Here is a 72,089-nt window from a genome sequence, read left to right as displayed (position 1 = left end):
ACGTCTTTCTTCTCGCGATCATGCACCGCGAGACAACTGAAAACAAGATGGCCGCGCCCGCGAGCAACCACATGGGTAAGTTGGCGAGCCGCAACCATGCAGAAAATCTCGCGAACATGCGGGAAAAAAACTTCCGCATCTTCGCGATATTTCCGCGTGTTTACGATAATTTTTAACATTTTCGCGATAATTTGCGAAAGTGGATTTCGCAAATTCCGCCCACCCCTACTGTGCGTCTGTTGTTTGTGTGCTGTGGCTGTGTTGTTCTGTGATGGTGCACCTCTTGTGTGTGTTGTGGAATGTTGTCTGTGCATTGTTCCTGGGTGATGAGGTTGTGCACACCTGTTGTGTCTGTGCTCTCATTGCCTTTCCCCAGTTTAGCTGCACAGGGCATGTCTGTTGTTGTGGCTCTGTGTGTGTTTCAGTTGGGTGATGTGTTTGTCTGTTGTATTTGTTTCCACATTTGTGGTGGCATCTCTGTGTGTGTGTGTGATGTTTGTGGCTGAGCCCAGGGTGTGTGGTTGTTTGTGTGTGTAGTGCCTGTCAAGTATTGGCAGCCTTCAGTGTGTTTGGCACTGGTGTTGTGTGCTGTTGGTGTGAGGGGGGTATGTGTGTAGATTCTTACTGGTGTTTGTCAGCCCTGAGGTGTGCAGATGGTCCCTGTGTGTAGTGCTGCTTGTGTACTCCTGTGAAGTAGTTGTATGTATGTGTGGCTGTTCCCAGTTTGAGTTCAGGGCCTTCCTTTCATCCTTTCATCCTTGTGCCTATACATGGTTTGCCTTTGTGGTTGCACTGAGCTGTCTGTGGTTGGATTTCACTGACTGTGCCAGCCATGTGTGCTTTGATGGTGTGTGGGTGTTGTGCTCTGTTCCTTGTGTTGATGTGATGTACACATGCTTGTTGTGTGTCTCCATGGCCTTCCATTTGTGTGCAGCCCACTTTGGTTTCCCTATTTGTTGTGCTCCATTGCTGTTGGCATGTGGGGTGTGTATGTGTGTGTGTGTCAGTCTGTGATATGTATGTGTGACTGTGCAGGCTGTGTGTCCATTTGGATGTTGCTTCCTTGCGTGTGTTCATTTGTTGCTTGTGCTCATTGCTTTTTTCCTGAGTGTGGTGTAGTGTGTGTTTCCCTGGCCCTGTGCTACTGTGCTGTGTGTTGTTTGTTCCTGTGCAGCCACTCCTGCATTGTGTGTCTCCATGATTGTTGGTTGTGTGGTGCAGGGAATGTATTGCCCTGGCTTGTTGTTGTGCATGGGGTGCACAGGGGGGGCACATGGCATGTGCCTTCGTTAGGGTGTGCTAGTGTGTGGGCGTGGCCCTGTGGTCTTTGTGCCCTGCCCATGCCTGGCACTGGCCCTGCCTTCTGCATTGCGCATGTATTTGCTTGTGTTCGCTGCTGCGGTGGCGTGACCGGGACATTGCTGCATAGTGGCGGTAGCTGTGTGTCCAGGATGCAGTGGGGTGAATTTGTGGCAGGTGGGTGATGTGTGGGTGCCCTTGGGGATGTGTCCCTATCCCCCCTGGGGTATCTGATGTGGATTTGGACCCTGTGTCAGGCCGTGGGTTGTGTGTTGTGTGTTGTGTTATTGCGTACCTGCAATGTCGTCCGCGGAGGTCCATGAGTTCCTGGTAATGTAACAGGTACCGCACCGGAAAGACGTGTGGAGCTGGGTCCATTGCGGTCGTGTCTGGGTGGTGTGGACCGGGACTCTGGTTTCGTGCTCCGCTGTCGGGTTTCCGCCGTCTCTGGTTGGGCGGTGTCTCCGCTGCGGTGCGCTGCTTGCTTGAGCCATCCTAATTTGTGGACCGGGGCGGATGTCATTCTGCACGGCGGAGGGTCTCCATTGGCTCCCACTGCCGCGGTGGCGGGCGTACTTTGATGGCGGTGCATGTCACACCGCGGCGGTCGGGAATCGGCCTATGTTTGACCATACTAATATGGTGGATGTGATGTCCGCTGCTAGTGGGCGGAAAAAGGCATTTTTCCGCACCGCCAGCGCGGCGGTGGTCCCACCGCCCTACATCCTAATGGACCCCTTAGTTCCTGATTAGAATGGCGGCACCCTAACGGAGATGGGACCGCCCGCCATATGTGGAACGATCCCGTGAGGAAGCTTAGGATGCGCCCGCCACACTGGCGGGCGCATCCCGCATTTTTAACATTGCGGCAGGCGGTGCTTTCATTAGCACCCGCCGCAATGGCAAAAAGGCATGTTGTGCATTTGCATGCATAACGTGGCAGGCACCGCACGGTGCCTGCCATGTTGTGCATGCAAATGCAGGGGGGTACCATAATACCCTGGGGGCCCGCAACGTTGCCACCATGGAAAGGCATGTCACCGCATGAATTGTAATATGGATGTCGCCCCTTTTCCGCCCGGTCGACTCGTGGACCGGCGGAAAACCGGCGGACTGTCTTTCCATCCGCTGGGGTCCCCCCCCCCATACTAATATGGCAGGGGGAAATGGCGTGCGGGCAGAGGAAAATGTCGGGCGGATCGCCACCGCCATCTAGGCGGTGGCGATCCGCCCAACATACTAATAGACCCCTTAGAGATGATAGAGACTATATGAGGCCAATGTTTGGGCAATGACTGAGACTTGATGGCCAGTTTAAAGCCTGTGAAATATTAAAACGTCACAGGGCACTTTTACTAACTTTTCATGCAACGCAGGGCAGCAAGCAAATTTGCTGTGCTGCACCCCATGTATGGGAGGCCGAAGAAATGTGCCATATCCAGTCCTTAATTTGAAACAGTTGTTTCCGGTGCTCTTCACCACCATCACTTTATTGTCAACATCGGCTCTTATGGCAACCTACCACATGGTGGCGCTGTATGTCTTTATTGAGCAGCACAAAAGCTGTTGTTAGAATGTTAAATATACATTAAAATCACTAATACCTGCCACCTAACGCTATAAGAATAGCTTGGGTGGCCTGTATTAGTCATTTTAATGTACATTTAGGGGCTCATTAGGATGGTGGGTGGACTTTAGTCCGCGAGCCACCCTACCGGTAACGGGACCACACGCCTGCCATGCGGCGGTCCCGCCACCCTAATTATGATGCAGCCGCCACTGTGGCGGTCGCATCTGGCGATTCAACATTGCGGCGGGTGCTGCTGGCTGCAGCACCCGCTGCAATGGTGAAATGCCATGTTGTGCATTTCCATGCACAACGTGGCAGGCACCGCGTGGTGCCTGCCACCTTGTGCATGGACATGAGTGCACCCCCACCCCCCTCCGGGGGCCCGCAACGGGCCCCCTAGGCAAGTCCCGTCGCCGCCATGGAAAGACCTTTAAAAACCAACATCATAATATGGATGTCGGTGCCTGCTGGGCACCGCCACCATATATGTGCCCCAGCTCTGCCCGGCCGGCAATTGTAACGATCCGTCCGCCGTGATACCCACCGCCATCTTAATATGACAGTGGGTAAGTCATATTACGATGGCGGGCGTTCCGCCCGCCATTGTAATCAGCCCCTTAATGTCTGAATTGTCACACTGGTATGAGTGTAATGGCTAGTAGTGATAGTACTTTAATTGGCAGCGCTAGTGGGAGGAATGGGTGGTGAGAGCTGCAGTGGCCTCCTGACAAGGGCCCTGGCACTTCTTTTTTTACAAATCTAAGCAATGGCATATCTGCTAAAATATGTCAAATTTCTGCTGCTTCCTAACACTGATGCACTGTATCCTGCCTAGCATCAACAGGAGGCACTCTTGCACTATTGTGCAAGGGTGTCTGCGTTACAGGCGGGATTGTTTTTATGCAGAATGGGATACCTTTGTACACAAAAACAATTCTTAGAAGCAATTTCCTCTTTCTATATGTGCTGCACATTGCAGCACGCATAGAAAGAGGAAGATACGCAACTGGCCAAGTAGCCTGGCATGGCTAAGTAAATACCCAAAGGAATTTTACATCGGGCTGTGCCATAAAAGTGATGCAACCCAAACACAAAGCCTTGGTAAATCTAGGCCTGCCAGTAATGTTTGCAGTACACTTGTGATTACCTCAATAGGCTGCAGACAATGAAGGAAATCTCACAATATCATCAGTCTGCCTCACCGCACCGCAATCCACATAAAACTGGACATCCTGTAGAAAGAAAAACAGTTCTCTTTGGTCACTCCTGCATCACTAGCAACCACCAACAAAAAGCCTTCTATAATGTTCTTTTGCTCGATGATGTCAGCTTGGGCTTTGAGCACAGTGTGAAACCATTAACCAGATGGCCCCTTTAAGACACCTGTGTAATAGATTGTGAGAAAATGCCTCCAATGTGTAAAAGATTTACTCAGTGCACCCAAATGCCTGGCTGCTGTCACAACTGTAAACCTCAGACCGAATCCACTCAAAGACAGACTGAGATAACCGCAGGCTAAGAATAGCAGAACCGAGTCACAATTATTGTGGACAGGCTGAAAGAAGACAGAGGGCCTGATTTAAATTTTGTGAGAAGGCCCGTTGTATTGCCATGGTTGAGGGACCACCCGTCAAGTTTATAAATGACCATCAAGCTGCAGTCACTTATAATGCATTGTCAGGAACCGCTGTCACAGCATATCATTCAGTGCAGTGCCTCTGCATGAGGCAGCCCTGCACTAAATAGTTTTCTTTTTCCCAAAACAAGATTTTAAAAAAAAGGAAGCTCCCCTCGCCATGCAAGTTATCTCCCATGGTGGGGGAGCATTATTAGCATTTTACTGTCTCTCACCACAAGGATTTCCCTGGTGGTGATGGACAGTAACAAATGGCTATATGTCCGCCAATCCTGATTGGGCAGGCGCACATGTAGTCGTTTCTCTAACTGCCTTTACTCCATCAGGCTATCTTAGAGTTTTGGTGGTGATGGAGTAGTCACCGCCGGAGCCAAACCCAAGGTCCACCCGCATATAAACTTTGTGGGTGGACCATTATGTTGGTGGTATCTATGCTCTGTTGTGATGAAGTATACATACTGCCAACAAAAAAATCAGGCCGAGAGTCACCAATGACATCACGTGTTAACCATGAATATAGAGATGCAATACTCCATGTCTATTCCACCTAGGTCCTTCTGGTAATATCCTTCATCACATCCTTAGAAAAGATATAGCATTCCCAACGTAAATGGGTGAGCTCTGGTTCCTAACTGGGGAAACAGCAGCGGTAGATGCCACAGTTACTAATTTCACAATTTACAAAGAGTCTATTACCCAAAATGTTCTGTACATTATGCACGGAGACTTAGGGGCCGATTAGGATGGCGATCGGAAAACCACCCCGACCACCATGGAAGCGGAAACAACCGCCCGCCGGTACCGTGGAAAAACCGGCTGCCATATTAGGTTTATCCACCAAACAACACCGACCGCGGCGGAACAGGGCCAAGAAAAAACGCCCGTAGCGGGCGGAGATGGCCAAAATCCATCCATGGGGGTCGGTTCCGCAGCGGAAAAACACCAACCCGCTACAAGTATAGCGGAGACACTGCACAGAAAATTAGGATATGCCCGATGGTCCCGCGGTACGTTCCGCTGTGTCCGACCGCCGCGGTCGCACACTGGGATGAATGGGAGAGCCAGCGGAAGAGCTGCAGCATAGCCACCGCTGCGGACGATCCGTGAAAAATATGGCGGAAAAAGCAAAAAACCCACAATAATTCCAAAATGTGCACACAGCAAACTAGCCATGTCCCCCAAAAACACAAAACACACCCCAATGACACAACCACATGGCAAAAACAAAAATACAATTCCAGAACAACACACACAACACACCTGACAGCAATACCGCATTTGGACACACCCACATAGCTGAGTATAAATCCAGCCCCTGCCCTGACCACAAGCCTTTGCAATACTCCAGGAGTGAAGGGACATACACCCCAGCTTAAAGGAGAGGCAAAGAACACATCACTAGCCACACCACACACAGCACCACCACCACTTCCACACCTGCACTACTAGCCCCCTGCACATCACACACCATAGGCATCACTACCACACCCACCACTCACACCCCTGCACCACAACCACTTTGCACACCACACACCATGGCAACACATAAAATGCCCAAATTCACAGAGAGTGAGTTGACAGTAAGGGTAAATGAGATAGTCAGAGTGGAACCACAACTGTTTGGTAGCCTGGTCCAACAGACAGCATTAGCCACAAGGACACAAATGTGGGCAAGGATAGTCCAAAGGGTCAATGCAGAAGGGACCACCCCGAGATCCAAAAAGGAGATCATGAAGCGGTGGCATGATCTGAAGAGGGTTGTCAAAGAGAGGAGAAGCAAGAACCGTGAGCTGACTGAGAAGACTAGCGGTGGCCCTCCCATTCCACCAAAACCATTCACACCATGGGAGGAGAAGGTGCTTGCCATACTGCATCCAGAGAGTCTCACAGGAGTAGCCGGAGGAATGGAGGCTGGTAACTACAAACAAATGACTACCACCACACTGCCATGTACTGTCTTGCACAACAACAAAGCTACACCACCTAGGACAAATTACTTTCATCTGCATCACACACACACAAAAACATGTCTCACAGATCCAACATTCTCTCACTCCCATTCACCCCAAACGTAGCTAGCAACATTACCATGGGGGCATGTGCACAGGCAGCCAGCACTACAACTCCCACCAGGCCCCCTGTCCCACACCTCAGCAAGATGGAGCACTCCCCTACCCAGAAGCAGTTGGAAGCCATTGAAGTACACCAAACAAACTTACAGGTAGGTAGTCATCCTCCCTGGGAGGGTGTTTGGGGGTGGTAGGCCTGTACCACTACTTCCACCATGCCCCCTGGCCCACACCTGAGCTGGATGGAGCACTCCCCCACCCAGAAGCAGGTGGAAGCCATAGCAGTACACCAAACAAACTCACAGCTAGGTAGCCATCTTCCCTGGGAGGGTGTTTGTGGGTGGGAGGCCTGTACCACTACTCACACCATGCCCCCTGGCCCATACCTGAGCTGGATGGAGCCCTCCCCCCACCCCACCCAGAAGCAGGTGGAAGCCATTACATAACCCACATCAAACTTACAGGTAGGTAGCCATCTTCCCTGGGAGGGTGTTTGTGAGTGGGAGGCCTGTACCACTACTCCCACCATACACCCTGTCCCACACCTCAGCAGGATGGAGCACTCCCCCACCCAGAAGCAGGTGGAAGCCATTGCAGTACACCAAACAAACTCACAGCTAGGTAGCCATCTTTCTGGGTGGGTATTTGTGGGTGGGAGGCCTGTACCACTACTCCCACCATTCCCCCTGGCCCACACCTCAGCAGGATGGAGCACTCCCCCACCCAGAAACAGGTGGAAGCCATTGCAGTACACCAAACAAACTTACAGGTATATAGACATATTATTCTGTCTTGTGACCCCATTGAGCAGGATGTAAGCCTCCACCATGCACACAGAGATGTGTCACATAACAAAGCCAAATGTGAGCACATAACAGGTAAGTAGCCAGTACGTGCACCCACACATTTGTCACAAAAGAAATTGTGCCATATGGCAACACCAGCCCTCTTATTGCACAAATATGCACACCTACCCCATTGCCATGCACAGTGTGCACACAGGTAAGCAAAGGAAACTGTCACAGCTACAAAAGTATAACACACCAATGCATATGTAGAAGAAAGTCTGGGCACAATCATGCACAGCACCTATTGACATGTTCAGTGCCATGGGGCCAGAGCAACAAGGACCATCCAAAAAATAAGAAAGCATGTGTGCTGGCATAAATCAAGATATGCATATGACAGGAGAAAGGTATGCAGGAGATGACAATGGCCAGTCCATGGCCAGATGTGACGTCTGCCAGGTCAGACAAATCAACATAGAGTCCTCAATGAAATAACATGTCGTGCCAGTCCCTAGATGTCAACAGGTCCCTGTAATCATAAAAAATGCACGTGGCGCATGGTATGACACCTCACACCATGGACAAGTAATGCATGTACCACGGCATCGTGTCAGGAGGCACAGTAGTGCACAGTGGAAACAATGTGAAGAGTAGTCAATTGTGTAGTGTACAAACAGTGAATGACACACAGCTAACACAAAGATTGTGGGGTTCACTACAATGACCATTTCCCATCTGACCCACAGGTGACCAAGAACTCACTGCAGACCAGAACTCACTGCAGAGGACAACACCAGCAACCTGCAAAGCCAGTCTCTCCCCCCCCCCCCCCCCCCGGTACATGGACTCTCGGATGTTGACTCATGGGATTCTCTGGACCATGAGCTCGAAGCCGGCCCATCTGGTGTGCCAGGGAGCAACAGGTCCCAGGACCCCATCGTCCCCCCACCACATCTGCTGCAATAACAACATCACTGCAGACCCCTGCTGTTACGGCCTGTGCGACCACCGCCACCACCACCAGTGCTGCCTGCAATACCATCCCTGTCCCAGAGGATGACCACCCCACAACACCAACTGAGGTGGGCAGGGAGAGGATGCGGGTGCCCACAGTGGTGAGGCAACAGGTCCGTGGCAGCAGGGTAGGTGGGAGGGGCAGGGTCACCCACAGACACCAAGAGGCTGGGACCCAATCCCTAGAACACATCACCAGAGTCCTTGGGGCATATGACCGGGCCCAGGGACATACAGGCCGGTCGGACGAACTGTTACGCGAGTTCATCCTGCTGATGAAGTCCATCGACACACACATGGGACAAATTGTGGATCTCTTGGGCCAGCAAGTGGCGGTACTGAGGGACAGGCCTGTGCCACAACCAACACCTCTGCCTCCCTCTGGTGGGCCGCAGTATGACAGTTCACCATCCTCCCCTGCGCCCACAGAGAGGGGTGAGTCCTCAGACCCCACTGGCCCTGCAGCAGGGCCACCCCATGCCAAGCGACGAAGGGGCCATCCTAAGAAAACCCTGGGAGCATCTGGAGGCAAAGCATGTGCCAAACGCCAGTCACGGAGACAGCCATGATGGCATCCCTCTTCACCACGACATTGACATTTTGGACTGTCCTTCCCCACACTGCCTTGTGAATGGCATCTGTCTGTTGGACTGGGTCACCACATCAATGTGGTGACTACTCGATTATCTCATTTACCATTACTGTCAACTCACTGCTCCACCAATCACCTCAATGCAAATGTGCACCCCCTCACATGTCACCATTGTAAATAAAAAATCCTTACACACATGTTGTTGTGTCTGCTCCTTCTTTATTCCAGGATGTACAGTCTTCAACATGATTACAATGAACCAGGAGTATGGAATGTATGTAGGCAAGGAGAAGTTGAAGGTACCTAGGAAAACAGAACAACATTCACTGGTCTGGGTGTGGCATCACAGACATCACACAACACCTACCATCAAGTTAACCCAACATGCACACGTCACAATGGGCAATAAGGGTCAACATACAGATCCTGTAGATGTTCCTGAATTACCTGTCCCAGAAACATTGCCAACCACCACTGAGTTAACAACTGGGCGCTGTTACTTTTAAGACAGCAGACTCGGTAAAAGTGAAGGAACTTTATTAAGATAAGAGAGCAACCCCCAGTTACATCCTCTCCCCGCAACTGCCAGCACTCCTCTGTCTAGCATCCAGTTCCCATGGATACTCCAGAAGAATCCAGGCTCTATCGCTAAGGCAACCACTGAGCTACCTGATGTTAAGACATAACACATCTCCTTTCTTTACAATACAATAATACAATAGGAATAACAAGTGTACTTTAAGCATTAATAACAATTGTATCTATATACATTTTATACATCCTAATCAACACAAGAACAATCAATAAGTTACATAATCATTAAGCCATCTTGGAGTCTTCCGGGTACGTTTGTCTTTACCTGTATCATCGACCCTCTTGTCACCATTGTTGTCACTACTCCCTGATGCACACGATTTCACCTCCAATTTGTTACATAAGGTTACATTCCGAATGTTCCACACCTTACCATCGTTTAACCAGACACTGTTACCACGAATCTTTGTTATTCGCTTCGGTACAGACCACTTTGATAACCCCCTCCTCTGAGACCCAACACTATATGTCCTCACCCAGTCACCAATGGTGAAATGTCTCTCATTCCTTTTTATTTTTGCATTGTGTCTTTGTACATATTTATCCTGATGTTTCATTACCCTACATTCCAAACTCCTAGTGCAGACTGGTCTAGAAAACCCCTTTAACATCCACCCTGGAGTAACCTTGGTACCTGGTTGCCTGCCTTTAAGAAGTTTGAACGGTGATTCCTTGGTAACTGAGTGAGGTGTGGTACGGTAATTCCACAACATTTCTTTTACCGCCTCTTTACAATCTCCACCACTTTCCTCAGCTAATTGTATACACTCCTTTAACACTCTGTTGAACCTTTCTACCAGGCCATTTTCTCTTGGATTATAGACAGCCGTAGTGTGATGTATGATGCCCATGTTGCTTAGGTATGAGTTAAATTCACTAGATATTAGTTGTGGGCCATTGTCCGTGAGTAACTTTTCAGGACACCCTTCCCTGCGAAAGATCTGGTCACAGAACTCTATAATATTACACACTTTAATGTCATTTGTGAATGCTACCTCCGGCCACTTAGAATAATAATCAATTAGTACAATTGCAAACTTGTTAGTGATGCCCTTGGATGAAAATGGGCCACAAATGTCCATTGCTACCCTCTCCCATGGTCTGCTTGGAAATTGTGTTGAGGAAATGGTTGATTCTTCTACCCTATGAGTTTTGTCACTACACATACATTCCATGCAGTCACGAACATATTCCTCAATATTCCTGTCCATGCCAGGCCACCAGAATGTCTCTCTGGCCTTCCTTTTCATTCCCGACATGCCACTATGTCCCTCATGTATCAAATTGAGTAATCTGTTGTAGAGGCTAGTCGGGACTACTAACCTACCATTCCTGCGTAATACACCTTCCACCACAGATAGCTCTGTCCATACTGTCCAGAATTCACCATTTTTTTTTTTAAGAGAATATCCGGAACAGATGGGTTTGATAATTCACTCATTAACTCTGTGATGGTATTATCTTTGTTTAAAGCTTCCTTCCATTCATCACAAGATATAGCACCTTTACATGATCCCACTACCTCCGCTACCACACAATCATCATTATGGTCTGTGTCATTGTCATCACCCTCCAACGGTAACCGTGAAAGGCAGTCAGCATTAACATTGCGATTCCCCGGTACATACTGTAATGAAAAATCATATCCCTGTAACCTGTACAGCCATTTGGCTATTCTAGGAGTAGCCTTAGCAGCTCCTTTAGTAGTGAATAACTCTATCAGAGGTTTGTGGTCTGACCTAACCTCAAAGCGAGTGCCCCATATGTAATTCCTGAAATATGTTACACCCCACCAACACGCGAGTGCTTCTTTCTCGATTACTGAGTAAGTAGCCTCAGCCCCTTTCAGAGTGCGTGATGCGAATGCTACTATTCGTTCTTGATCCAAGTATTTTTGCATAAGGACAGCACCCAAACCATAAGCACTTGCATCAACTACAACGATACTCCGATGTGACGGATTGAACGGTTTCAAGTGAACAGATTTGACAATCTGTTCTTTAATATAAGTGAAATCATTTTGGCATTCTTCTGTCCAATTAAACTTCTCTCCCTTCTTCATTAAGATTCTGAGTCTGTGTACTTTGTCTGCAAAGTGATTGACAAACTTGGAATAGAATTCCGCCAGACCTAAGAAGGAGCGTAACTGTTCTTTGTCTTGAGGTGATGGAGCATTTGTAATTGCATCTAATAATTTTTTTTTTGGTTTGACTCCATCTTTAGACAAGGTATGTCCTAAGTATTCAATTTCTTGGACACCAAATTTGCATTTTTTAATTCCAACAGTTAAGCCTGCCTGTTGCAACTTCTCCAAAGTTTTAGTCAGCGTTTCATCATGCTCTAAACGATTGGCACCCCAGACCAAAATATCATCTTGAAACACCAATACTCTGTGTGTACCTGATAAAATCTTGGACATCACCCTCTGAAAAACCGCCGATGCCGATGCTAGGCCAAAAGGCATTCTTATGAATTGAAATGCTCCCTCCGGTGTGATAAAAGATGTGAGGTGTTTGGAAGATGGATTTAATTTAATCTGATGATAAGCATTAGATAGATCAATCAGAGAAAAATATGCCGCATTGTTCACAGAAGACACCATTTCATTTATGTGAGGTAATGGATAACGATCAATGAGAATGTTTCGATTTAGATCTCTTAAGTCCACACACATTCGTAAATTTCCATCCGGTTTTTGTGCCAAAACTACCGGACTGAGCCATTCCGAAGATTCTATGGGTTCTATTACCTGAGCTTCGCACAATCTTTGTAGCTCTAATTTTAGCTTCTCCCTCAACGTGAATGGTACACTCCTCACCTTGTGAACACATGGTACATTTTGTGCTTTTAGTTTAATACAGTGTTCAAATTTTTGTAAACAACCTAGTTTCCCACTAAACAATTTTGGAAACTTGGTACACCATTTGCTAATTTCTGCTTCTTCTGTAGTAAGAACCTGTTGTGGGTGATTTGGATTTAATGTGATCCCCAATTTTTTTTGTTCACACCATCCCAATAACGCTCTTCCCCTTTCCACTACATATACTTTGCTTGTAGTCGTCCTGCCCTTGTGGGATAACGTGCATTCAAAGTACCCTAACAAAGGAAGTTTAATCCCACAATATCCCACCGGTTCAACATCGGGCGTTTTCAAATCTTGACCACCAACTTTCTCCCACGCATATTTGTCAATGATAGTATATGGAGAACAAGAATCTGCCCACACAGTTATCTTAGTTCCATTAATCCCTAAATCACACTTGGGCGGATTATAGTTCTCTGATACCTCATTTATCACATTATCGCATATGACCATTATCTCTACCTCTCCTTCATTTCCTGAACTGTCATTCTCAACATCCTCTTCTATCGCATTTACTGGATGTTTCCATTTTGGATTAAATACAGACCCCGCTTTGCACATGCGTGCCAGATGACCCACTTTCTTACATTTATAACATTTCTCCTTGACTGCATAACATTTCTCGGAATCGGCTGTATGTCTGGTGCTACCGCACCTGTAGCATGCTTTATTGTATTTTTGAGTAATGTATGTCTTATTGCCAATGTTTTCTTTTTTATTACTTTGTTGTATGTTCTTTTTTTCTACTGCACACACTTTTGTTGTGCTTGATTTATCTGTACTTAATTCTTTTACATATTTTGAAGTATTTTCGATCCTTCTTGCTATTTCTATGGTTTTCTTTAACGTTGGGTTATTCAGATCTAAAAGCCTCTCTTGAATTTTAATATTGCTGGTTCTGTTTATGAATTGATCTCTTATGATTTCTTCATGAAGATCTTTAAATTTACATGTAGATGCAAGTGTTCTTAACACTGAAATATATTGTTCTACAGTTTCTCCGGCTTGTTGCGATCTAGAAAATAACTTATGCCTTTCTACTACTATACTTGTTTTCTTCCCAAAGTTTTCCTCTAAAGCATTCTTTACACAAACATATTCATCAATGACACTTGTATCCTCATACAATATCTCTGTTACATCCCCTTCCTCCTTATTCTCATCATCATTGCCTTTTTCATCAATGACTATTTGTTTCACACTAGTGCCGATAGGTAATGTTTTTAAAACCTTCCTCCCTTCAATACCCAGATTATGTTTTAATATTGCTACTTTCCTGGAGGCTAGGAAGTCCTCCCCACCTATGGCCTCTAAGTAAGTTTCGAAGGATTCTATCCAATCCTCCCAAGGTAGAGTAGGTTCTCCTGGGTTTTGTAAGAATTTAGGAGGTGCAATAATAGATGATATATCCATCTTATTCGTTTGATTAGTATTAAGTGGTTAAATTTGTAGTTTACACCCTGTGTGTATACAGTATTCTGTGATGCGTGTACTGTTTGACTTTAGTTGAAAACCAGGTTATATTTTGATGAACTCTGCAAATTAATTAATTAGATACATTAGATACAGAACAAACAACAAATTAACAAAATAAATGTAGTCACCGTCGTCTCCTTCAAATGAAAATGTAGATACCGGGGTATAAGTCCTGCTGATGTTCTAAGTATCTTCCTGCTTTCAGAGCATTGTTTATTCTTGCTTCGCGTACTTCGTCTGTACAAACTTGCTTGTTTCTAATGGCACTGTTTATTCTTGCCTCACACACCTCGTTAGTGCAGATCTCTCCCTTCACTCGGTGCATCGGGTGGACTAGTTGCTATGGGAACGTTGTGTTGTGATCTCACAGCGTTGACGACTCATGCGTCATGACGCGCTGCCGCTCCCATGATGCACGCATCCGCCGCAGAGAACAATATGGAGAGAACAATCAAGCAGATTCACGCGATGCCGTATCTATGGTAGCAGACGAGATCGTGGCCACGCTTCAAAAGTAAGCTATTTTAAATGTTGCGCCCGCGAGGCTCACTTGACGATCAAATTTGCTAAACAAAACAAAATGTTCCTGGCTTCTTCGATCACCGCTTCAAGTGCGCTGCGTTTATACACCGCGCAACCACACATTCACAGGAAGATCTGATCATGCCCCAACGCGACTGTTATTTCATAATCTTTCCCTTCAACGTCTTTGAATTCCTCTTCAAGGTGCTGTAAGCCGGCAATATGTTTAGATCAGTTCATACTAGCCACATTTCTTTGTTGGGGACAATTCTTTTCCTCTCACACAGTATTCAACGTTAGCAAATAGACTTTAACGCATGGCAATCCACTCTCATTCAAGGACGATCTCACCCTTCGGATGTCCTCGAAAATCTTGTAACAGGGATCACGATGCCAAACAGCTGTGTATACTCAGTTCATCAGTACATCTGGGGGTTGTCAGTTCTCGCTTCGTTTCGGGTTTTTTTTTTTTCCTCCTTGGTCTGCTCACAACGATCCCATCCTCCGTCGCCACTTTTAAGACAGCAGACTCGGTAAAAGTGAAGGAACTTTATTAAGATAAGAGAGCAACCCCCAGTTACATCCTCTCCCCGCAACTGCCAGCACTCCTCTGTCTAGCATCCAGTTCCCAAGGATACTCCAGAAGAATCCAGGCTCTATCGCTAAGGCAACCACTGAGCTACCTGATGTTAAGACATAACAGTTACAATTCTCACATACCCCTTCACGACAACAGCAACTTCATCAGACAATGGGTACGTTGTACATTGTCACCCACCTTCAAGTGAAGTAGCTGGTGATGAGCTGTTGACGCAGGTCAACACCTTCCTTCTCTCCACTGTCCTCATCACTGGACACGGGTTGGTTTGCAGGCGGGGGCCTTGGGTCCTCATCATCATCCAGGAGCAGGGGAATCTCCTTGCGAATGGCTAGTTTGTGGAGCATGCAGCATGACACTACAATCTGACACACCTTCCCGGGCGAGTATGCCAGTGCACCTCCGGTCTTGTCCAGACAGCGGAAACGTGACTTGAGCAGACCAAAAGTATGCTCCAACACACGACGTGTCCTCCTATGGGCCTCATTGTAGCGGACTTCAGCCGGGTTCCTGGGATTCCGCAGTGGGCTCAACAACCAGGGACGGTTGGGATATGCAGAGTCACCTAGGTATGACAAACACAAATAGACATTTCAATGTCGCCGAGGCAGAGGGCAGCAGGTCACGCACACAGCACACCATACGACTAGGCATACTCACCCACAATCCATGCACACTCGGGAAGCAGTTTAGCAATCAGCTGGGGCACAATGCTGTTCCGCAGGATGTAGGAGTCATGGGCTGGGCCTGGGAATTTGGCACACACGTGGGAGATGATCATATATGCCAGGCACACCACTTGCACATTTATGGAGTGGTAATGTTTGCGATTCCTGTAAATGTGCTCACTTGCCTGAGGTGGCACGAGCCCAACATGGGTGCAATCAATGGCACCAATAACATGGGGGATAGAAGTCTCTCTTCACAGCTGCCAATTCCGGACCCCTGGGGAAATGGATATATCTATCCTTGTATATCATCATGGCGGACAGAACATCACGCAGCACCATGCTGAACATTGGTTGTGACATCCCACCAGCGCCGGCCACTGTCTGCTGGAACGATCCACTGGGAAAAAAATGCAGGGCCGATATCACCTTATAAGTTGGGGTGAAAGCTGTTGGATATGTCCTGCGAGGCTGCAGGTGGGGCTCCAACAGATCACAAAGGGTTTTATGGGTAGCTCTATCCAGCCGGCATTTCCGGATGATCGCCACATCCTCCATGTCCTCCAGCACTGTCAAGTGACGAATCAGATTTGGCTTCCTCCTAGTTGAGATGAAAGTGGACACATGTCAATGCAATGCATCATGAGATGGGCACAGCATGACTGTCATAAAAATTGAGTTATAGACCAGTTTACATGTAGGGACACCTTCAGCTACACACATGGCACACCTGTCAACTTACACAAAACAAGTACCTCAAACACCACCTCGGTCAATGTGAATGCACATAGGGATATGGCGACATTTACCATGGGCACGCCTGGGAGTATAGCATCCAGCATATGTGTAACAAAACAACCACACTGTCTCATACCTAGCTGCTGTACCTGACACACCTTCATGTGTCATTTGAACCTGGCACACATCCATAACACAATGCCCACAGTCGTAGCAGAAATGACAATTGTGTGCATGATCAGAGATAAGAGGACATGCAAAAAAGATCATCATTCATTGAGACGAACATTGCTGTGATTGTCACTGCACCTCAACACATTGAAATGTGTACACATTGCAGAGTCCATACCAACACTGTCCTGCCTACACGACCATCAAATTAATAAGTGACATGTGAGGGAGTACAGGCAAATCAACGAAATCACATACACAAACATGGCATGTGTAGTCACTAGTGGAGTAAATGGAACATTGGTATCATGTGCACAATGATGTGCCATTGACCATGTGAGCACTGTGCACTGCTGATGTTTGTAAGATGGCCATTGCCATTGTATGGCAAACATATCGCGGTAGCTACCGCCTGGCCCCAGCGGTGTGTCACCTGCACCCCCCATTCACACAAGTGCGGTAGTGATAGGCATGGAGACATGCCCAAATGGCGGTGAGCATGCTCCGCCACCCAAATCGCAGTGCCTCGTGTCAATGCATGGCAGCCATATCGCGGTAGCTACTGCCTGGCCCCAGCGGTGTGTCACCAGCATCCCCCTTCACACAAGTACGGTAGGGATACGCAAGGAGACATGCCCAAATGGCGGTGGGCATGCTCTGCCACCCATATCGTGGAAACTACCGCCTGGCACCAGCGGTGTGTCACCAGCAACCCGCCTTCACACAAGTGCGGTAGTGATAGGCATGGAGACATGCCCAAATGGTGGTGGGCATGCTCCGCCACCCAAATCGCGGTGCCTCGTGTCAATGCATGGCACCCATATCGCGGTAGCTACCGCCTGGCCCCAGCAGTGTGTCACCAGCATCCCCCATCACACAAGTGGGGTAGTGATAGGCATGGAGACATGCCCAAATGGCGGTGAGCATGCTCTGCCACCCATATCGCGGTAGCTACCGCCTGGACCCAGCGGTGTGTCACCAGCATCCCCCATTCATACAAGTGCGGTAGTGATAGGCATGAAGACATGCGGTCGGCATACTCCGCCACCCAAATCGCAGTAGCGCACCCCCGGGCCCCTGCGGTGAGTCACCGCCATGAAGCATGCCCTAGATCCAATGGGAACCTTGATTGCAGTGGCATGATGCAATTTTGAAAATTGCGGTAGACGTGCTCCGCCACCCCGGAGGCGGTCATTGGATGCATTTGAAAGAGGCAGACCTGGACTACCAATTTCTGCAGCTTGGCACCTTTGAAATGACCCCAGGGGGCTATATATGTGTGGGAGTGAGCCTCACATTCCCACTGCTCCCAGAGCCTGCTGCCAGAGACCCCTCACCTGCTGCTGCCTCCAGAGACTGCTGCCTGAGACCCCTCACCTGCTGCTGCCTCCAGGGACTGCTGCCTGAAACTCCTCACCTGCTGCTGCCTCCAGGGACTGCTGCCTGAGACCCCTCAACTGCTGCTGCCTGTAGGGACTGCTGCCATAGACCCCTCACCTGCTGCTGCTTCCAGGAACTGCTGCCTGAGATCCCTCACCTGCTGCTGCCTCCAGGGACTGCTGCCTGAGACCCCTCACCTGCTGCTGCCTCCAGGGACTGCTGCCAGAGACCCCTCACCTGCTGTTGCCTCCAGGGACTGCTGCCAGAGACCCCTCACCACCCAATTCCACCGCTGTTGTCCCATGTCCACAGTGATGGCCCGGAGGTGGTCATTGGATGCATTTGAAAGAGGCAGACCTGTACTACCAATTGCTGCAGCTTGGCACCTTTGAAATGACCCCGGGGGCTATATATGTGTGGGAGTGAGCCTCACATTTCCACTGCTCCCAGAGCCTGCTGCCAGAGACCCCTCACCTGCTGCTGCCTCCAGAGACTGCTGCCTGAGACCCCTCACCTGCTGCTGCCTCCAGGGACTGCTGCCAGAGACGCCTCGCCTGCTGCTACCTCCAGGGACTGCTGCCTGAGACCCCTCACCTGCTGCTGCCTCCAGGGACTGCTGCCTGAGACCCCTCAACTGCTGCTGCCTGTAGGGACTGCTGCCAGAGACCCCTCACCTGCTGCTGCTTCCAGGAACTGCTGCCTGAGACCCCTCAACTGCTGCTGCCTGTAGGGACTGCTGCCAGAGACCCCTCACCTGCTGCTGCTTCCAGGAACTGCTGCCTGAGATCCCTCGCCTGCTGCTGCCTCCAGGGACTGCTGCTTGAGACCCCTCACCTGCTGCTGCCTCCAGGGACTGCTGCCAGAGACCCCTCACCTGCTGTTGCCTCCAGGGACTGCTGCCAGAGACCCCTCACCACCCAATTCCGCCGCTGTTGTCTCATGTCCACAGTGATGGCAAGGACAGAGAAGATCCGTGCCAGTCCCTTCACGAGCGAGGAGCTGGAGGTCCTGGTGGACAAGATGCTCACACAGTACCCAAGGCTAAATGGTGCCCCAAATGTCATGGTAAGTCCTCAACAGTGGGGGGGATAGGGCAGGGGGGGGGCACACATGTAGTTGGACTGATGCAGTATGTGCCTGAGAGTGTGGGTTGTGTCATGCACTGTCTAACATGCTGTCTTCAGGGGGAAGGTGTGTGTACCCAATGCCACAGGTTTCCCTGCCTGCACATTTATGTATGAATGATCTGTGTTGTGTTATCAGCCATACAGTGACGCAGAAGGTTGTTCATGCAGGAGTCAGGACAGTGATTGCTTGGCTGAATGGCTGTGTGTGCCCCTGTTGTCCATCTCAGTGTGAGCCCAGCTGGCCAGCACAGTCCCCGCCCACAAGGACAAGGACACATCACTTCACTTACAGAGTATTACATCAGTCTTTTCTCATTGCACTCCAGCTATGGGCCATCTCAGCACTGTAGATTGCACACGGCGGTCTTGTGATGAGGATTTTGGATTTGTTAGAACATGTCCCTCAATGTGACATCCATGACACAGTTATCTATTCACAGGGCAGGGACATTGAGGGCTGCGCACTCTTGGACACAGTGAGTCCACCCCCAGACACAGGTTGATATGTGATGTATGTGTTGCTCAACCCAGCAGTGGACTGGAGATGTGGGCAGGCTACATAGGGGTTTCAGTGCTGGCATCCTGCATGTGTGTGAGATGTGCAGGGACTGTGTTCCCCCTCACACCTACATGTATTTACATCAGATTTTCCCATGCAGATGTACCATGTGAGATGTACTCTAGTCTCTGATAGCCATATCGTTGGATTTGTGATGAGTTTGTATCTTGCTTCTATACTGATAGATGTCGGTACATAACACTGTCACAGATCATTTCCCCCTCTTGTCTCCCATGCCTGCAGCTCAAGGTACACCAACGTAAGGCTGTGTGGAGGGCCATTGCAGTGAAGGCGCGAGGTCTGGGGGTCTCAAACCGACGGCGCACCCACTGTCACAAGAGGTGGGAGCATATCAGCCGGCTGGCAAAGAACGGGCCGGAGATGACCTTGGGGCTGCTTCCTCGCACTGGGCGTATGGCACGGTGCAGCATGACACCACTAATAGGCCACATCTTGGCGGTGACACAGCCTGAGCTGGATGCACGTTTGAAGGAGCATCAGCAGCAAGCCAGGGGTAAGCATTTGGGGAGGGTGACTTTGGCTTGGAGTGGCTGCATGTGTACAGAGCCTGTGCCAGCGCTGGCCTATGTGATGTTGGTAGTGTGATGCAGTGGCATATAAGTGGCTGCTGGGCTGGGTGCCGGTGTCACGCATTTGCCCTACCTGTACTTACAAAGGTAATTTGAATGCTGTGCATTCCCATTACATTCTGAGTTGTGCTCTTCAGGTTTCTTCTGCATTGGGGTAGTCTGGGGAATCCCATGGGAGGGAACGGCAGTGTTCCCGATCTGAGTGTGCCTTCATCAATGCGTCCATTGCATGCACCCAGATTGGGGAGGCCTAGACATCTGACAACAATGTGCACCACTCTTTGGTCACCAAAGTACAACATGGTGGGTGGCATGGGCTCATGGCCATTGTGGACTGTCATGTTGTAGTCTGTGTCTGTGTTGTCCCCTCCTGTTCCATCTAGATCTGTCAGTGGCAACAAGTAGTGTGCCCCCATCATGTCCCTAGGTGTGCTCAGAGTTAGTTGTGTGTCTGGTTGAACAGAGCCACAAGCAGGGCATTGTGCTGTGTGGTCATCACATGGCTCACTCATGCCTGAATTTCCAGTTTCCACGCGCTGTTTGAGTCTATATAGTGAGTTGGCACAATGTGATTGCACAGGGTGGTGTGCAACATGTAGATTTGGTCATCTTTTGTTATGCATTGCTTGCATATGTTTCTTCTGCTAATGCCACTGACCTGACCCTACATCTCTCTCTCCCTTATGCAGCATCTCCTGTGGTCACGGAGGGACAGGAGACGGACACCAGTGGGGGTGAAACTAGCGCAACAGCTACACAGGAGCCCTGTGACACAGATGTCACCAGTGCCTCAGAGAGGGACAGGCATCTGCTGGAGGAATCCGAGCCTGAGACGCAAAGTACCACATCATCTGATGCCAGCGGGGATGCATCCATGTTGGCAGGCACAGAGAACGGGGACTCTGCATCATCTTCCACCACACAGTGGCCAGTGCCCACCCTCCCAGCCTCTGGTGCTGCCCGTGTCCACCTCAGTAAGAGGGGAAGAGTATCCTTCATCCCTGGCACCACTGCCCCTGCCCCTGTCCCCCCTGCTGCCATCAGTGCTGAGTCTGTGGACCATTTGCGCCAGCTGTGTGTAGGCCAGACAGCTCTCCTCAATGCCTTCATTGACCACGACAAAAAATTGGCACAGGTGCTTGCTTTCATGGAGGGCATACATTCAGACGTGGGTGGGCTGCACCGGAGTGTCCAGGCTTTGTCCTCTACAGTGACGTCTGCCCTTCAACAGGCACTCACTCACGGTCCAGCTCCGGTCCCTTTGTCCACCCCCTTGGCAGTTGCCACGTCTGACGATAGTGACCATGGTCCACATACATCAAAGTCATGATACGGCACACAAAGCACACAGCAGCAGCAACCCAAGCGGTCCTGGGCGCAGACACCATCCCCACAGAAGACCAAAGCCACCCCAGAGTGCAGAGAGAAAAGCCCGTCAGGGGACAAAAAGCAAAGCAGCATCCCCATCCAAGGACTCTCCTGCCCCTAGAGCATCTCACAAAGAGAAGCATACAGTTTCTGTGCCCACCAAGGAGGTGGTGCATGCCAAGGGTACACCTAGGAAAGGCTCCAAGGCAGATTCACCCACCACCTCGACTCCCATTCCAAGCCCAATGAAGCATGGGAAGGAGGGCAAAGCCAGGCAAAGCGTTCCGCTGGGTCCAGCACATCACCAGAGGGGGTGCCAGCGTCTGCACCTGATGCAGCTTTGGTGGTGAGTGTTCCTGTTGTATCCCCACCACTTCCCATTGATCCAGAGTCAGCCAAGCCATTTAGGATCCCCAAGAAGGGGAGAAGCACCCCTCCACAAACTCCCAGCCACACTGTGTCTCCCATCTGCATGACTCCGCCTCCACGTGCCACTACACCACCTGGTCCAAGGAGCCCTCTAGCTTGCCAAGCCACTGATAGCTCTACCACAGCTGGTCTGCTCTCTTCCCGGTCAAGTGCCCCGACAGTCCTCGAGACACAGCCAGCTCCCAGTCCACCTGACAGCCAAGTCTGAGTGTTAGTCAGCCTCACACACCTGTCTCTCACACAGGTGGGCCTGTGCTGCACATTGTTACCCCCTGACTGTGTTGCTGACCACGGAAAGATACAGTCGCACACATTCCCTGTGCAGCCTCTCCTGGACATACCCTGCACTTCGTTTTTGCCATTGGCCTTGTTGCTCTTTGCTAGGTTCAAGTATGCCCTGTGCAGCTTCTCATGGACCTACTATGCACTTAGCCCTGGCCACTGGCCTTGTTGTTCACTGCTGTTTTGTCCTTGCCTGTGCAGCTTCTCATGGACCTACTCTGCACTTAGCCCTGGCCACTGGCCTTGTTGTTCACTGCTGTTTTGCCCTTGCCTGTGCAGATTCTCATGAACCTACTCTGCACTTTGCCCTGGCCACTGGCCTTGTTGTTCACTGCTGTTTTGCCCTTGCCTGTGCAGCTTCTCATGAACCTACTCTGCACTTAGCCCTGGCCACTGGCCTTGTTGTTCACTGCTGTTTTGCCCTTGCCTGTGCAGCTTCTCACGGACATACTCTGCACCCTGGACTGGCCACTGGCCTTGTTGTTCACTGATGTTTTGCCCTTGCCCGTGCAGCTTCTCATGGACCTACTCTGCACTTTGCCCTGGCCACTGGCCTTGCTGTTTTGCCCTTGCCTGTGCAGCTTCTCATGGACCTACTCTGCACTTAGCCCTGGCCACTGGCCTTGTTGTTCACTGCTGTTTTGCTCTTGCCTGTGCAGCTTCTCATGGACCTACTCTGCACTTTGCCCTGGCCACTGGCCTTGCTGTTTTGCCCTTGCCTGTGCAGCTTCTCATGGAAATACTCTGCACTTTGCCCTGGCCACTGGCCTTGTTGTTCACTGCTGTTTTTTCCCTTTCTTGGTGCAGCTTCTCATGGACATGCTCTGCATTTTGTGCCTTGCTCTTCTCTTCTCATGGTGCCTATCTGTGCAATATGTAAATAAAGACAGTTGCCCCTGTTGTCTATTTTGTCAGTGTCCTTATTGAATAAAGTTATTTTTCTGTGTGTATATGGTTTACTGTGCCACATGGCCTGTGTGGCACTTCAACATAGTCAATGTTTTGTCTCACTTACTCTATTTTTTACAGGGGTGACAGTGCTTCCTCACCCAGATACGTGTGAGGGCAATGATGTCAATTTTTAATGGAAGGCAGTTGTCATTTTCTTAATTTGTTCATGTTGGCTATATTGTACACATGTCATGTTGGGGGGCACTGCCAGCACAGAGTGTGATTTTATCCACAGTATTTCAGGCAGGCTGGCCAGGGTCATCATGTATGTGTATTCTTCCTTTATGTGTGCCCAATGGTGAATGTGTGTGGTCATCTTTTGATGGTCAGGCATCCTCGTCCTATGGCTTACTTTCCATGTGTGCTCTTGGATGGATGGTCAGGCAGTGTGCAGTGTACAGGGGGTGAGTTTGTCGGGAGTGTTGATGGGTGCATGCCTCTGCATTGTCAACTACACACATGTGTCACCCAGGAGTTGTATGCCTGTTGTTTTGATTGTTCAGCCTTGTGGATGTGGTTGTATGCACGTGTGAGTTGTATGTTGTGCACTGTGCAGTGTGTTGGTGTGTCCTTGCTGTTCTGTCTGACTCCTACTTTTTGTTTTTGTCACTTGTGAGTATACAGAGTGTGTGACTGGCAAGTCAGTGTTGTGTTTTGTTAATCATCCATGTGTCTTGTTCCTGTTTGTGGTGACTGTGCAGACCTGCTGCTCCACACTGCCATTTTGGTTGTGTTTTCTCATGCATTGCTGTCACATGGTGCCTTCTTGCCTCCAGTGTGGCATGTTGTGAGTGGTGTAATACCATCCCCTATCTGTGCTTCAGATGCCTACCCATTGTGGGTCTGTACTCCCTTTATTTGTGCATGGTACACTCCTGCCATGTCCCCTACTGACATGCAGTACACTTCACTTTGATATCTGCTGTCTACTTGGTTTACATGTGTGTGTGCCTACCGATCACTTAATTTGTGACACTGTGCTTTGTGGTGCAGTTCTTTGGCCAGGATCAATGTGTCACTAAGTGCATTTCTCCAATGGGTTGTATGTGATGTTCTTGTGCTGTTTGGCAGTCATGGTTATTCATATGCAGTTCAACTGTGTGTGCTGCTTAGTCCTCTGGTCAAGTTGTTTCCACCTTTGTGTCCCAGACTTGTGCGTCTGTTGGTGTTGTGTTGGATGTATGTGTGTTGGCTGTGGTATTGCTTCACTTCCTGGGTGTGCTGTTGTCTTTGTGCTGTGCCGATTGGTGTTGGGCGTGTTGATGTTCTGCAACTCATGTCTGTGTGTGGCTGGTATGCTTGGTGTGCACACACTGCTTGTTGTGCATGCAGTGCTGTGTGTGTATGTTGCCTTTTCATTGCCTGGTGTGCATCCCCTGATGTCCTGCTGTGTTTGATATGTGATTATTTTACCTGTGCATCTGTTGTTTGTTTGATGTGGCTGTGTTCTGTGATGGTGCACTTCTTGTGTGTGTTGTGGTATGTCTGTGCATTGTTCCTGAGTGATGCGGTTGTGCACTTCTGTTGTGTCTGTGCTCCCATTGCCTTTCCACAGTTTAGATGCATAGGGCATGTCTGTTCTTGTTGTGGTTCTGTGTGTTTTTCTGTTGGGTTATGTGTGTGTCTGTTGTTTTTGTGCAGACATTTGTTCTGGGATCCCTGGATGTGTGTGGCTACCCCCAGGGTGTGTGATTGTTTGTGTGTGTATTGACTGGCAAGTATTGCCAGACTTTATTTATTTATTTATGGTTTGTAACGCGCTAGAATCGACTCTATACAGAGTATCTCTGCGCACAGAAAGCGAAGAGAGAGAGAGAAAGAAGGATACCAGCAGCAACAGTTTAGCTTATAGTTCAGTTCAGTATGGACATAGGGTACATGAATTAAATCTAAAATAAAAATGTTTTAAGTTTTTTTCTAAAATTAAGATGTTCTGGACATTGCCTAAGCTCGAGAGGAAGTTTATTCCAAAAAATTGGTCCGACAAAGCTTTGCCACCTTGTCTGGCCTTCTTTGTGGTTGGTACTCTCAATAAAAGTTGGCTGCTTGACCTGAGAGATCGTGTGGGATTATATGGGATACATTTATCCTTCCAATAGGAGGGCCCACATCCATGTAGGCTCTTATGGATCAGGCAGCAAATCTTAAAATTGATCCTCTTACGGACTGAGAGCCAATGTAATTTATCCAGGAGGGGTTTCGATGGCGTTCTTGGAGGGGCATTCAACACTAGCCTCGCTGCAGTATTTTGTATCACCTGGAGTTTTGCTAGGACACCCTCATAGGCTGACAGCAGGAGTCCATTGCAATAATCCAGGCGACTCAGTACTAGTGCCTGTACCAGAGTTTTTCTGGTGGAGTTCGGTAATATTGGAAAAACTTTTCGTAAGAGTCCAATAACATGGAAACATTGGCCAACCACCCAGTTACCATGTTGTTTAAAAGAGAGCTCTCGATCGAGGCGTAGCCCTAGGTTTTTTACAACCTGTTTAGGTTCTGGCACTTGGCCAAGCTCGCATGGCCACCAGTCCGGCGTCCACAAAGCTCTTGCCTCCCCGAAAAGCACGACTTCGGTCTTATTTACATTACATTGGAGATAGTTTGATGTCATCCACTTTGCCACAGCTTTCATGCCTTCGGAAAAGGCCGTCCTCACTTCGTCGGTGAGACTTTTGAAAGGAAATAAGAGCTGGGTATCATCCGTGTAGGAGACGGGGATGAACCCAAACTCTCTCAGAATTCTGGCCAGGGGTGCCACATAGATGTTAAAAAGAGTTGGGCTCAAACAAGAGCCCTGTGGCACCCCCTTCGTGATGTTAGTCTCAATCGACCGAAATGAGCCCATGCTGACAGCTTGGGTACGGTTAGATATAAAGCTCTTTAACCAGGCTAATGCTGTGCTCTCAGTGCCGATCATGGTCAAGCGTTCGATTAAGATTTTATGGGATATCGTGTCGAACGCTGCCGACAGATCTAATAGTACCAGGATAACAGAGTACCCTCTGTCTTGGTACATGTGAAGGTCATCAGTCACCGATAGCAGGGCAGATTCGGTGCTGTGTTTTGGTCTAAAGCCAAACTGAGAACAGTCTAGCCTACCAGTCTGTTCAATATAGTTTGATACATGTTTATTAACATGTTTCTCTATAAGTTTCCCCAAAAAAGGAAGTAGGGAAATTGGCCTAAGGTTAGACATATCAGTCCAGGGAGTGGAAGGGTTTTTCCTGATGGGCCTCACTAATGCTTTCTTCCATTCCCCAGGAACTTGACCCTCCATCAGTGAGAGATTCACAAGACATTGAATCTGTGGGCTAAGAGTCTTTCCTACTACCGGTACGATTCTGGCCGGGATGATGTCTGAGGGACTACCTCTCTTAATCTGGCCTAGGTAGCATTCAATCTCTACCAGGGAGATGGGGGGAAAGGTGTCCAAGGTCATCGATACTGGTTCTTTTCCTTCTTCCAGGAATAAGGGTGTATCTCCTGTAGTGGATAAATTGATTCTAGTGATGTCATCATGTATCCTATTTATCTTGTTAGTGAAAAACTGAGCAACTTCGTTGCATAATTGTTGTGACGCTAGTTCAGGAGTTTCGCAAGCAGCTGGTTTCACAAACGACTGAAGGGTTTGGTATAAAATCCTGGGGGTATTTCCTGCAGCAGAGAGAAGAGACTCTATATGTGTTTTTCGGGCGCATCAAATTTCTTTATGATAAGTGGTGAGAGCTGCCCAGTAATGGTTCCTGTCAGATTCACCATGGGTCGTTCTCCACACCCTTTCTAGCTTTCTAGCCAATTATTTAAGTGATTTTAAATGCTTCGAAAACCATGCTTCCTGTTTACGAGCTAAGCGTGGTTTAAACGTTTTCATGGGGGTAATGCAGTCGACCGCTTTAAGAATTGCATGATTATAATAGGCTAAAACCGTATCAACATCCTCTGAAGAGCTAATGAAAGGTTCAACAAATTGCTCCTGGAACGCTTCAGGGGTGACCTTATGCCATTGCCTGCGTCTAGTAGGAAAGGCTTGCACCTGAGGGGGGGCTTTACCTGGATGGGAGGTGTGGAATTCCAAAACAAAATGATCTGTCCAGTTTACTTGTGTTGGAGGAACGCATGTCATGGTGTTAAATTTATTCGTAAAAATAAGGTCCAAAGTATGTCCTGCTAGGTGTGTAGGACCAGTATTCATTAGAGTTAGTCCAAGCAAAGAAAGATCAGTCAGTAAGGACTGTGCATCTCCATTTTCCTTCAGATCGCTGTGTACATTGAAGTCTCCTAAGAGTATAAATTCATTCTCAGTGTCAATGTGTCTAGCTAATATCTCCAGCAGTGAGATGTTAAAGTCGGCACAAGGGCCTGGGGGGCGATAAACTAGTGCCCCTTTGTAACTGATTTTATTAGAAATGCAGACTTTAAAAACCAGAATTTCTAGATCTGGGGTGCTATTTTCTTCTAAAATGGTGATCGATAAGTTGTTTTTATGTACGATCGCAATACCTCCCCCAATCTTAGTTGGACGATCTAACCTGACTATTTTGTAGCCTTCTGGGGTCCCTAGGGTAATAGCTGGGACCGAGTGGGGTTTTAGCCATGTTTCAGTCAGATAGCAAAGTTCCGGTTGCACAGAGGAAATCATGTCCCATACTTCACTATAATGCTTAGACAGTGATCTGATGTTACATAAAAGGTTTCTGCTTTTTAAAGGCCCCTGTGGGACTACCTTTAAGACGGTGGTTTCATATGGAAGGAATGGCGAATGATCATAAAGGGCTTGGTATTGACATTTGCGACAGGCAAAAGGTCCCTCTGGAGGTACTCCTCCTCCTCCTGAGCAACCCTGATGTGGTGGCTTCCAGATACGTAATAGATCCAGTGATGAGTATCTTACCCGAGGTTTGGCCTGGTCAACGGGAGGGGCAGATATAAGGGCCATATCCTCTAGCCCCTAGCCTCGTCCCGTCGCGGACGGGCGCAGACGGGCTTCTCTTTGGCTTGTCTTAGGCGCGTTCTTAGGCGCACCCCTGCGCGCGACCGCTGTGCGCTCCGAGTAACGAGAGGGCTATGTAGTCCTCGCAGCTGGAAAAGCAAGAGCACTAACCGCTCGTGATGCGGAAGTAACTGGGTCTGCCTGTCCGCCCTCCGCTCAACGGTTGCAATCACCGAGTCGGACCGAGGCGTGCAGGCTGGCAATTGAGCCCAGACTTCCCTACCGGATCTGTGCGAGTGAGTGGAAACTATTAAATCAGTTTACAGTGCCGTTTTTAAAAATGATTCGTATGTTTAAAATTTCATTAGAAATAAAGATTGTGCAGCGCTGACCCTTCCACTGAGTCTAGTTCGCTTCCTGCAGCGCTTGCTGGCGTCTAAACGGATCAGGGGAGACTCTGCCACCGTCAATACCTTACCGCCCAGAGCCCGCCGTTCCTCGCTGCCTTTGTAGTCCTCGCAGCTGGAAAAGCTAGAGCACTAACCGCTCGTGATGCGGAAGTAACTGGGTCTGCCTGTCCGCCCTCCGCTCAACGGTTGCAATCACCGAGTCGGACTGAGGCGTGCAGGCTGGCAATTGAGCCCAAACTTCCCTACGGGATCTGTGCGAGTGAGTGGAAACTATTAAATCAGTTTGCAGTGCCGTTTTTAAAAATTATTCGTAATTTTAAAATTTCATTAGAAATAAAGATTGTGCAGCGCTGACCCTTCCACTGAGTCTAGTTCGCTTCCTGCAGCGCTTGCTGGCGTCTAAACGGATCAGGGGAGACTCTGCCACCGTCAATGCCTTCAGTGTGTTTGACACTAGTGTTGTGTGCTGCTGGTGTGAGGGGGGGTATGTGTGTAGATTCCTACTGGTGTTTGGCAGTCATTGAGTGTGTCAATGTGCCCTGTGTGTTGTGCTGCTGGTGTACTCCTGTGAAGTAGTTGTATACATGTGTGGCTGTTCACAGTTTGACTTCAGGGCCTTCCTTTCATCCTTGTGCCTATGCATGGTTTGCCTTGCAGTCTCCCTGTGTTGTTGCACTGTGATGTCTGTGGTTTGACTTCACCAGCCATGCGTACTTTGATGGTCTGAGGGTGTTGTTCTCTGTTCCCTGTCTTGCATGTGATGTACACATGCTTGTTGTGTGTGTCCATGGCCTTCCATTTGTGTGCAGCCAACTTTGGCTTTCCTATTTGTTGTGCTTCATTGCTGTTGGCATGTGGGGTGTGTATGTGTCTGTGTGTCAGTCTGTGGTATGTATGTGTGACTATGCAGAATGTGTGTCCATTTGGATGTTTGTTCCTTGTATGTGTTCATTTGATGCTTGTACTCATTTTTGTTTCCCTGAGTGTGGTGTTGTTGTGGTGTGTGTGTTTCCCTGGCCCTGTGCTACTGTGCTGGGTGTTATGTGTTCCCGTACAGCCACTCCTGCAGTGGCTGTCTCCCTGGTTGTTTGTTGTGTGGTGCAGGGTGTGGATTCACCTGGTTTGTTGTTGTGCATGGTGGTGCACAGGAGGGGCGCATGGCATGTGCCTTCATGGGGTGTGCTAGTGTGTGGTGGGAGGAGGTGTGGCCCTATGGTCTTTGTGCCCTGCCCATACCTGGCACTGGCCCTGCCTTCTGCATTGTGCGCATGTATTCCCTTGTGTTCACCGCTGCGGTGGCGTGACCGGGACATTGCTGCATGATCGTGGAAGATGTGTGTCCAGGATGCAGAGGGGTTACTTGGTGGCAGGTGGGTTATGTGTGGGTGCCCTTGTGGATGTGTTCATGTCCCCACCAGGGTGTCTGATGTGGATTTGGACCCTGTGTCAGCCCATGTGTTGTGTTTGTGTTATTGCGTACCTGCAGCGGCGTCCGCGGCAGTCCATGAGTTGCTGGTGATATAGCAGGTACAGCACTGGAAAAACGTGTGGAGCTGGATCCATGGTGGTCGTGACCGGGTGGTGTGGACCGGGACTCTGGTTTCGCGCTCCACTGTTGAGCATCCGCCGTCTCTGGTTGGGCGGTTTCTCCACTGCGGTGCGTCTGCTTGTTTGGGGCATCCTAATTTGTGGAGCGGGGCAGACGTCATGCCGCACGGCGGTGAGTCTCCATTGGCTCCCACCGCCGCGGTGGCGGGCGCACTTTAATGGCGGTGTGCGTCGCACCGCAGCAGACGGTATATGGGCTATGTTTGGCCATACTAATATGGCGGACGTGAAGACCGCTGCTCGCGGGCGGAAAAATGCATTTTTACGCACTGCAAGCACCGCGGTGGTGCCACCGCGCGACATCCTAATAGACCCCTTAATATTTCTAGTTTTGCTCCTTGTTACCCACCCTCCAAAATCAATCTATGCTCTTGTGAATGCCATCTGAGAAAAGCTTTCAAACTCAGCATCTTGAGCTACACTACCATAGGAGGAGCACTAATCTACTGGCTTCCCTAACAAAGAGCTGACTTTACAAATACCATCACACACACCATCACCCCTTCGTGTTCAACTCCAGCTCTTTTATCCTCCTCGGTGAACTCAACTTCCACTTGGAGGACCACACCAACCTTGATACTAACAACCTCCTGAAGGACCTTAAAACACTCAGACATAATCAATGAAGGTTGGACCCTGCCCTGGCTGCTGGACATCTCCTTGGTCTTATTTTCACCAACTTTTCAAAGATCACGGTGACAAAGCCACCCCCATCACCTGGACTGACCATACTCTTGTCTGTTTTACTTACATCTAACCCATTAACAGGGAACCACATCCACCAAGACCATTCAATGCAAGTGGAACACAGTCTCTGAGAAAGCCTTGCCTGCAGACCTCCATACTCACCACTCAAGAAAACAAGAAGACAACCTCTCCTAATCCATCGCCAACTTCATCTGGATCACTTCCTGCATGGACACCCTGGTCCTGGCAAGAGCCACCACCACTGCATGAACCAGACCACAAGTAAGTTGGAACACTAATGACCTATGACTCATTGCAAACAATTGGAGGACTGATGGAGACAAGCCCACAGCGACGACAACAGACAAATCTACAATTAAATCAGCTCTTCAGAACTATCTCCAGAAACTCAAGTCTAATAATTGCTCAATACTGACCTCATGGAATGACAACAGTCCAAGAACTCCAAGGAAAATTTGGAGTGCCTATGGAGACACACCAACAATGACAATGATAGCCAAACCTACAAATCAGCCCTTTGCCAGTACCACCACAAACTCACATCTAAAAAGGTCTCAGCCCTGACCTAACGGATTGAACAACAGTACCAACAACTCAAAAGGAATTTTCTCCATAGTGAAGGAATTCACCTCCCCCAGAGTCATCTCCATGATCATCATCCTTTCACACCACTGGGCTAGCATCTACGGTCAGTTCAGTGCACAGCCTCGGATCAAAGTATGCTAGGTGATCTACTGCCGTTACTGCCGTTACGGCGTTTCTGATCTCCTCAAACCCTTTGCTGCATTTTTCAGTCAATGCGAAAATTTAGGCCTTGTTTTGTTAATTCCCTCAGCGGTGCACTTACAGTAGCGAAGTCTTGAATGTACCTTGCACAGTAGCTGGCCAGGCCAAGAAATGACCTCACTTCTGCCACATCACTTGGTTGTTGTGCTCTTTCCAGCATTTTTACCTTGTTGCGATCCGGCTGCATTCCTTTGTTGGAGAAGATGTGGGTGAATAATACTAGTTCGTCTCTCTCCAGCTCACATTTCTCTTTATTTAGTGTCAGACCCGCCTGCTCTAAGTGAGAGCATACCTCTCTTAGGGCTTTGTCGTGCTCCTCGTTTGACTTTCCAAACACCAGGATGTCATCGCTGTAATTCAGGCTGTTTTTTACCAGCCTTATTACTTGTCGTATTGTCTCTTGAAATATTTCCGCAGCCGACGATATACCAAAGCTCAAACGTTTGTATCTGAACAGGCCTAGGTGTGTGGAAAACGTTGTGATGTATCGAGACTGAGGATCTAGTTCTAGCTGGTGGTATCCCTTGCACAGGTCTAGTTCAGAGAACCGCCTCATGCCTGTTAGACAGCTGATCATATCATCAAGGTGCGGTCCGGGATGTCTCTCGCGTTCAATTGCTTTGTTTGGTATCCTCATGTCGACACAGATTCTTATTTTTGACGTATCTTTCTTTGGTACGGCCACGATCGGTGACACCCATGGCGTTGGTCCTTCTGCTGGTTCTATGATGTCTTGCTTTAGTAAGGCATCCAATTCCTCTTCTACCTGCGGCTGCGGCTGCAGGTGTATTGGTACCCTCCGATGATGTTGCGCTATCGGCCTTACTGTTTCATCAATGTGTAGTGTTATTTGCCGCCCCTTTAGCTTCCCTAAGCCTTGCAGTAGTTTGGGGTATTCATTCAGGATGCTTCCTTTATCTGATACATTGTAAGTCATTTAAAAAAGACCCATCATCTGAGCCGTGATGTTGCTCAATAGGCATGGCGCTGGGATGTCACCCTTTAACACATGAATTTCTTCCTTCGTCTTTTGGTCTTTGTATGTCAGTTCTTCTGTAAATTTCCCCATGTTTGTTACTACACGACAGGAGGTATAGTGTAAATGTAGGGTACATCTGAAGCTGAAGACACATTTTAAAACGTAGCTTAAAAGAAACAGGGGCGGTCCTTCTCAGAAAACACCTGAAACCAGGGCCACTCAATAAATAAAGAAACTTTTTTCCATATGGCAAGGAGATAAACACGTCAGTAATTGAGTTACAATAAATGTGTGTATTGAAAATATTTCTACATCAATGAAAGAAAGGAAGAACCGCACTTTGTGCACTTTAGCAACATTTACCGCTTCAAAGAAGTCATGCTTTGTGTTCACACGCTGCGGGGTGGGAGGTCGTCACTAGTTACGGGACCACCATTTATTGTGTCTTTGCTGGCTTGTTTGTTACCTTACTATATGGAACCTCTGTTCTTTATATATGCATTTTAAAACGCGGTAGTTGCATGCAAAATAAAAGAGGCACAGAGGAGCGTTCCAGGGTTGCGTTTTAGCTCATTTGTTGTTTATCATATATATTAATAACGTAAGCTGTTTTCTGCCCAATGTCACGCATGATGTCCCGAAGATAAGACATTCCCTAGTATCTGCATTACTTTACATGAATGATGCGATCTTCATGGCAAGGACCCCAAGAGCCCTAGTATTCTGGTGGCGTCTTTTGTGGAAGTCATGTGCATGCTAGATTTAGTTACCAACTTTGGGAAGTCTCATATTATGGCACGTGGGCCAGGAAGAAGCTTTAAATCTATTGATCAACAGCCGACCCTTGAGCAATGTTACCAGCTTTAACTATCTGGGTGTTGTTGTTGATTCCTCAGGATCTTGAAGTCACAGATCAGAAATTCTTGCCTGAGATTTGGTGGGTTGGCAGGAGCAATTATTACTCTCCCTCAGACTGTAGACGGAGAACTATCACTCCTCAAATGAACACAGAGAAATCCCAGTGTGTTCCTGCTGCCTGTCATTGGGCTGAGGTTTGTGGTATTACACATTCGACCTTTAGAGACAGAGGAAAACTAAATATGTAGACGGCTCATCTACCTCCCCAATACAAGCGCCCATTTTGTTATTCACTCTGAACTTGGTTTACAATACCTCGCAGGGCAAGGGAAGCTGGCTCCTCTTTTGCTATGGGTTACAATCTTGGCCAGTAAGGAGTGTAGTTTGAACAGGGACATTTTAATGGATTGTCTTAAATTGGAGAAGGGCTCCGCGATCCCCTGGTTGGGCATTGTCCAAAGTACCTCAAACGTTTTAGGTCTATCTGACATGTTTGAATTTCCCTTCATTCTTGTTAAAGATGATAAACAGGTCGTTTAGCTCCAGTTCCAATAATTCAGTCAGACACAGAGGTTGCGCACAGAATACACTAAAAGTTACATGAGGATTAAATCTTAATCCTAGCATTCTACTCCAGCCCGCAACGTATTTAATGCTAGAACTCTCTTGTTTGGGAAGATCTCTTCTCTTTCGCTTCAGAGTTGGCTGGGTGTGGAGGCTCCTATGCTTTTGGGAAGGACAGAGCACTTCTGGTAGCACTGCCTCAGCTTGCCCTTATGACGGGCAGTCCGAACAATCTCTGATCCATTTTATGTTTTTTTGGTAACATTTTCAAATCCTTTTTCGTGCACTTCTTAAAGCCTATTCTTAAGTACTTAGCGTAATAAAAGTGCAGGGATGAGTTGCACTACCTACAGTTTTTAAAGAATCCTGACGTTTGCATGAGAGTATGTTCTTTCTAGGTTTCGCCTGGCGTAGGCTGTTTCTCTGAGTCAAGATGCCCACTGAAATACCATCTTAGCAGTGGTATAACTTCAGGGGGTGTTTGGGGTGTGACCCCAACCTCAGCTCCCCCAAATAAATGCATTCTTGGCTTGAGAGTTATCTGAACGCCCTGAGTCTGGTCTCATGCTTTTGTTGGTCCTTGTTTGACTAAAAGTTTTAACTTGTTATTTTTTTTTCATCAGGGACTTAGACAAGGGCCTACCTACTTCAAATCAGTATTCAACTTGTTCCTCATATAGGTCTTTCCCTCTACACGACATCAATAACGTAGACTCTCTTCCGGCCATTAATAGCCATTCCACCTTGCCTTTATTGTTGGAATTTAAAGCTGTTAATCGAGAAGAAGTCTCCATAGCCCTAGCAAAGATCAAATCAGGCTCCCCAGCAGACCCTCTCCCACCCCGGTCCTGCATAAACATAGCACCACTCTTAATAACCAAACTCACAGAGATATTCAACATGTCATTAGATCCAGCCATGGTCCCGACCAAATGGAAGGCAGCTCAAGTCAAGCTGATTTTGAAAAAGCCCACTTCAGACCCAAGGGTACCAGGCAAATACCGTCCTATTTCGCTGCTGCCTTATTTCGGGAAGGTGCTTGAGTCCCTGGTTAACAAACAACTCACTGCCCACTTGGAAAACCACAGATTTCTTGACCCATCGCAATCAGGGTTCCGGTTGGCACATAGTACCGAAACAGCAGTGGTAGAGGTGGTTGACAACATCAGGCTGGCCCTGGATAACAAGGAATCTGCCATGCTGGTCCTTCTGGATTTGTCAGCCGCATTTGACACCATCTCCCAAAGCATTTTAGAACAACGGCTCTGGGAGGTGGGAGTCAGGGGAAAGGCCCTGGACTGGTTCAAAAACTACCTAATGAATCGTACAACCACAGTACATATAGGTCCCCTGGCCTCTTGTAGCAGGACTGTAAGTATAAGAGTCCCTCAGGGCTCTATCTTGAGCCCCATGCTTTTCAACCTTTATGTAACACCTTTGGCCAGGGCAATCAGGTCCTATGGTTTTGAGGCAGTGTCATACGCTGATGACACTCAGCTGTTGATCACGTTTGGTCCTCACCCTACAGACACAATGACCCGGTTAAAAAATTGCATGATCCATATTAACAACTGAATGGGCAATAACAAACTACAGCTCAACGGCAGCAAGACAGAGATCATCCTGTTTGGCAGGGCCGAAGAGTATTGGTCCAACGATTGGTAGTCCCAGGCAATGGGCCCATGCCCATCCCCCAAACAAGCAGTGCGCAATCTCGGAATAACAACTGACAACAAGTTGTCAATGAAAAATCACGTAAATCTTGCAATTGGCACGTGCTATGGGATTCTGTGGAAATTATGCAAAATCTTTAAATGGATCCCTATTGAATCCAGGAAACCATTGGTGCAGGGTCTTATTGTAAGTCATCTGGACTATGGGAACACCTTATTAGCCTCCCTAAGTGAAGACTATTTTCTAAACTTCAGATCCTTCAGAACACGGCTGCTAGACTCATTTTAAATCTTCCATCGAGATCTCCATCAGCACCCAGTCTGAGGTTTCTCCACTGGCTTCCGGTAAACAAGCATTTGCAATGCAATAGGTCTCGCAGTTGTGAGAGTTTGAGCTATTGGCATTGTAAATGGCAATGGCTTTTATTTACATGTTGGTTTTTAAAACATAAATAAAAGGCATTGTCATTTACAATGCCAATAGCTTAATCTCTCGTAAATGCGAGACCTATTGCATTGCAAATGCTTGTTTAAAGGTGGCCATACGTTTACGGAAAAACATGGAATGGTGACTCCTCCACTATAATTACCGTAGATGGTCCCTAAGGGCCTCGTTACCTCCTAATGAACGTTAAGAAAGTTATGACAATACCCTTGGTGGGGGAGTTTATTTGCCCACTTTAAGCTGCCCTCAGTTTAAACTCATAGCATCATAACTGACCGTGGAAGGTTTTTGATGTTTGCATAGTTTGTAATCCTGAAGCTCACCCTACCCATATACAGTTTTGCAAAGAAAGTTTAACTTATCTCTGTGCACTTTTATGCTCTGGAGTGCAGATTTGTCATCTGTATCGCAGCTTGATCGCGCTGTTATGGTGGTAAATTTTAAAGTTTGTTGTACCGCCATCTGTGTCAACACTATGGGCCCTATTAGGATGGCGGGCGGAGGCACCACTGCGGTGCTGGCAGTGGCGGAAAATGCCATTTTCTGCACGCGAGCAGCGGTCCTCACGCCCGCCATATTAGCATGGTCAAACATAGCCCATTTCCCGCCTGCCGCGGTGCGACGTGAACCACCATAAAATTCCGCCCGCCACCGCGGCGGTGGGAGCCAATAGAGACTCACCACCGTGCGGATGGCGTCCCAACCGCCGTACAAATCAGGATGCCTCAAACAGCCAGTCACACCGCAGTGGAGAAACCACCCAACCAGAGACGGCGGATGCACGACTGCAGAGCGCAAAACCAGATTCCCGGTCCCCTCCACCCGGTCACGACCGCAATGGATCCTGCTTTACACGTCTTCCCGGTGCTGTACCTGATACACTACTAGCAAGTAATACACCGTTGCGGATGAAGCCGCAGGTACGCAATCACACATCTCCGCACACAACCACAACACACAACTCCAGGGCTGATATAGGGTTCCAGTCCACACCAGACACCCTGGTGGGGACAGGAACATATCCACAAGTGTACCCACCCTTGTCCTACCTGTCACCAAATCACCCCTTCGCATCCAGGTCACCCATCAACCGCGATATCAATGCAATGTCCCGGTCACGTCACCGCAGCGGTGAAGACGCGGGAAAACATGCGCACAATGTAGAAGGCAGGGCCAGCGCCAGGCATGGGCAGCCCACAAAGATCATAGGGCCATACCTCCACCCTCCACACACTAGGCACCACACACCCATTAAGGAACATGCTATGTGCCCCTCCTGTGCCCCCCATGCACAATAACCAGCCAGGTGAACCCACACCCTGCACCACACACCAAACAACCAGGGAGACCGTCTCAGCAGGTGGGGATGCAGAGGAACACACAGCACATAAGCTCAGAGCCAGGGCAACTCTCACACCACACCCACACTACACTGATGTCAAGCAAACTGAATCCAATCACAAAATGAACACTCACAATGAATATGAACAATCACTCAACTAGACACACCCCACACTGACACACAGCCACATACACAGACCAGATGTCAGCAGCAATGAAGGACAATAAATGGGCAAAGCTAAAGTGAGGTGGACACAAATGGAAAGCCAAGGAGCTAGCCACCACGTCTGTGTACATCACATGCAAGAGAAGGAACATGTAAAAACCCTTAGCCCATCAAATCACACATTGCTGGCACAGTGAGTGAAATTAAACCACAGTCCCCTCTGTGCAACAACTCAGAGAGACAGCAAGGCAACTCATGCATAGGCACAGGGATGATAGGAAGTTTCTGAAGTCAAACAGTGATCAGCCACATATCTGCATCCAACAACTTGACAGGTGTATGTCATCAGCACAACACTCAGGGCCCATTGTCACACTCCATGACTGTCAAACACAACTTGGACCCTTCACACATACCCCTCCCCCACCCACCTCACATCTCACACCTGCAACACTCAACACCAGCGTCAACCACACAGAATGGTGCCAACAATGCCCAGTGAATACACTGACAAACAATCACACTCCCTGGGGGAAACCACAAAAATCAAACACACACACTCAGAGATGCCTGAACCAATGCTGGCACAAAAGCAACAGCCAATCACAAAACTCACTAACAACATACACAGAAGTACAACAAGCCCAGACATGTGCAGCAAAACAGTGGAAAGGCAATGGGAGCCCAGACAGAACAGGAGTACACAACATCATCACTCAGGAACAATGCACAGGCAACATACCCCAACACAGACAAGAAGTGCATCATCTCAAGACAATCAAGGTCACAAACTGGGAGCAATGGGCCAATAAGAAAACACAGACAGACATACCACACCACCCATCAAGTCAACATGGTGTCATAGTGTACCACAGGCTTGCACATGCACAATTCTGACAAGTGACAGGTCAAATATAAGCAGAGAAATCCCCAAGGATGCACTCAAAACAAGACCAGGAACAAGAATACCCCTAAGTGCATGTGACAGACACACAAGTAATGCACACTACACTTTCAACACACATCTCAATGTATCACAATGCACAAAAAAATCACACACAATGACATGCAAATAGAACATCACACACAGAGCATTTGTCAGCTGAAAGAGACAACACAGGCCAAACACTGCACACATCCACATCAAACACACAACAGATGCACATGCCAATCCATCACATTGCAAACACAGCTGGACATCAGGTGATGCACACCTGGCAAGTACAAGGCAACATACACTCACAGCACTGCACAGAGGGCCACACCATGAACCCCCACAACACAAATTACCATAGCACACAGACAACATCACACTCAGGAAAGGAAGAAGTACCTCAGCAAACACACATACAGCTCACCCATCACCCACAGATGCACAAGTCTGGGACACTCTGGTGAAAACAACATGACCAGAGGACTATGCAGCACAAGCAGTTGAACAGCATACGAGCAACCATGACTGCACAACAGTACAAGAAAATCACACATAACCAATTGGGAAACTGTGCTGAGTGGCACATTGGTCCTGTGCACAGATCAGCACCACAAAGCATAGTGTAACAAATAAAGTGGTGGGGAGGCACACACACTGGCAACCCAAGGGGACAGCTGACATGCGAGTGAAGTGGTGTGTACGTCTGTAGTGGACATGTCTGGAGTGCTCACTCACAATGGGTAAGCATCAGAAGCACAGATAGGGGATGGTATAACTCCACATCCCACATGCCATACTGGAGCCAAAAATGCCTCAAGTGACAGCAATGCATGAGAAAACACACCCACAATGTCAGTGCGGCTGAGCAGGTCTGCACAGTGAGCGCAAACAGTAACAAGACACATGGCTGAACAACAAAACACAACACTGACGTGTCAGTCACACACTCTGCATACACACAATTGGCACCAACAACAGGTAGGTGTCCCACAGAAGTGCAAGGACATACCAATACACTGCACAGTGCACAACCTACAACTCCCACATTTGCACACAATCACAAGCACAAGGCTGACCAATCCAACTAACATGCACTCAAATCCAGGTTGACACATGTGTGCAGTATCCATCGCAGGGGCACACACACATCAACACTACTGACAAAGCCACCCCCTTCACACTGCACACCTCATGACCACACAAGTGCACACATTGAAATCTACCCATGTGACTGTGATGACTGGCCATCACAAGATGACCATACACCAACACTGCTGGTCACACATCAAGAAATATCACATAGACATGATGGACCCTGGCCAGCCTGCCTGCAATACTGTGGATAGAATCCCACTCTGTGCTGGCAATGCATCCAAACAGGACATGTGTACAATTGAGCTAACATCACCATAGATTGATTAGGATAACAGTAGCTCATCGCAAACAACCATCATTGCACCCCCAAGACTCAGAGTCAAGAAGAACTGAAGTGCCTGTCACCTATGCAAAATCCTGGCAAAGAAAAAACAGCCATTGGCAATGTTAAAGTGGCATACAGAGCATGTGTCACATTAAAGCATACCCACGCATGAAATCCTTTATTTAGCAAGGACACTGACAAAGCAGACAACAGGAATTTAGCAAGGGCACTGACAAAGCAGACAACACGAGTAACTATCTTTATTCACATATTACACAGATAGGCATCAAAAGTAGACAAGCGCAAGACCAGTGGCCAGTCCAAAGTGCAGAGTAGGTACATGAGAGGCTGCACAGGGAATGGGCAAACATAGCAAGGAACATCAAGGTCTGTGGCCAGTCCAAAGTGCAGAGTAGGTACATGAGAAGCTGCACAGGGAATGGGCAAACACAGCAAGGAACATCAAGGCCAGAGGCCAGTCCAAAGTGCAGAGAAGGCACATGTGTGCATTAGATCCTGCACAGGGAATGGGTGATACTGTACCCTGCCATGGTCAGCAACACAGTAAGGGGGATAACAATGGGCAGTCCATGCACCGCTGTGGGAGAGACAGGTGTATGTGTTTGACTCAGACTTGGCTGTCAGTCGGACTGGGAGGTGGCTGAGTGTCGGGCCAGTTGGAGGACTGGACCAGGGAGAGAGAGGCCCAGCTGAGGTAGAGGCATCAGTGGCTTTAGAAGCTGGAGGGCTGCTTGGACCAGGTGGTGTGGTGGCACGTGGAGATGGAGTTATGCTGCTCTGAGACAAAGTGTGGGAGGGAGAATGTGGAGGGGTGCCTTTCCACTTCTTGTGGAATCTAAAGGAGGTTTGTTCTTGGGAGGAGTGGTAGGTGTTGCGGCCAGAACAGGCACACGCTCCACCAAAGCTGCACCAGTTGCAGCCGGTGGCCCTCCCTCTGGGGACCTGCTGGATCCGGAGGTATGCTTAGCCTAGCCTTGCCTTTTCTCCCTCATCACCTGTTGAACAGGTGAACCCCCTACACTGACCACCTTCCCCTGCTTCACAGGGCTCGGGATGGGAGTTAAGGTTGTGGGTGAATCTGCCTTAGCGGGCTTTTTCTGTGGACCCTTAGCTGGTACCAGCTTCACAGCAGGAACGGGAACTGACTGCTTTTCTTTGCGAGATGCTTTTGGGACAGGAGAGTCCTTGGCTGGGGATGCTTCTGAGGCATGTGAGCCTAATGCCTGCTTCTTGGCTTTATGCCCCTGAGTGTCACCTGAAGGGCTTTTGCGCTCTGAGGTGGCTTTGGTTTTTTGGGGGGTTGGTGACTGCGCTCTGGCCCGCTTAGGCTGCTGATGTTGTGTGCTGCGTGTGCTGTATCTTGAGCCTGAGGTCTGTGGTGTGTGGTCTCTATCGTCAGATGTAGCCACTGGCAGGTGGGTGGCCAAAGGGACTGGAGCTGGACTCTGAGACTGTGCCAGCTTTATGGCTGCCGTCACTGCCGAGGACAAAGACTGGACAGTCCGGTTTAGCCCACCCACGTCTGAATGAATGCCCTCCATTAAAGCAACTACCTGTGCCAACTTTTTGTCATGGTCTAGGAAGGCGTTGATGAGAAGTCTCTGGCCCACACACAGCTGGCGCAAAAGGTTCACAGACTCAACACTGATGGCAGCAGGGGAGACAGGGGCAGGGGCAGCTGTGCCTGGGGTGAAGGCCACTCTTCCCTTCTTACTTGTGCAAACACGGGCAGCACTAGTGAAAGTAGCTGGGAGGGTGGGCACTGGACGCTGTGTGGTGGAAGAGGAGGCAGAGTTCCTGCTACCTGTGCCCACCAACATAGTTGTGTCACCGCTGGCATCAGATGACTTTGAGGTTGGTGTCTCTGGCTGTGATTCCTCAAGCAGACTCCTGTCCCCCTCCGAGGCGCTGGTCACATCAGTGTCACTGTGCTCGTGTGTAGCAGTTGTGCTTGATGCCTCACCACTGGTGTCTGTCCCATGTCCTTCTGTGCCCACGGTAGATGCTGCAAGAGACTGAGATGTAGGGTCAGTTCAGTGGCATTAACACAAACATCATATACAAGCAAAGCACTAAACAAGATGATGATATCCCCGTGTTGCACACCACTCTGTGCAGTAACATTGTGCAACCTCAATTCAAAACTTGAATTTTTCGTTTGATCATGCAAACTTGGCACAAGTGACCCATGTGATGACCACACAGCAAAATTGCCTGCCGGTGGCTTCGTGTAACCAGACACACAGATCGCTCTGAGCACACCTAGGGCCGTGAGGGGGATAAAGATGTACCTCCCAACATGTTGCCACTGTCACATCTGGAGGCAGCAGAAGTGGACAACGCAGATACAGACTCCAACATATCAATCTTGCTAAGCTGAGGAACAAGGTGGCATGGTGGGAGTAGTAGTGCATGCATCCCACCCCCAAACTGCTCTCCCTGAGAAGATGGCTACCTACATGGTAAGTTTTGTTGTTGGAATACAATGGCTGCCACATGCTTCTGGCTGGGAGGTAGTGTTCCATCCTGCTCAGGGGTGCCTAGTGGGAGTTGTAGTGCAGGCCTCCCACCCCCAAACAGCCCTCCTTGTGAAAATGGCTACCTACCTGTTAGGTGAAGGTGAACAATGCAATGGCTGCCACATGCTTCTGGGCGTGGTGGAGTGCTACATCCAGCTCAGGGGTTGGACAGGGGTGCCTGGTGGGAGTTGTAGTGCTGGCTGCCTGTACACATGAAACCCTGGGAATGTTGCAGGCTGCCTTTGGGGGGATTGAGATGGAGTGCATGTTACATCTGTGAGACCGGTGTTGGGTATTGTGGTGCATATGAATGGACTTGGGCCTAGGAGGTGTAGCTTTGTAGTTGTAAAAGACAGTACATGGCAGTGTAATGGTTTACATTTGTTTGTCCTTACCAGCCTGCACTCCCCCGGCTATTCCTGTGAGACTCTCTGTATGCAGTATGGCAAGCATCTTCTCCTCCCGTGCAGTGAATGTTTTGGGTGGGATGGGAGGGCCACCGCCAGTCCTCTGAGCCAGCTCACTGCTCCTTTCTTTCACAACCCTCTTTAGGTCATGCCACCGCTTCATGATTTCATTTCTGGTGCGCGGGGTGTTCCCTACTGCATTGACCTTGTCGACTATCCTTGCCCACATCTGTGTTCTTGTGGCTAATGGTGTCTGTTGGACCAGGATACCAAACACTTGTGGTTCTACTCTGATTATCTCATCTAACATGACTGACAACTCACTCTCTGTGAATTTGGGCATTTTCTGTGGTGCCATGGTGTGTGATGTGCTAATATTTTGAGGTACAGTTGTGAGGGTGGTGGGGGTGGCGTAGGTGGTGTGTGTGTGTGTGTTGTTGTGCTGGTGAGATGTGTGGTGTTTGCCTATCCTTTGTTCTCAGGGGTTGGGCCCTTCAGTTGTGGAGTAGTGCAAAGGGTTCTGGTCAGGGAAGGGGCTGGATTTATACTCTGCTATGTGGGTGTGTCAAAATTGAGTATTTCTGTCAGGTGTGTTGTGTGGGTTGTCCTGGGAGTTGTATTTTTGAAGCTGCTATGGGGGTGTGTCATTGGGGTGTGTTAGGTGTTTTTGGGGGCAGGGCTAGTTTGCTGTGTGCACTTAGTGGTCTTGTTGTGAGTTTTTTTTGTCAACCGCCATATTTGTCACGGAGTGTCCGCAGCGATGGCTATGCTACAGCCCTTCCGCCGGCTCTCCCATTCATCACTGTTTAAGACCGCGGCGGTCAGAATCAGCGGAAAGTCCCGCTGTCACATCAGGGGAATCCTAATTTTCAGTGCGGTCTCTCCGCCAATCCGACCGCCGTGGACGGATTTCCACCTGCTCCACCCACTATGGGCGGTCTTTGGTGGCCTCGTTCCACCTCGGTCTGATTTTTTGGGCGGTTGATCCTAATCGGACCGCCGGTTTTGCCGCGGTACCGGCGGACGGTTGATTTCTGCTACCATGGCGGTCGGAGTGGTTTTCCGACCGCCATCCTAATAGACCTCTAAGTATTTGATTTGGCATTAAATATTTTAACTGTAATGACTTTTATTCGAGTATTTTATGCATTAAAATAGAAAGGAATTTAATTGAATTGAAAAGAGGCACACATTTTATCAAAATGAATATGTATATGTTGGATTATTTTCTTATCATCAATGGATCCAAAGACACCGTTTGTGCACACCACACACCAATAATATAACCAATGCAATAACAAACATCTCTCATGCCCAACTGCTTACACGAGTTGGAATTAAACTTGAAAACCAGCCCCATGGAGACATCTTTGGGGACATGTAGGGTAGTGACACTGAGAGAGAGGACAGACGGCCACCTTAAACACTGATGATTCAGTAAACTCTAGGCTTGATCTTGTACAGAACCATGCAGTCTTTAGAAGAAGAAATTAGGGTCTCATATAGCCATCTTCGCCCCTTCTGTCCTCGGAAGATTATTTTGGATTTCCATACAAGCCATCCCACCATTCTATGAATTCTGTTTTCATTCCTGTCGACCGAAGACTCTTTTCTGTGATTCTGCATTGGTGTCATTGGCCAAGGAGAGTTGCTCCTCACGCAAACATCATTCAGCCCCTCAGGTGGGAATGCCCTTCAGAAACACGCATCGTCATGCTCAGCTGCACACATCACTTGTCTTGCATCTCCCGCTGCTGCAGTATCCAAGGACACAACTAGCCCTAGAGCCCAGTCCACTGGAGCTAAAACTCCATCTGGGCCTTTTCAATGAGGTATTTTGGGAATCCACAAGCATTCTTTCTCTATACATGCATGATGTTTCTATTACCCTTCGGATGGCATGTTCAGCTCATAGAAGTCTTTTTTTTTTTTTTTTTTTGCAGCCTGACCTGGCCGATGCCATCCCCACCCTAGCCTTTCTCCCTTGATTACCTACACTTTGCTAAAAGTTGTGGATATGAAGAAGACACAGGGATACTGCAGCAGGTGCAGTAACACCAAAGGACCTCTGATCTACAATTACGGAAACTGTGGCAGTGGCAAGGCATTTCGCTTGCTATGTGACTGCACTGGGGCCCTTCACATTTACAACACCTGACATCCTAACGCCATCCTTGTCGCAGTTGTAAGGGTACCATTATCTCCCTAATGGGGCAATAACTCTGTTGGACTGAGGACACTGGTAAATGCTAAAAGACACATATGAGGGGAGGGGCCTTTGTTAGCTTACATGAATCATTGAAAGGGAGAAAACATCAACAACACATTTCTAACTTGTGAGGCCCTTTTGACTCCACAGTAAGGACCAGGACTCTATGAATGTAGTCAAAGGGTTTTATTTGGATTACCAATCAATCCAGTATATTTGCAAACCAAAAATAAATTCAATAGGTGCATCAAAACAATAGGTAGCAGAAATATCTCAGTAAGTTAAAGTGCAACAGAGTGAGATACTTAATTGTGATAGCCACCACAGTACAGAAATAAATTAAAGCAAACAGATGCTCCATAAACAAACTTCCCTTCTCTCTTCTAAACATAGGTCAATATGAGGTCATCTATCAAGTATCTCTAATATGGGACCATAGAATGTGTCAGCATAATCTGACTTTAAATAGAAGTCTTGGTAAAAGTAAATAAGTGTTTAGCATGAAGATTCACACTTGCAAGAATAGGGCAAGCAGAGAGGTCTGTACCTCTCAAAGTCTAAAGGGAATCTCTCCTGACTCTCCTGATTCAGAAATACCCTTATCTCCTTCACACCAGCAGGGACCACTACTTGAGTGCATCTGCAACATAGCTCCAGTTTCCCAACGAATCGAGCTGAGACTGTGGTTCTCAACCTTGAACATCTTGCCATCGTGTTACATAATGAAAAGAAACCTTTTTCAATCGTTCTTGCTCCATGTTCACTTCCAAGTTTCCCTCGAGGCCTCTCTATAAGCAGTCTAGTACAGACAAAAAGCCTTTCTCTAACTAACAAAATAATTAACCTGCAAGAAAAGGAAAACATGCTGGCAAAGCAAAATGCATTTCAACTGAGGCCTGTAGTCAGGCTAACTTTAATTAAAAATGTAATGTGCACTTTGAATACATGGTTATACATGCACACATGTAACTTGAAAAACAAATGTAAAACCTGAGAAAAAGACTTCATGTTTACATTTGTACATATAACTTGAAGTGTAAGTATAAAAACAGGAATAAAGAATACATGATTTCATTTTTAAACTAAACATCAGGGCACACATATGTAAATCTCTAGGCTCTACAAAGATTGCATTTCATTAATGCGTTTAAATGCTTCAAACACATTAATGAAGTAAGGGCACACAGTTGATATAATGTCAAATGCACAGATCTAATTGCATTTCTGTGATGTGTAGGGGTGAAGTCTAAATAGTGCTTTTCAACAACCATCGCACACTGCACATCTGTTAAGCTGCACAGTTTGTGTTCAATTCCAAACTAAGAGGCATCAAGGCAGAGCAGAGCGATACCGTATCTATTGCAGATATTTGTGTGTACAATACAATACAATGCAAACAGGTCCGTCTCTGCTTTTCATCCTTCCTAGGACAATAAGATACGTTCTGCTGACTGAGGTAATAAAACACAAGTTAGTTACACTACTATATGAACACTAACGCAGGAAGCATTTGATCTATAAGCACAACGCCAGTTGTTTTCATGTAGCTGCTATATTTGCTTTGCCGATGCCTGACTGACTTCTCAATCCAGTGACACACTCATGTATCGCATTCCAGCCTCATAGCAGGATCCTGGAATTTCATGTTATATTAGAGAACTGAGTGTACAACTTACAAAGGCTATAGTGCACTCTGCACCTATGTCCTTTGCCGTGCATCCTCCCCTGTTTCAAAAAGGTGATAGGACAAATCTTGGTTATTTGTTAATATTTGCGGAGAAAATTCCAGAGAAGACAGTCTTGGATCTATGCAAATATGTTTAATTGCGGTTGCTTTGGATACTGAGACTTTCGCAGGGGTGAGCAACAACAAGATACAGCCCACACGTGTTTCACCCCGTTACATGGCTATCCGGCCTGGGGCTTCCTCAGGGCTGTAGTAATATGTGAGATAAGCATGCAGATTCAACAGAAAAGGAATGAGAAAATCATGGTACATATATAAGGTCGTACGTGCAGTATATACCAGTGTATGGACAAGAAAATATAATACAAAGTATATCATCATGCAGATATGTTTTCAGTGTGAATCATTCAACGTTATATATAGTAAGTGAAGGGTTAGGAAATAATCATTTAAAGAGTCGAGGGTTGTACAGATAAGAACAAATTAAAATGAGAGGTATGTGAAACAAAGTATAGAGATTGAACAATGTGTAGGTACATACGAGGAGTGGAGGGGAGAAGTACAATGTGAGAGATAAGTGTGAGAGATATTGGAAACCAAGGGTGTATGTGAGAGATAGGGGGATGTCGAGATGCGTGTAGTGTGATACCCAGAACATATTGAGGGAGAGAGGAGCAAAAGAGGAGACCGGATAAGCTATTCAATTGAAGTCAATGAGGACCCCGCAGTAAGCACATGGAAAAAAACAGTTGGAAAACATAGTATTTACATCACGCATGTTTGGCAAATATTGCATTAAAACGGTAGAAACAGATCAAGGTGGAACAAGGGTATAAGCGATATATAGAGCCAGATGTGCAAGTCAATTAGAGTCATGGTGACGTCGTTATGAGCATATGGAAAGTTGGATAAACAAATATGAGCCAAACAGTGTACATCACACATGTTTTGAGCAAAGGAGACATTACAACTGTAAAAGATTGCATAGGAACAGATGTAAGAAATAATTATATTACTGTGATTGTCAGTCAAGTTAAGTTCCCGGGTCAGGAAGGATGACGGGGATAGGAAAGAAAGGTGGAAGTTAGAAATAGAACTTGGAGCAAGGGAAGGTGATCGGAAAATAGGGAGGGACCCAGGCGATAGCCATAACGAGTACTCTTAAGATATCTGCTGGGTCTCTAGTGCTATGGGGAACTAAAGAAAGATTAAGCTTAATTGCTAAGAAACCGGGGAGTAGGTGGAAGTGACGAGAGTAAACAGATAGTGTGGGGTGCGTGAGTAGGAGCGTAGTAGAAGAGAAAATATGGCAAAAGTGCGGGGAAGGTGGCAGTGGGGTCGGGGTAGCGTGTCAGATTCAGCACGCTTACCGTAGGGAATTCTGTTGGGACCCTGTATGTCCCGTAAATATAGTTGCAAGAAACTGTCCTTAAATCTGTGGAAAAGCATAAGAAAGTACCGGGCGGGTTAGGGACCGAGATCGTAATCAAGAGCCACATGGGAAAAAGCGGACTGCCTTGCGGTGGCCGAGGGGCTGGCTTACCTATTTGACATATATTAGAATGCGCATCTCCTAAAAGCAGTCTGTCCTGGCGGTCGGCAAAAGCAAGTTGACTGCGGGAGGAGGGACACTATTTAAGTGTCTTGTTCCGACGAGTTCCGGGTCAGAGAGGGTGGGATCTGGGAAGGGCTCTGATAGGAGCTGGGTCAGCGGTTGATGGCAGGCGCCATCTTGGAGTGTGGTTCCCGGGTGGGAAAATTATTCTTGGGAAGTGGTGATTAGAGCATTTCAGCGTTGGTTGTCTAAATACAAGAGAATGAGGCACAAGGTAAATGGAATATAAGTCTGATAATCTGGTTCTAGGCATGGAAGCCCTAAGGTGTAAGTCAGAAAGCATTAGTAAGAGTGACTGGAGGATAATATAGGATTAAATATATTAGATAGGAATGGAAAAAGGGGGAGGAAAAAAGGCATAAGGTAATCCCATAGTTTCATCTTTTAGCAAGCGTAATTGTAATGGTCTAGATGGTCCGTAGAATAGAGAGTTTGTTGGACCAATGGAAATAAAGTAATTTAAGGTGAAAAAATGGTATGATGGCATAAGTAAAAGTCAATCATTCACCTAGCCAAACATGCACCTCTGCATCTTTATTGAGTCCAAGTTTGACCGTGTTGAAAAGGAGGATGGGTTCACTTTCTCTCCTCCTGAGTTTGAGTTCACGATTGCCCCCTCGTTTGGCTGGTCGTACAAGTTCTAAGCCAAAGAAGGTAAAATCCTTTTTGTGTGGATGTGCATTGTGGAAGTGTTCAGTCAGGGGGTGGCCAGTGTTATATATTGTGTATGTTCCTGTAGTATTCTTGGATCCAAGTGCGTAGGGGTCGAATGGTACTCCCAATGTATGCTCGGTTGCAGGGACAGATGATAACATAAATAACAAATTGGCTGGTACAGTCAATCCACTCTGTGATGGTAAACCTTTTACCTTGTGGCATAGGTACTTCGGTAGTTTTGTTGATGCTGAGTTTGCATATATTGCAATTGCGGCAAATGTGAAATCCAGCCGGTCTATATAGGAATGTGGTGACTTTTTGCCATCTGTCATACAATTCGGAGCGGCACAACATTTTCTTCAAGTTTGGTGCTCTGCGGAAAGTCATTTCCGGGTGGTCTTTAAGGTGTTCATTTAGGCTCGGGTTGTGTTTAATTAGGTGCCAGTGTCGTTTCAGGATTTTTTGGATGTGCTGATGTCCATTATGAAAGTTGGTAATAAAACGAATACCGGATCTTCATCTTTTTTGTGTTTTAGCCTCAGGGTATTTTTTTGTTCAATTTTAGAGACTGTCATTAGTGTGTTTTCCAGAGTTTTTCGGTTGTATCCTCGTTGTTGTAGTCTGGATACTATTTCTTTACCTTTGTCCATGAATACCTCGTCCTCGCTGCAATTTCTACGGGTTCGTAGAAGCTCTCCTTTGGGAATGTTCCTTATGTTGTGCATGGGGTGGCAGCTATCCGCCCTTAGGATGGAGTTTGCCACTGTTTCCTTCCTATGGAGTTTGCTTTGTAGGATGTTTTCTTTAACATATAATGTCAGATCTAGGAAGTTGATTTCTGTTTTGAAGAAATTGGCAGTGGTTTTTATCTCCCAAGGATTGTTGTCCAGTTCTTTGAGAAATCCCTGAAGGAGGGGTATGTCTCCTTGCCAGATGCATAGGATATCGTCTATGTATCTGCGTCACATAATAATGTGGGCGGTGAAGTCTGTGAATTTTGAATCCCATATGCAGTATCTTTCCACTTGGCTCATGAAGATGCAGGCATACGGAGGAGCAAATTTGGCTCCCATGGCGGTCCCGCAGGTTTGCCAGTACAGTTGGCCATTAAATCTAAAGATGTTATTATTCAGACAGAGTTCCAGCATCTCGAATACCATTTTGTTAGTTTCCAAGAAATTGGCTGGTTGTATCCAGAGAGATCTTTGTGCTGCCTTTATACCGTCCTGGTGTTTAATCGAAGTGTATAGGCTCACGATGTCAATGCACACTAGTACGAAATCTGATTCCCATGTAATGTCTTGTAGTTTAAGAAGAATATCTTTTGTATCTTGGACATAGGATGGTACGTCTTTCACGATGACTTGAAGTTTCTTATCAATGTATTCTCCCAATCTGGAGCATGGTGAGTTTATTCCAGCTATGATTGGTCTGCCAGGAGGGGGATATGTACCCTTATGTATTTTTGGTAGCAAGTAAAACGTCGGTATTGTGGGATATTCAATGAAGAGTTATGTTTTTTCTTCATAGGATAGAAGCTCCTAGTTGTACCACCTCTCAATTTTGTCTTTAATGTTGCGAAGGATTTCTGGTGTTGGGTCCTGTGACAGGGGTTGGTAGCATGTCTTGTCCGCCAGTTGGCGCTCGGCTTCAATGATGTAGTCATCGATATGTAGGGCCACTGGATTGCCGCCTTTGTTGGCTTCTTTCCTCCTTAGTTATATTTTGTGGTAAAAATTACGATTTTTTTCTGATATTTGAGGTATTCATTTTCTAGGTCATGAGTGACCTCTGAGCGAAAAGCATCAATGTTGTTCCCCGCTGGCAGTTGAGGGTTAAATTTAGATTTTTTTATTAGTCCTGTATTAAGGGATTGATTAGTATCAATACCAAGTTCTCTTGCTGTTCTGGTCAGTGTTTCGGAGTCTGATCCTAGTTCACTAAGGTTTGTCAATAGGTCAATGTTAGTAAGGTCTTGTATAGATAGAACCGAAGTGGTTGGTAGTTGTTGTACCTGATGAACATTATTTCGGTCTGCAAAGAAGACTTTGAGTTTAAGTTTTCTTGTGAATTTGAAGAGATCAATGGAGGTTTGCGTTGGGTTCCAAAGTGCAGTAGGGAAGAAAGATAGGCCTTTGTTGAGGATGTTTAATTCATTTTCAGATAGTGTCATTGTTGAGAGATTTTTGACTAGGTTCACTGTTGGTGTGGTCTTGTTTCCATTTCCTTCTTTCTGGCCCTTGTGGTTACTCCTGGTGTTGAAGCCTGTTGCCGTCTGTATTGTGGGGGACCTGCCGATGTTGTGGTATTTGTGACGTTGGGTGTCCTTATACCTAGTCTGTAGCGTAGTACCTCCTCGAAAACATTTACTCTGCATCTGGAGTTGTCACTTTCGGGATTAGGTGCTGGCGATTCAATTTCAGAGCTGGAGGAAGCTGCTGAATGTTGTGGAGTATGTTCTTCGTTGGTAGTGGTTACCGGTTTTGTGTCGTATCTTTTGGCAACTGTGTAAACCCGTCCGAATTGGTAATCTAATTGATCACGATGAAATTTACGGTTCTTTCGTTTTATATCATCCTCAAATTCGTCGATGACTTTGTTCAGTATCTCGTAGTTCTTTGCAGTTAAATCTCCCCAGTTGGAGTCCTCAATGTGTTTTGTCAGATTGTCAACCTCTGTTTTGGCCTTCTGATATTCTTCTTCCGCATGATAAATGAGTTGTCTGATCATGTTGTTTGAGAATTCTTTTAAGTTTCCTTCCCATTTGTCAATGTAATCTGGATTAGTTGTGTCAGAGGGTGAAAAGATCAGAATTTTAAGACCCCGTGGTGTCCTATCTTCTTCCAGGTACTTTTTGAGGGAGGCGGCCTCCCACCACTTGGTTGTTTCTTTTTTAACTGCACGTTCCAGAAATTGGAAGGTTATTCTGGCCGATGTAGGATTAGGTTTGCCGATTGTCGTTTTGGTAGTGACTGGGTTCATTGAGAAGGTCTCATTCACTCTGGTGGAGCGTTGTGCTCTGCGAGCTTGGCAAGATGCCATTTACGTATTATTCACGTAATCAGGTGCTTTTAGGTTTCAGTAGGTTATTCAAGTTCAGAATTATTAATACTCGGCGGTTTAAGGGATTTTACCATTTGGAGAACTTAAAAGAGAGAAGGGGGAAAGTAGGTCTCAATCCATTAGTCACAGTATTATTGAGTGTAGTATAAGTTGGGTATTTGTCCTTAACAGTGGGTGAACCCCCGCCCCACTGGTAGTAATAAAGTTTCAATAAGGTGTTAGGACACATCTTGGTTATTTGTTGATATTTGCGGAGAAATTCCAGAGACGACAGTCTTGGATTTATGCAAATATGTTTATTTGCGGTTGCTTTGGATACTGAGACTTTTTCAGGGGTGAGCAACAACAAGGTACAGCCAACACGTGTTTCACCCCGTTACATGGCCATACATGGTAATCCTCCCCCCTTTGTCCGGTTCATTGGGCACAGTTGGCTGTGCCCTGGAAAAAGGCTGTTGTTCCTGTAGAGGAGGGGGTAGCAATAATGAAGAGACATATGCAAGCGTATTAATCAGTCCTTGGCAGAGAAGTAGGGCGACCAGGCGTCCCAGATTTGCCCGGACAGTCCCGGGTTTTCACCAGCTGTACCGGCAGATTTCAGCAAATTTGGCTCATGTCCCGGTTTTTAGGAGCAGTTATTGGGCATTCTAAAGTTGTGCTAGTGTGCAGCTGTTATAAGTAAGCAATTTCATATTTTGGTATGATGTTGATTTTAGATATTTCATTTTATTCATTCTTAGTGCTTCTTTTGTGTTCCTATGCTAAGAGTTGTCATTCTGCACAGCACCGTTGATGTAAAATTGTAGTCCTTTTTTTGTAAAATATCCTGGTTTTTGGTTCTCAAGATTCGGTCACTCTACAGAGAAGGGTTGACTGGCCTTTGCAATAAAGTATAGCATGCTCTGAGACCCATGCTGTCAAAGGAAGGTGGGCAGTGTTTGTCAAGCTATGCTGCTCTGCAAGAGCCTGTTTTGTGGCTCTCAGCGTCCCCTGGTCTCAGACAAAAAGACAGTCTGCACCGTCACTCATGCTCCCACAGTAGGTATTGATGTAACCCAAAAAGAATGTGTTGATGGACCCCTGCAGAATGTAATGACGGGCCCGGACTCTCACATATTTCACGGATATTCATCGGCCTTTGGATGAATGGGGGCCCCTGAAAGGTTGCGACCCCCCATCGTAGGTACTGCAGGGTCTATATCATGCTCCTGAAAGGAATGTGAAACGTTTGCTCTGATGTACACTGGTGGCCAAAACCTGTTTTGGACCCAGGCCGGGAAGGCGAAGCCGGACCAATGGGGGCCCCGAGTAGAACATCATCCGGAGGCGGGAGCCCACCCCAGGCCTACATCAGCATGCCGGCTAGGACGGCGGGGGGGCAGGATTGGATTGCCCCCCCCCCCCTGAAACAAAGCAAGCCCCCCCCAATCAGGGGGCGAGGAAGGAAACGCGAGGGGGAGTATAAGAAGGGGCCAACAGGCCCGAAGTGGACACATTCTCCCCCTCGCAGGAAGAAAGAAAGGAATAGATTGCCGACCGGAGAAGAGGACGATAACCTGATCGGACCCTCCACCTCATTGTGTGATGGCTCGAGGATCAGCAGTGTCCAGCAGGAAGAAGAACCGGTGAGGTCGTCTTGAGCGGCAGGCTCGAGCCAAGACGTGGTGTTTCGCGTCTTTTTTCGAAAGGCAAACCAGCAACCAGCAGCGAAGCGTCGGGTCGGACCTTTCTTCCCCCGGTCACAAATAATGACCGGCAGTTGGATCTGCGCGAGCAGAGCCTCCACCCCTGCCCGCACCAAAGAACAGAACATAGAGCGGCAAAAGACAGAAAAGGTGCCAGAGGGCGTGGGAAGGGATCGCCCAAAAATGCGGGACGTACAGGCACATGCAGCCAATATGGCGATGCAAGCTGTGCACCTGCACAGGGCCACCAAACCCCAGGGGCCACCACGAGGAATCGGATACAATACATATTCGTGGCGGCCCCTGGCAGGGATTTGGCGCATGAACGACTGAGGCGTGCTAAATCTAATGTGATGCACGCTGAATGGTTGTTCTTATACTCTTTTCCTTTCTAACCCAGTCTCGTCTTTGTGTGGGGTCGGCCTTGTTTCGGGCTCTTCTGGTAGGTCTTGTGCTTGTTTAGAACTTTTTTTTCAGGAGAATCGAGCTTGTTTTAATAGTCCAGATCTGGCACCTCCGGAGGCTCGCATGCGCGCGCATGCGCTGCAGTGCCCGCGAGTCCTGCAGCGAAGGGGTTACAGAAGCACCATGCATCACTGGCGGCAGGAGGGGTGGCAGCACCCGTGCCCGGCGTGCAGCGAGCAGCACCGAGACCGGCCGAGGCAATGCACCGGCGCGCCTAGAGACCCTGGGCAAGAAAAGCCGCCTTGCAGAGGATAGCATGTCAGTGTGCAACCTTTGGTGCCAGCTGCGAGGTGAGCAGCCCGAGGGTCAGGGCATGGGGAGGGTGAGTGAGGAGGTCAGCGTGCGCCACTGCAGAGTGAACCCGAGGGAAGGTGAGCCATTGGACGAGGGTGTGGGGAGCCCTGGGGAGGAGGGCAGATCAGGCATAGGAATGTATCCCAGCCCGTGGGGGTGAGGAGCCGGGGGCGTGGGGAAGGTTGGGTGAGGATGTTATTGTAGATGGTGTGTGCTTTGGGTCTGGGTGGAGGTAAGCCATGTGAGGTGGCGAGCTGGAGGTATTCTGGTGGTCATGGGAAGGGAGGGCATGATGAATCGTGAGAGAGAGCCTCTCTCTCACGATTCATCTCTGAGAGGGCGCGGTCGGAGAGGTGGTCACCGTGCGCCAGGGGTAGGGAGTGGTACAGATCGGCGCTGTATGTTGAGGGAAATGTGAGTCAGGAGTGCAGGGGCGGTGTTTACTTGTGGCTGAGGGGAGGCATGGTGACTTTTGGAGGTGTAACTTGGGAGGCACGGTCGTATTGGGGGGAAGAGGAGAGCAGGGTACGAGGTGTTAGACGTAATGTTAAGGATTCATTAAAATGATTACAATTACTTATCAACAATCATGAAAACATAGTATGAAGCTGATACTTGTGATATAATGAGTGGATCTGCCTGCACAAATCTTTTAAAACATCGAGTGTTCGAATGTACTTGACATTTGGTTATGTCTGTTTATATGGTGTTGAGGCAGACATGAAATGCAAGCACCTTTGGATGGACGCCTGGAATAGGATGGCAGTGCCTACCCATGTTAACTCAATCTAATGCCCTTTTGCAGAGACCTTGGTAGGAGACTGGCTTCTTGATCATTTCTTTAATTACATTCCAGTGCTTGTCATGTGACTAGCAGAGAAAACTAGTTTAACTAGTCCTCAGTTTGCAATTGGTGAAGCAGCCTTCTCTGTCCATACTAGGGGCATAGTTACCATTGGTTCAGCAAGTACAGTGGTACTGAGACCCAAAACCCTCAGGGGCCCATTGAACCCTGATAATTGCTATATTTTACTTCCTGAGCAGCAGCCAAAGGGGCCATTTTCCTTGCTTATGCCACGGCCCATGGGGTCGTTGGTACGCTGTGCTAGTGATTCGTACGTCTGCTTGAAAGTTGTCTCCTGACTGGATGTTCCTTGCACATTAATTTTGCTTCAGTGAACCTCTAGTGCCTTTTCATAGCCTTAGGACTCACTGTAATTAATCCTTGTTTAATAGGTGCTCTGTAAAGCGAGCAGAACTGGTTGCTGGAATATGGCACTATACAAGAAACCTTAATTAAATATATTGTATTTTGTCTTTTGACAATGTGGTAAAGTGGACGAGTCTTTGGTTACCTGTAGGCTGTCTTCAGGATCAGTTAGTGACGTACTGAGACAGGTCTCTGTGTGCCATGATTTCAAGGTAGCTTACTCTCTTCCTTCTAAGGTCACTTCCCAAATAGATCATGAACTATTCTCCAGGCTCTACTGTTCTCAGTGGACTGAGAAAACAGACCTTGTATGCCAAGTCACATGATCTACCCTATAGTTTTATAACACTCTTCAAATAAACCTTCCATATGTGGCTAGTCCTCATAATGTGTCATACATGTAGTGGGAAGGGTAATTACTATCAATCAGTCAGGGTTTGTAAAGCTCAGCTGCTTCACACATAAGGGTCTCGAGGCGGTGTGGGATTCATGCTGCTGGATCATGCTGCTTGTTGGTTGAACAGCGAGGTCTTGTGGTCCTTCCTGAACTGCTGGAGCGATGGTGAGGTTCTGAGGTGCAGGGGGAGGGTTTTCAGGTCTTCACTGCCAGGTGGGAGAAGTAGCGGCCTCCACTGTTTTATCAGCGGCTGCATTGGGTGGCTGCTAGGGAGATGGTTCTGGAACATATTTTCCTGGTAGGTTGGTGGAAATTCACTTGTTCATTAAGGTATGCTGGTCCTTCATTGTGTAGTCCAGGGAAGACATGGCTTGGCAGTTCGGGCTGGACTGTTCCCATGAGGCACAGCGTCAAGGCTGATTTGCATATGGCCATGTCTGAACTGGGGTGGTGTGGTGAGCAAAAAAACGATGGATTTAGGCCCAGATCTCTGTACTGGGGTGAATGTATGACATTGTTCTGCATTCTGTCCATCAACTGTTGTTTTTGCAAGAAAATAAAAATGACACATCAAAATCTTTCAGCAGCCGCCACTGCTGATTGTCTTCTTTTTTTCCCTACCCACTGCTAGCCTCGCCCGCTGCATTGCAAGCAAAATGAAGAGAATTCGAGTACACAAATCTAGTTATTCGAAACGAAAGAGAAAGGTGGCTCAGCAGGCTTTCGTAGTGTCACAGGAAGGAGCAATCCTGAACTTTATCACCCAAGGGAAACCTAAAGATGAAGAATCCTCTGGCCAGAGTACTGCTGATGCACTAGGTAAAACAGGCGCTGACGACCATAAAGAACAAAAAAATGATGATATCCATGAGCAGAATGATACTCATGAGCAGACCAATGAAAATGAACAAGGTGACTCTGAAATTGATACAAACATGCAGCAATTACCAACTCAGGATGAGGATTATTACAAAAGACCCTCAGACAGAGAAACTGAAACATCATTCATCGGTCCATCAACATCTGGCATTCTGAAGGAGGTTCAGAGTTTACAGACGGATGATGCTGGTATTGAAGAGGAAGCCAAAGAGCAAGACCATGTTACAGACCCGTGTTCTGAATATGATTTATGTGATTGGAGGGATCCTACTTTGTGGCCGAACTCTCTTACGGACGCGCAACGTGTTTTTCTTGTTGAAAGGGGTCCCTCCAGAGACCCAGATTCTAAAACAAAGTATCCAAGTGATGAGCACTCAAAAAGTAAACGTCGTTTTTCTGTTACCATGTTACTGGTCATCTAACGCCTTTTCTGGACGTTTTATTAAAACACCTTCCTGAGCTCCGCCCCGCCCGGACCCCCTCTTCCGGGGCCCCCTACCTGCGCTCCCTGCACAGGGCCACCATGAGCCTAGAGCCGCCCCTGTGCTCAGGGTAAACAGGAGCTACGGCCGGTGGGTCACAAGGACCAGCCTCACATCGCAAGGGTCGGCACGGGCGGCAGTGCCCCCAGCAGAAGAACGGTTAAGTGAGGTGAGTTTCGGGGCGGGATGCAGAAGTGCAATATACCGAAATCTTACAGATAAGAAGTTGTACTGCCATTGATAGGCTAGCGAATCCAAATCACATAGGCTATGCCCTAGTGGCAGATTAATTGGCAGATTAATTAGGCGTGTCCAGAAAATTCTCCCCTGGGTGCATATCTCAAATGATTCCCAACCTCGGCCGCAAAGAGGCGGCCGACTACGAGCATGCGTGGGGGCAGGCCGCTCTTTCAACAGCGTATGTTGTTTAATTAACATTGCAAGCATAGGCACTTAAAACCTGTCTCAAAAAGAGGAGGAAAAAGGCACCGCCATTCCACTCCCATTAACACGGAGAGGATGTGGTCTCACGATTAGACCGTCGAGCAGGGAAAGGGAAATATTCTCACCCAGGGTATGATATAACGCAGTGTACACAAGAACCTGTCTCAAAAAGAGCAGGAAAGAGGCACCGCCATTCCACTGCCATTAACACGGAGAGGATGTGGTCTCACGGTTAGACCGTCGAGCAGGGAAAGGGAAATATTCTCACCCAGGGTATGATATAACGCAGTGTACACAAGAACCTGTCTCAAAAAGAGCAGGAAAGAGGCACCGCCATTCCACTCCCATTAACACGGAGAGGATGTGGTCTCACGGTTAGACCGTCGAGCAGGGAAATGGAAATCACCCGGGGTATGATATAACGCAGTGTACACAAGAACCTGTCTCAAAAAGAGCAGGAAAGAGGCACCGCCATTCCACTGCCATTAACACGGAGAGGATGTGGTCTCACGATTAGACCGTCGAGCAGGGAAAGGGAAATATTCTCACCCAGGGTATGATATAACGCAGTGTACACAAGAACCTGTCTCAAAAAGAGCAGGAAAGAGGCACCGCCATTCCACTCCCATTAACACGGAGAGGATGTGGTCTCACGATTAGACCGTCGAGCAGGGAAAGGGAAATATTCTCACCCAGGGTATGATATAACGCAGTGTACACAAGAACCTGTCTCAAAAAGAGCAGGAAAGAGGCACCGCCATTCCACTCCCATTAACACGGAGAGGATGTGGTCTCACGATTAGACCGTCGAGCAGGGAAAGGGAAATATTCTCACCCAGGGTATGATATAACGCAGTGTACACAAGAACCTGTCTCAAAAAGAGCAGGAAAGAGGCACCGCCATTCCACTCCCATTAACACGGAGAGGATGTGGTCTCACGATTAGACCGTCGAGCAGGGAAAGGGAAATATTCTCACCCAGGGTATGATATAACGCAGTGTACACAAGAACCTGTCTCAAAAAGAGCAGGAAAGAGGCACCGCCATTCCACTCCCATTAACACGGAGAGGATGTGGTCTCACGGTTAGACCGTCGAGCAGGGAAATGGAAATCACCCGGGGTATGATATAACGCAGTGTACACAAGAACCTGTCTCAAAAAGAGCAGGAAAGAGGCACCGCCATTCCACTCCCATTAACACGGAGAGGATGTGGTCTCACGATTAGACCGTCGAGCAGGGAAAGGGAAATATTCTCACCCAGGGTATGATATAACGCAGTGTACACAAGAACCTGTCTCAAAAAGAGCAGGAAAGAGGCACCGCCATTCCACTCCCATTAACACGGAGAGGATGTGGTCTCACGGTTAGACCGTCGAGCAGGGAAATGGAAATCACCCGGGGTATGATATAACGCAGTGTACACAAGAACCTGTCTCAAAAAGAGCAGGAAACAGGCACCGCCATTCCACTCCCATTAACACGGAGAGGATGTGGTCTCACGATTAGACTGTCGAGCAGGGAAAGGGAAATATTCTCACCCAGGGTATGATATAACGCAGTGTACACAAGAACCTGTCTCAAAAAGAGCAGGAAAGAGGCACCGCCATTCCACTCCCATTAACACGGAGAGGATGTGGTCTCACGATTAGACCGTCGAGCAGGGAAAGGGAAATATTCTCACCCAGGGTATGATATAACGCAGTGTACACAAGAACCTGTCTCAAAAAGAGCAGGAAAGAGGCACCGCCATTCCACTCCCATTAACACGGAGAGGATGTGGTCTCACGATTAGACCGTCGAGCAGGGAAAGGGAAATATTCTCACCCAGGGTATGATATGATATAACGCAGTGTACACAAGAACCTGTCTCAAAAAGAGCAGGAAAGAGGCACCGCCATTCCACTCCCATTAACACGGAGAGGATGTGGTCTCACGATTAGACCGTCAAGCAGGGAAAGGGAAATATTCTCACCCAGGGTATGATATAACGCAGTGTACACAAGAACCTGTCTCAAAAAGAGCAGGAAAGAGGCACCGCCATTCCACTCCCATTAACACGGAGAGGATGTGGTCTCACGGTTAGACCGTCGAGCAGGGAAATGGAAATCACCCGGGGTATGATATAACGCAGTGTACACAAGAACCTGTCTCAAAAAGAGCAGGAAAGAGGCACCGCCATTCCACTCCCATTAACACGGAGAGGATGTGGTCTCACGATTAGACCGTCAGCAGGGAAAGGGAAATATTCTCACCCAGGGTATGATATAACGCAGTGTACACAAGAACCTGTCTCAAAAAGAGCAGGAAAGAGGCACCACCATTCCACTCCCATTAACACGGAGAGGATGTGGTCTCACGATTAGACCGTCGAGCAGGGAAATGGAAATCACCCGGGGTATGATATAATGCAGTGTACACAAGAACCTGTCTCAAAAAGAGCAGGAAAGAGGCACCGCCATTCCACTGCCATTAACACGGAGAGGATGTGGTCTCACGGTTAGACCGTCGAGCAGGGAAAGGGAAATATTCTCACCCAGGGTATGATATAACGCAGTGTACACAAGAACCTGTCTCAAAAAGAGCAGGAAAGAGGCACCGCCATTCCACTCCCATTAACACGGAGAGGATGTGGTCTCACGATTAGACCGTCGAGCAGGGAAAGGGAAATATTCTCACCCAGGGTATGATATAACGCAGTGTACACAAGAACCTGTCTCAAAAAGAGCAGGAAAGAGGCACCGCCATTCCACTCCCATTAACACGGAGAGGATGTGGTCTCACGGTTAGACCGTCGAGCAGGGAAAGGGAAATATTCTCACCCAGGGTATGATAGAACGCAGTGTACACAAGAACCTGTCTCAAAAAGAGCAGGAAAGAGGCACCGCCATTCCACTCCCATTAACACGGAGAGGATGTGGTCTCACGATTAGACCGTCGAGCAGGGAAAGGGAAATATTCTCACCCAGGGTATGATATAACGCAGTGTACAGAAGAACCTGTCTCAAAAAGAGCAGGAAAGAGGCACCGCCATTCCACTCCCATTAACACGGAGAGGATGTGGTCTCACGGTTAGACCGCCGAGCAGGGAAAGGGAAATATTCTCACCCAGGGTATGATATAACGCAGTGTACACAAGAACCTGTCTCAAAAAGAGCAGGAAAGAGGCACCGCCTTTCCACTCCCATTAACACGGAGAGGATGTGGTCTCACGATTAGACCGTCGAGCAGGGAAAGGGAAATATTCTCACCCAGGGTATGATATAATGCAGTGTACACAAGAACCTGTCTCAAAAAGAGCAGGAAAGAGGCACCGCCATTCCACTCCCATTAACACGGAGAGGATGTGGTCTCACGGTTAGACCGTCGAGCAGGGAAATGGAAATCACCCGGGGTATGATATAACGCAGTGTACACAAGAACCTGTCTCAAAAAGAGCAGGAAAGAGGCACCGCCATTCCATTGCCATTAACACGGAGAGGATGTGGTCTCACGGTTAGACCGTCGAGCAGGGAAAGGGAAATATTCTCACCCAGGGTATGATATAACGCAGTGTACACAAGAACCTGTCTCAAAAAGAGCAGGAAAGAGGCACCGCCATTCCACTCCCATTAACACGGAGAGGATGTGGTCTCACGGTTAGACCGTCGAGCAGGGAAATGGAAATCACCCGGGGTATGATATAACGCAGTGTACACAAGAACCTGTCTCAAAAAGAGCAGGAAAGAGGCACCGCCATTCCACTCCCATTAACACGGAGAGGACGTGGTCTCACGGTTAGACAGTCGAGCTGGGAAAGGGAAATATTCTCACCCGGGGTATGTGTTGTAAAGTGATTAGGTATGGTATAAGACAGTGTACACGAATGTATAGTGTCTTCTGAAAATGTAAAAAACACTTTACTATGAACTTTAGACCGTCGAGTTGGGAGAGGGAAATATTCTCACCCGGGGTATGATATAACGCAGTGTACACAAAAACCTGTCTCAAAAAGAGCAGGAAAGAGGCACCGCCATTCCACTCCCATTAACACAGAGAGGATGTGGTCTCACGGTTAGACAGTCGAGCAGGGAAAGGGAAATTCTCACCCGGGGTATGTGTTGTAAAGTGATTAGGTATACGAATGTATAGTGTCTTCTGAAAATTTAAAAAACACCTTACTATGAACTTTAAACACATTTAGTTCAGCACACATTTTTCCTCTGATCTGGTATTCCTTTTAAACTGCTGGAAGTGCCAGAGAATGTGCTGTATACTTTGGCAGTGCAGCATATCATGGCTGACTTCGTCATAGAGAATAAGAATACAGAATGACGGCCCGGACTCTCACATATTTCACAGATATTCATCGGCCTTTGGCTGAATGGGGGCACCTGAAAGGTTGCGACCCCCTTCGCGGGTACGGCAGGGGTCTGTATTATGCTCCTGAAAGGACGGTGAAACGTTTGCTCCAATGTACACTGGTGGCTGTGATATTGCCTGGTTCCACGTTCTATGTTCTAGCGTGGAACCAGGTCTACTGAGTATTCTTGACGTGGGCAGTTGGTATGGGAGAGACGATGGATGGGGTTTAATATTAAAGCTGCTTTTCATCTATACCTTAATGAGTGAAACTTACTTTATTACACTGGCGACGATCGTGTGTATGGGCAGCCAAATGAATTAACCCCAACATCGGTGATTCGTGAAATGTTCCATAGTTTCACAAGAGGAGTTCAGCCACAACGACGAAGGAGGTCAGAAAAAGGAAGTATGCTGCAACATAACGCATGAAGAATGTCTGCGGGAAGCGCTGGTAGGCGATTGAAGACATCCAAGTAGTAGCGGAGGATTAACGGTATTCGTGACACGCAAGGGCCGATCTGCGTGTCACGCTTCGTGACGCGCCTTGGATGTGCACAACTTCCCAGAGAAAGAAGACCAAAAGCGATTTGGGTCTTCTGGGAAAAAAAAAGCCCACCAACCTTAGAAAGAGGGCTAATTGTTTACATTACGTCGAGGAAAGAAGATCAGAAGAGGTTTGGGTCTTCTGGGAGAAAACAAGCCCACCAACTTTAGAAAAAGGGCTAATTGTTTATATGACGTCGACGGTGGCCATTTTGAAGCAGGAAGATTATCGAGAAATTCAAAGCCTGCATAGTTTTGTTTCAGGAGGCATGAATTTAAAAAAAAATTGATACTGGAAAACAACAGCTTGTCTTCACGGTGACAAGCACACCTGTTTTTTTTTTAAATTTTGAATGTTTGGGGTTGATTTTTAGTTTTTTAGTATAAATTGGTCTATTTTTGCGCTGAGGACAAAGAGAAAAGTTTAATGATAAAAGCTTGAGTCTGTCTACGTGGGACAAGTTATTTTGTATTGGTTTAGTGACAGTATAACACAGGACTTTTAGGGTATTTGAAAAAATTTAAAAAAAATTCTCTTTCTTCATGTTCTTCTGCTAATTTATATTTTAAAGTTATAATTAAGAAATTACATGTTATAATCTGCTTTAAAAAAAAAGAGAGGGAGAAGTTATAGAACGGACTTGTGTGTTTGAGCTTCACTTGTTATTGTGACAAAGTCTAGGAAATGCAAAATGTAACAGCACCCCCGTTTTTTCTGTCTGATCCAGGGGAACCTACTGTTAAATGGAAAAAATGAAAAAAAATATTTGAGAAATATGCGAGAGTATGTGGCACAAATTTGAGTGCGGAGAGGAAACAAGCACTATTACTTCACTGTTTAGGTGGTGAGGGACAAGAAGTGTTAGAGAATTTGCCTCAACTGAGCCCTGCAGTTCAAAGGGGTTGGAATGAATATGAAATTTGTATTAAGCAATTCGATCTACATTATCTACCAAAGGTGAGTACCATCATGGAGAGGTATTACTTTGGTTTAAGAGAACAAGGGAAGGATGAAAGTGTGGAGGAATTTGTAACCTCATTACGGAAATTAGCTTCCAGTTGCAAGTTTGGGGAGTTGGTGGAAGAAAGGATAAGAGATCAATTTGTCTTAAGATGTTGTAGTGACAAAATAAGGGAAGACCTTTGGTTAAAGGATGAGCCACCCTTAGACGAAGTCATGACTATTGCAAAGCGTGTAGAACATATGCTTAAATGTGTAGGAGAGTTGTGTAAAGTTAGTAAACAAACAGGTCTTACAGAGAAAGTAGAAGAGGTGGAATATCAAGTTGTACGAAAAGTTGATTCTGTAAAGAAGGCTGATGTTGCCAATTACAAGAGTAAAGAGGATGATATTAAGGCGAACAAGTCACAAGTTGATAAAAAAATAACACAACATTTCAGGGTACTTGCTATCGATGTGGTAAATTTGGTCACATGACTAATGCAAGAGATTGTCCGGCTCTCAAAGTGATCTGCAGTGTATGTGGGAAAAGAGGTCATTTTGGGAGAAACTGCCGTTTTCGTAACAAAAGAGACAGTAGGAATGAAATAAGAGAAGTTTCATTTCAAGTGAATGAGTGTGGTGTGGAACATCCGTCTGAGTGGGTCACGGTGGGTGATGTTAGGATTAAAATGAAATTTGATTCTTGCTCACATCTCACCTTCATATCTAAGCTTGATTTTCAGATTTTTTTTTCAAGTAAGATCAATTTATTGAAATCAGATGTAAGACCCACAGGATATGGTAGAACTCCAATTAAAATGTTAGGATATTTTATGAGTTGTATAGAATGCAATGGTAGATTTACTGAGGCGAAAATTTATGTGGCTGAGAAAGGTGACAACTTGTTGAGCTGGACTCATCAAGCACGATTGGGCATTATTCTCAATCCTTATGCTAAACCATCAGTGCAAGTACAATCCATTGAGAGTGTTGAAAACAAATTTGTAAAAGAGTTTGAAGGTTTGTTCAGCGACACTTTAGGTTGTCTAAAGGGTTACAGTCACCACATTAAACTTAAACTTGGTGCCAAGCCTGTTGCTGCAAAAGTGAGGAGGATACCCATCAGTGTGCAGGGAGCGGTTCAAAAGGAAATTGACAAGTTACTGGCCACTGGGGTAATAGAGCCTGTAGAGGCCACTGAGTGGTTGGCTCCCATTGTCGTAACGCGTAAGGCCAATAATGAGATTCGTCTATGTGTGGATCTTCGTGCTCTTAACAAGGAGGTTGTGGTGGACACATTCCCACTTCCTAATATTGAGGAGATGGTTTCAACTTTAGATGGTGCGTGTTATTTTAGTACCTTAGATCTTGCATCAGCATACCACCAGGTACCCCTCAGCAAAGATTCACAGGAGCTTACTGCATTTATAAGCCCCATGGGTGCAAGTTTCTTAGGATGCCTTTTGGATTGGTGTCTGCAGCCTCTGTGTTTCAGAGAATCATGAATGATGTCATTAAGGGCATACCCGGTGTCCGTTGCAACCAAGATGACGTTTTGGTTTCTGGGAAAACCATTGAGGAACATGATGGCAGAGTAGCTACGGTACTGAGTAGATTGCTTAAGGCAGGTTTATCTTTAAGACGTGAAAAATGCAAGTTTGGTGTAACTGAGCTTGATTATCTGGGGCATCATATAAAGAGTTGGTGGATACCATTGAGAAGTTGAAGGAAACATGTTCTAAGGAAGAGCTATTCTCTTTCTTGGGCATGGCTGAGTTTTACAGTAAATTCATTAGGAATTTTGCTGATAAGACTGTTCATCTCAGAGGTTTATTGAGCAAGAATGCTGAGTTTAGGTGGGATGAAGTCTGTGAAGAAGAGTTTTTAGGGGTTAAGAAAGATCTAAGAAATGCGCCAAATTTACAGGCCTTTAAGCCAGGAGATGCGATATATATTGTAACTGATGCCAGGAAAAAAGGTTTGGGTGCACTTCTTTTCCAGCTACGTAATGGTCATGAAGATTTGATTGTCTGTGCTTCCAAATGTCTAAAAGGTGCTGAGCTTAACTGCTCGGTTATTGAAAAAGAGGCTCCTGCCTTCTTTTGGGCAGTCAACAAATGTAAGAAATTTGTGTGGGGCACCTCTTTTGTAATCAGGTCGGATCATAAGCCTCTTAAAGAAATTTTTGATAAAAAATGTTTAGATTCGATCTCATCTAGGATCAGAAGATGGGTTATCTCTCTCCAGGAGTATAATTTTAAATTTGAATATATTCCTGGAAGCACAAATGTCTCTGCTGACTGCCTTTCACGTTTAGTGGACACTGTGAACTCTATGGATCTGCCTAGTGAAGTAGAACAGGATAAAGACATTGATCTAATGGTGTGTGACATTACTTCAGGTGTGATCAAAGAAGAAGAGTGGAAGGAAGAATTAGGAAAAGACCCAGAATTGTTGAGGGTAATGGATTTGCTGTCACAAGACAAAAGTAACAGTCTTGTTAAGCCATGGTCTTTAGTGTCTAATGAATTGGCCATTGTTGAGGGAATCCTAACTAGAGGGACGAGACTAGTTCCACTCGAGACTTTAAGGAGTAACATTATAAAAATGGCACACGAAGGTCATATGGGTATTTCGAAAACTAAAGAACGCATCAGACAAGATTTTGGTGTCCGGGTCTGGATCTTATGGTGGAACGTGCTGTTCGTGATTGTGTGCCTTGCTCCCTGAGTGACAAAGGTCTCAAACCCAGGCAACTGCCAAAGGTATGTAGGAAATTACCCACGTGTCCATGGGATGAAGTAGCCATTGACATTGTTGGTCCCCTTCACGGTGAACAACAAACTCCTTATTTAATTGTTTTGATGGATTTGTACTCTCGGTGGATTGAAGTCAGTTCAGTGAGGGACATAACATCACAATGTATAATTAATTTTTTAGACTCCATTTTTAAACGCGAAAGTTTTCCAAATTCTTTACTCTTGGATAATGGTCCTCAATTCTGTTCAAGTGAAATGGAGGATTACTTACTAAAGTGTGGTATTGGACATAAAAGAATTTCTCTGTATCATTCGGAATCTAATGGTGCCCTCGAGAGACTGAACAAAACTTTGAAGGAAAGCATTCAGCTGGCAAGAGTAAACTGCCTAAACTGGAGGACTGAGTTACAAAATCGCATATCTGCTTATAGATTTACACCACATTCTTCAACTGGCAAGACACCTTTTGAGTTATTCAGAGGAAGGTCTTCAAATACCTTTTTATGTCCAGGGTGGATGATTCTGGATAAAGTTCTAAAGCACAATGACATTGGTATATGGAGAGATAAGGAGCTATCTCAGCAGCAAAAAAGGAAGGTCTATTTAGATGCCCGCAGATCCTGCAAAGTTATTGAGTTCAAGATTGGTGATAAGGTAAAAGTTAAAGCTCCAGTGGGGTGTCAGAACTGGTCCAAATTCACTAATGTAAAAACTGTGGTTAAACTTTTCAAAAATGCAGTGAAAACTTATGATGGTCGCATTTGGAACCATAGTCGCGTTGTTCACGTTAGGCTTGTTAAAGAGAATATCTCTAAGCCTGAAAATACTGATGGGGGTTTGCCTTATGCTTGTTCAAAACCTGAGCCTTCACGCAAGAGTAATAGAGTCTGCAAAAGCCCAAATTATCTGCATGATTTTGTGAGATTTTAATTGTTTTATGTTTCTCACACTTGGTGTCCTCTCTTTATGTATTTTAGGGGGATGAAGGTTTGGGTTTATCTTTTGGTTTTGTTCAATTTTAGTTACCTGCTGTTAATTTTATTACAAAAATGTATTTCAAATGTAAGAGGGAAGAAGTGTGATATTGCCTGGTTCCACGTTCTTTGTTCTAGCGTGGAACCAGGTCTACTGAGTATTCTTGACTTGGGCAGTTGGTGCGGGAGAGACGATGGATGGGGTTTAATATTAAAGCTGCTTTTCATCTATACCTTAATGAGTGAAACTTACCTTATTACAGTGGCCAGAACCTGTTTTGTATGCTGGGTGCTCTTAGCATTCACAGGACTCAGGCGGGAGGTTAGCCTGGGATTTACACTCACAAAACAGGTTGGCTCAAGTCTAACCACACGTGCTTCCTCCCCGTAGTCCGCCCCCTCTTTTACCCTTCCCTAAGCGGCCCTCTATGGGAGACTCTAGACAGGCCTATGGGTCCAGTGAGATTGTCTTGGTCCCCTTACACATGACATACCATGATCCCATGCTTTTCCTCCACCCTCACCCACCCACGCTTCTATGAAAAGAAGTTGAGTTTCACATGTTATGTTAAAAAGATTTATAGAGCGCATGGCTGCCCCAGAAACGGGGCGTCCCAGCTCTGAGACCAGAAACAACATTGCAGGGGTGAAGACAGGGGGGCAGTCTCTGCCTAGGACCCATGACGTCACAGCAGCACCTGCCCCAAAAAGGTAGTTGCAATAACTTCCAGCAATTGTGAGATTTTAGCTGTTGTACTGTTCAGTTTTAATTATGCCACCAGTGCTTAAAGGAGATAGGCTAAATTTCCAGTGAAAAGATTACAAATATGACTGAATGCAGCAGAGCGAATTTTAATGTATCTCAAGCTGAAGCCCCGATCTTTCTAATGTATTATATTATAGAATTTATGAAGCACTTTCTGCCCCTATGTGTGTGTCTGGAATGCTGTTGTCTTTAATTTGAGCCTATGTGGGAAGTTATGCCATATCTGGCTTCAAGACCACGGAGATGTGATTATAGTGTTATGGGATGCAGCGCTTACCTATGTGATAGATGAGGAATTGTGAGAGACAGGCACACATTTATATAATTTATGTTATGCTGGAAGCTCTAATTAGCTCTGCAGATCCCTTTATTGTGTTGACAGTTTATTAGGTCTGGTGTTAACCAAGACATTTAGATTTTACTATAATTATATATTTGAAATATACTCACTAATAGGGACTTACAGTCATCTCTCTTCATCCATTCAGCTTTTTTTGTTTCATTCCCATTTTTCTTTCGCCCACTATAGCGTAGGCCAGTGGATCAGCCTATTTCATCCATTGGATAACTTCACTGTGAGCAGTGCCTTATTTGTAAAATAATTAGTACTGGCGCCCAGAATTTTCTTTAAAAGCCTTCTGCTGGTGCCTTCGAAGGTCGGTGTGCCAAATACCAAGGCCGCATAGTCTTGATTCCACCCCATACCTCTTTAATTCACCACTAAGCTCTCCCTTGCTCTTTATCTCACTCATTTAGGTTCCTTTTAATAACTGCTTTCTACATTTGTCACTGTTTTTCAATTTTTCTCTTCCTTCTTCTTTCGCCCTTGTGTGTTTTTAGGTCTCGGCTTGTGTTGAAGCGCGCATCCGCTCCTCGCCTCGAGACTTATAGTAATCAGCTTAGTTTGGGAAAAGGGGACTCGAGGCGCGCTCCTCATTTTCATTGGGTAGCGTCAGCGTTTATGTTAAACGCTGGCTTCCCAATGAAAAAGAGGGTTTTAAGTTGGACGGCCCACTTGGACGGGCACTCCTGCTTTCCTTCTGGCGTAAAAGGTTTCTTATCTTTATGGGGCCATGTGTTTCAAACACATGGCCCCATAAAGACAAGAGATCCTCTTTCGCTTTCAGGACCGCGCCGCGCTTTTTTTCACTGCTACAATGCATCTCCCCCACCGCACCCTATCACAGACCTCGCAGACTGTGCCATGCCAGGCCTAAATTATCCAGGTGACTTTGTATTTGGATACTCGTAACTTACATCTGGAATAATATGGAACACGACGTAAGCCCTGGTTCGATTACACTTTTGCTGAAGGAGGAGGTAGTCTTTACTTTTATACAGTTCATTGAAAGGATTTGGCATTTGCTTTGGTCAGAATACAATGTGTGGTGCTGTAGTTTCAGCGAAGCACTGAAGGCTTTCCTGTAAAGATGCCTGCTGGAGTTCTGTGGGCAAAGCACTGATTACCGATGGATGTTCAGAGTGAGGTAGATGTTGGAGCGTTCTAGTCCTGGAGATGCGGAGAGAGCTCTGGCAGAGTGCTGAAAGATGTGATGTGGAGAGGAAAGGTCACGTCTGGAGCCCAGGCTGCGGTAGCCATTGAAAAGAAGTTTTGTGTAAGAATCTTTAACAGTCCTCTGAACAGATGACAGTCCGTATTTCAGGGGGCGACCATGGCTTTTGCTTTACCTATGCCGGAGTGTTGCCTCTGCAGTGGGGGTGGGTGGTGTTGGCAATGGATATGGAGCACTTTATCATTAAACAAATGTTTGCTTCTCAGAAATGGAGAGATTGTAGACTGAGAAGCTTACGGGTTCAAGTCTCTGTACTTGCGGGTTGGCCTTTGGGTGTGATGGGGCCCTCGCTGCTTACAAGAGGTCTGTCCCCCACTGTAGGATCTTTTCAGTCGACCCTTGCAGATCTTCACGAAGTTTCTCATTTCTCACTTCCTGGCAACAGGTGTATAAAACCGAGAAGTCTGCTAATGTATCTGGTTCTTGACGAACTGGTTGTGCGCATGGGCTTGTTTTCAGGGAATGTTGGAGGGCAAGCTTTGTTTGTTTCTTGCAGTCATGGGTGGAAGCGCTGTACCGGCCAGTCTGTGCAGGCTTAACGAGGTTGGGGGTGACTACAATGTGCTTCCCTGCTCTTCTCAGAACCTATTCATTGGCCTCTCTGCTGCGCTACATGGCCTCTCTGTCAATGTGCTTCTCTGCTCTCCTTAGACCTGATCACTTGGCCTCTCTGCTCCTTTACATGGCCTCTCTAACAATCTACTTCTCTGCTCTTCTCCGACCCTCTCACCGGGCCTCTCTACTCTTTCACTGACCCTCTCTCTGTCACTTGGCCTCGACGCTCTCTCAATTAGTCTCTCCACTCTAGAACCATCCAGCGTAGCAATGGGTCTCTCTCCCCTCAAAAGGCTCTGTTTACTCCCACTAGCCCTCTCTTCCCTATCACTGATCCTCTATTCTTTATCACTGGCCTCTGTTCTCTGTTTTCACACTCTTTGCTCTGTCACCGGGCCTCTTTTCTCTATCATTTGATCTCGTTGCTCTTTTTCAAGTCCTCCCTGACTCCATGAATCTCTCTCTCTGGTCTGTCCCTGGCCATGTGCCTTCCAAAGTCTCTCAGGCCCTCGCAGTCCCCCAGACTGTCTCTTCTCTGCTACTGGACCCTCTGCTCTCTCTCCATGGACCTCTCGGTTGTCTCTGAATTCACATCCTCTGTCCCTCTCATGTCTGCCTGAGTCTCAGGCACTCTTTTCCTTTCTCTTTCTTCCCCTCTTCTCACTCTTTCAAGCTCCTCATACCTTTTCTATTCTGCTCTTTCCCTCCATGTGATCCACTCCTTTCTCTCTTTCTACTTCTATTCCTTCTTCCCTACACCCCTCTTCACCACTTCTTCACCACTTCTTCACCACTTCTTCTTTACCTCTTATCTTTTCCTGTCTTTTTCCCCTCTTCTCCTGTCCATCCCTTCCTCTCTACTCACATATGTTTGTTAGCCTCTCTCCCGTCTACCAATCTCTTGCTTCCTCATTCTCTCTTCTGCTCTCCCTCTTCTTCTGTATCCATCTCTACTACTCTCTACTACTCACTCTCTACTTCTCATTCTCTACTACTCACTCTCCTACTCTCTACTACTACTTTCTGCTACTGACTCTACTACTATCTACTACTCTCTACAACACTCTCTACAACTCACTCTCTACTACTCTCTACTACTCACTCTCTACTACTCACTCTCTACTACTCACCCCTACTACTCTCTACTACTCACTCTCTACTCACTACTACTCTCTCTACTACTCACTCTACTACTCACCCTACTACTCTCTACTACTCACTCTCTACCACTCTCTACTACTCACTCTCTACTACGCCCTCTCTACTACCCACTCTCTACTACCCACTCTCTACTACCCACTCTCTACTACCCACTCTCTACTAATCTCTACTACTCACTCTACTACTCTCTCTCTACTACTCTCTCTCTGCTACTCTCTCTCTACTACTCTCTGCTTCTCTACTACTCACCCTCTACTACTCACTCTCTACTACTCTCTCTCTCTATTACTCTCTACTCACTACTACTCACTCTACTACTCACTCTCTACTA

The 72,089-nt window shown here is 47.2% G+C and overlaps 1 protein-coding gene across 1 annotated transcript; it reads right to left on the bottom strand.

The window, feature by feature from the left end:
• Positions 1-40,349: 40,349 nt before the first annotated feature.
• Positions 40,350-48,558, bottom strand: LOC146870013 (uncharacterized). Its single transcript, XM_085624157.1, has 2 exons — positions 48,493-48,558; positions 40,350-42,132 (listed from the first exon to the last, which is right to left on the bottom strand). Exon 2 carries the CDS (start codon positions 41,945-41,947, stop codon positions 41,096-41,098), a length of 852 nt encoding a protein of 283 aa, XP_085480283.1. The 5' UTR covers positions 41,948-42,132; positions 48,493-48,558; the 3' UTR covers positions 40,350-41,095.
• Between the last annotated feature and the right edge of the window lie 23,531 nt (positions 48,559-72,089).

This window comes from Triturus cristatus, chromosome 1_1 (genome assembly GCF_964204655.1).
Source record: "Triturus cristatus chromosome 1_1, aTriCri1.1, whole genome shotgun sequence".
Taxonomy (NCBI): domain Eukaryota; kingdom Metazoa; phylum Chordata; class Amphibia; order Caudata; family Salamandridae; genus Triturus; species Triturus cristatus.
The sequence above is the reverse complement of the archived record's forward strand: the minus strand, read 5'-3'. Positions and strand labels throughout refer to the sequence as shown.

Excerpts from the sequence above, each read along its gene's own strand:
- LOC146870013 (XM_085624157.1), bottom strand. The coding sequence starts at position 41,947 with ATGTTGGTGGGCACAGGTAGCAGGAACTCTGCCTCCTCTTCCACCACA.